General features: G+C 35.3%; 1 pseudogene; it reads left to right on the top strand.

The window, feature by feature from the left end:
- Nucleotides 1-39,897: 39,897 nt before the first annotated feature.
- Nucleotides 39,898-40,629, top strand: LOC134376167 (serine/threonine/tyrosine-interacting protein-like; annotated as a pseudogene).
- The last annotated feature ends 31,460 nt before the right edge of the window (nucleotides 40,630-72,089 follow it).

Below are 72,089 nucleotides of genomic sequence, written 5' to 3'. Positions count from 1 at the left end.
CAAGTTTGCAGTAGAGGAAAGTGAAAATAAACAAGATTTTGTCCAGTGTCATATTCCCTGGCTGAAATATTCAAGAAAGGACTTTTTTATGCTTCTGTATATGCAGGTCTGAGTAAGAGAGACAGGAACTGGTGGGCAGAACTTAGAGAATGGCCCAAGGACCAACCTGCCACCTTTTACCTGACCAAAATCTGACTTGCTCTGGGTTTTTGGTTTACATTTCCAGAGCCATGAAAATGTATCATGCTGCTTTGCATTAGCTTTAATATATAAGAGAGCTGCAGTTTTTAAAAATAATAATAAAATTAAAATGATAGCTGTCATTTACTGAGCAGCTATCAAGTGACTGTACTGGGAAATTTGCATCTATTTTCTCATTTAAACCTAACACCACCACTGCAAGGTGGGTATTACCTTTCACTGTAGTGATAAGGATAATGATCCCAGAATGACCAAAGAACTTGCCACTGTCAAGTCTCTCAGTTCCTAAGTGTCACTCAGCTGTCACTGGCTGGCAAGAATGTGTATCCTGGTTTCTCAGATTTTAAAGTTCTTGTTATCCGCTATTTTATATTTCTTTCCAGAAATCGCAGTTAACAAGAGGTTATTTCTTCATTCCATTTTGTAACAGTTTTATTAAGATATAATTTACATACTGAAAGTTTATTCATTTAAAGTGTACAATTCAATGGTTTTTAGTATATTTACAGAGTTGGGCAACCATCACCATTATCTAATTTTAGAATATTTTCATCACACCAGAAAGAAACCTTAAGAGAAGAAAGATGCAAAATGCGCAAGCAAAAGTAAAGGAAAAGAAATCAAAGGCTAATTTTTATTCCATACTTAATGTACATTCAGCTAGGTTTTAGCTTCTATCATAGAATCCCTGATTTTGAAATGAAGACGCCAATTGTGTGCCATTCAGTGAGGTTTATGGTTTGTCTCTTGACCCTATCTTTTCAAACTTAATTTCTGCTAGCTTCCTCCTCCTTCTACTCTACCCATGCACTCTGATAATACAAAATCATCTGTCATTTTTTTCATATATCCAGCACTTCTGTTGCTATTTTGCTGGAGGTTTCATCCACCTGAAATCTTCTTCCTAAGAATCTTCTCTCTGTCGCCTGTTGCCTTTCCACCAGGCTTTCACAGTTTTACTACAGTTTGCTGATGATTATTATAATAACTATTTATTTATTTACCAAGCACGCAATGCATACTTTACAAATACTCCTATGGGTCAAATGTGTCCCCCATAACTTCATGTGTTGGGAAATTGATCCCCACCATAACATTGTTAAGAAGGTGGGAAATCTTATGATATTTGAAATGTGGGGCATTTGAGATTGTGAGAACTGTGCCCTCATGAATGGATTAATCTGTTTATGTAGTAATGAGTTATCATGGATGTGGGCTGGTGGCTTAATAAGGAACACATGAGAGAACTCTTCCCATCTTCTAGCCATGTGACACCCTTCATTGCCATGGGACCCTGTAGAGAATTCCCATCCAGAAAGTCCTCACCAGATGTACCCTGTGGACCTTGAACTTCCCAGTCTCCAAAACTGTAAAAAATAAATTTTGTTTCTTTATAAATTATCTAGTTCCAGATATTCTGTTATAGCAACAGAAACGGACTATTATAAATATTTATCTCTTTTAGCCTTTATGACAACCCTCTTTGTTACTTTTTTTAAAAAACAAATGAGAAAACTTGGTCATGAATATCCCAAGATCTCAGCAAATAAGGGTGAAAGCATGGGAATTCATGTATTTGACCACAAAGTGGGTAGATAGTATTAACTTCAGAACAATGAATTCTGCCAGACTAGCTGCCTAGAATTAGCTACTTCTGTGCAAATCTGAATCTCCTATTAAGATACAGACCAAAAGCAGAAAATCTAGAAAAGATGTTGCAAGCTGGAATCACTTGTAAAGAAACCATTGCAGGGCTTGGTACATCGGTGGCTCCTCTCCTCACTAATCTACATACTTCCTTCTCCTTGGATTTGAGTCTGTCTTGACCAGGCTTCTCCAGGTTTCTGCCCAAGAGCTGCATAAGCCTTCTGCTGCTCAAAGACTCTTGGAAGGAAACAGCCGTCATGTTTACTTGCCAATCCTGTAGCACGACTCTGAGCTAGCTGAGTGCCTGCTGCCAACTCAGGCCTACATGATTGGGCATCAGGCCCTGCCCTGTGAATTTCCTATGTAACACAAGCCTGAGGGCCCACAAGGTCCTTTCAGTAACACAGTAAGGAAATGTGACCTGGATCTACTTGTGAAGAGAAGTGCAGTTGTCAAGGCCAGGCACACAAGTCAGACTATTTCCCTGACACTTTACAGGATTTATCTCATTCGATCCTCACAACGGCCCAATTGTTTAAATACCCTTGTTATATCTAAGAGATGAGAAAACCAATATCTGGAAAGTGACAGAACTAATGTGAATTCCCAAGTCTGTGTGATATCACAAGCAGTGCTCTTAATCAGTTCAATGTGGTACAAAAATTGAGTCATCCCTGTGTAAATAATGTATTTTATTTATAGTCTAATACAGAGAAAGTGGTCACATTCTGAGTATTACTTACAATATTGACACAAAATATGAAGACAATTTTAAAACACTTTATATTAATTTAACAAAAATAAATGTTTTAATACACTTTTAATAGAACTGTTTCATGAAGTAGATATGCAGGTGACAATGAAGGGCCATGTGAGGCTCTGCCTTTCCTGGAGTACTTAAACCTAATTTACTATCTAATTATATTAGTCAAACTAAAGCATCTACATATTTCAATCAAATGTGTATTACTTTCTTTGTGGAGACCATAAAACCTTCAGTAACTGCTTTTAAGCATTTAATTTTTATTTAATTGAAATCACTATGCAACTAAATGTCTTTTCTACTAGGTTAAATGTCTTTTCATAGTTGTAGAATATGGTACTCTTTCATATGAATTTCTATAGGGTTTCTAAATCTGTCTGTTGTGAGCAGAGACTAATCTGTATGTGCATTTATACATATATATATAAAGTTTAAGTTTAAAAAGTATATAAATGTCCATAATTGATCATCTCTTATCTTTCAGTTATGCTATTTTTCTCCTAAGTATTTTAAGTGGAGGGTTTTAGGTATTTTACTGATTTTCTTTTTCATCAAAATTAGTAATAAGTAGTACTTTAATCATTTGATTGCATAAGTGGCCAAACTGCTGTTCTTAGAGTTATTTTGTGATAGAAGATGATCTTTGTGGAAATGCTTGCTCATGTCCTAAAACTTCAATCTTGAAATTTGAGAATGTGTGTAAATTCAAAAGAAAGTATCACCAAAAAAATGAACTTTCCTGAGATTGTTTTTGGTTTTTATGTTCATAAGTCTACCTTCATTTTTAGAAAATCAACTGCTTGAGAGTAATTATTGTGTTTTTTAATAATTACAATCCCAGAACTTGAGATATATAGGAAGTATCCAAAGATGTTTTCTGAATAAGTGAATGAATGAATCAATAGCATATTGAGTAATCAGCAGGTGCCTATGATCTCAGAACTGTAAGCAGTGATTCCATGAATGGCAGAAAAATTTCTCCATAACTAAGAAGAATATTAAGAAATATCCTTGCCCCTGTTCCCAAGCCATTTTTTCCTTGGTGAATGGGATTGGGGTTGGAGTAAGAAGGTCTATTTCTAAGTGTATTTTTGGGTAGCTGGATACTAACAAATAGTGGTCCAAATTATAATAATGCACTAAGAAGAAAGCTTGGGTAATTTTCTTCTTATGCCCTTTCTATCAAAATTTGAGTTTGTTTGTTTATCCTCCTTTCATTACGTTTGTTTTCACTGCCTTATAGACCACTATAAACATGGAAATGCATAGGTCTATCTTGTATTTTAGAAGCTTTCCTGAAACTATCTATCACAGTTCCTTTATGGATTCTGAAAAGCTGATGCTTTTCATAATTGTATTATGCAAGTTCTCATACCTAGATGTGGCTTGAGCTAGGATGGTGGCAATGTTAGTGGCAAAAAGTCAATATCTCAGTAACATATTTTGCAGAAGACTTGGTAGAACTTGATCAACTGTGTTGTGTAAGTGAGGAAATGGGAAGAATCAAGGACAACACCATGTTTCTGGTGTCTGCATCTATATGGATGGTGTTGCCTTTTCCCAAGATAGGAAAAGTGAGAGGGTTTTTGGAGTGTGAAATTAAATACTATATACAAAGTCTAATTCTGGCTTGATCCAATATAAGGTGATAGAAACTGAATTTGCCCTCCTACTTGAAACAACTGAAAAACAAACTGTATGCAACAGTGGATTTGAAAACATTGTCCATCAGGCAATGAAAGATAGTGATGCCAAACAGAAAAAAAATGAAGCAAGCCCCGTGCTTGCCCCACCTTACTGTCTGGAGAGTCCCAGGTTTCTGCACAGGGAGGAAGAACCCAGGAAAAAATGATCTTCCTAAACTGGAGAAGCGGAACTAGGAATCTGGGGAAGCAAAGGATGCTAGAGATTGCAGGGTAGAGTACATGAGAAGAGAGAATTGCAGTGAGGAATTCTGGAGATATACAGAGAAACCAAAGAGAATTGTCTACAAACATACAGATGCAAAGATTCTTAGTAAAATTTTAGCAAATAGAATACAACAGTATGTAAAAAAGATAATACATGATGACAAATGAATTTTATCCTAGGAACATAATATTACTTTTAATAATATTATACTTACAAATCAATAAATGAATTTACCATGTTAACAGACTAAAAACAAAAAATCATGTGATCATCTTAATAGATGCTGAAGGAACATTTGGCATCCAACACACATTGCTGATACCTCTCAATGAACTACTTACAGAAGAAAGCTTCCTCAACATTATAAAGGGCTTTTAATATGAACCTCCAAATAGTAGTGTGATGAATGGTGAAAGACAAAGCATTCTCTCTGAGGTCAATAACAAGGCCACAATGTCTGGTTTCATTACTTCTATTCAACTTCTATTGTGCTGCAGAGTCTAGCCAGTGTAATAGAGAAAGAAAAGAAATAAGGCGATCTTAAATTCAAAAGGAAGAATAAAATTCCTTGTATTCATAGATGGCATAAACATTCACAGAGAAAATACTGTGAAATGTATATTTCTTAGCTATAACATTAAAAGCATGATTCATAAAAGGAAAATTTTATAAGATGAACTTCATAAAAATAAGAGCCTTTGTAGTTTAAGAGACACTGTTAAGGTGAATGAAAAGAGAAACCATGACCTGGAAGAAAATAACTACAAATCACGTATTTGATGAAACGCCTGCATCCAGAATATATGAAGAACAAAACACAAAAGAAAAAAAAAAAAACCTCAGTAAAAATAGGTACACATTTCCATACTACGAAAAACCACTTCACAAAGAAGATATACAAATGGTAGGAAAGCACCTGAATATACCTCTGTCATTAGTCATTAGGGAATTGTAAATTAAAACCACAATGAAACATCACCTCCAAACCTGTTAGAATGTTTAAAATTTTAAAAAATGCATGATCATGCCAAGTGTTTGCCAGGATGTGAAGCAACCGGAACTCTCGTATACTGCGGCTGGGAGTATAAACTGGAACAAAAACTATGAAAAAATTTTTGGCAATTTCTTAAACTTTTAGACACATGACTCCTAGATATTTAACCAAAATAAATGGAAGCTTTTGTTCATTCAAAGTCCCGTACATGAATGTCCGTAGAATCCCCAAACTGCAAACAACCTAACATATATATCAACATGTGAACAATTAAACACATTGGGGTGTATTCAGAAAATAGAATATTGCTCAGAAATAAAAAGGAATAAACTATCAATGTATGCAACAGCATGCATAACTCAAAATAATTATGCTGGGACTAGACCAAAAAGCTTACACATTTTATGATTTCATTTGTATAAAGTCTTAGAAAATGCAAACTCATGCATAGACAGAAAGCAGATTAGAGGTTCATGGGAACAGGGAGAAATTTGGGGTGAAATTACAAAGAAGCAAGAGGAAACTTTTCAGGGTGATGTATATGTTCACTGTTTTGGTCATCATAATAATGGCTTTTTGGTTGTATATTCGTATTGAAATTGATCAAATTGTATATTTAAGCATGTGCATGTTAATTGTGTGTCAGTTAAATTCAAATAAAGATACCCTGAAAAAGCCTAGTACCTAGTTCATGTTTTATAAATACTAGTAATCTGTCAGTATAACCATATATAATTTTGTTTAATTTATATGTGTAACTTTCTACATGCATTTTTTGTATATTACAAAGATAGCTTTCAAAGCATGTACTTGCATACAGTTTGTCAAAGTTACTAAAGTAAGTTAAAGATGGAATACACTGTGTAATAAAAATACACCATTAGTTATCATCAATATCTATTTTGAAATTTTTTTTAAATTTTATTTTATTTTGTCAATATACAATGTGATTGATTATTGTGGACTATTATCAAAACTTCCCTCCGTCCTCCCTCTCCCTCTCTCTCTCAAAAACTTCGTATCTGTTTGCTTGTCATATCAACTTCAAGGAATTGTAATTGTTGTGTCTTCTTCCCTCCCCCACCCCCAGTTTATTTGTGTATTTATTTATTTAGTTTTAGCTCCCACAGATAAGTGAGAACATGTGATACTTCTCTTTCCATGTCTGACTTGTTTCACTTAATATAATTCTCTCTAGGTCCATCCATGTCATTGCAAATGGCAATATTTTATTCTTTTTAATAGCAGAGTAGTATTCCATTGTGTAGATATACCACACTTTCCATATCCAATCATCTGATGATGGACATTTGGGCTGGTTCCAACTCTTAGCTATTGCAAATAGTGCTGCAATGAACACTGGAGAACAGGTATACCTTCAACTTCATAATTTCAATTCGTCTGGGTATATTCCCAGCAGAGGGATAGTTGGGTCATATGGTAGATCTATCTGCAATTGTTTGAGGAACCTCCATACCATTTTCCATAGAGGTTGCACCATTTGGCGGTCTAACCAACAGTGTATGAGAGTTCCTTTTTCTCCGCAACCTCGCCAGCATTTATCGTTCAGGGTCTTTTGGATTTTAGCCATTCTAACTGGGGTGAGATGGTATCTCAGTGTGGTTTTGATTTGCATTTCCCGAATGCTGAGTGATGTTGAACATTTTTTCATGTGTCTGTTGGCCATTGGTATATCTTCCTTAGAGAAATGCCTATTTAGCTCTTTTGCCTATTTTTTAATTGGGTTACTTGTTTTTTTTGTTGTAAAGTTGTTTCGGTTCCTTGTATATTCTTGATATTAATCCTTTGTCAGATGTGTATTTTGCAAATATTTTCTCATACTCTGTCAGTTGTCTTTTTACTCTGTTAATTGTATCTTTTGCTGTGCAGAAGCTTTTTAGTTTGATATAATCCCATTTGTTTATTTTTCCTTTGGTTGTCCATGTTTTGGGGGTCGTATTTATGAAGTCTGTGCCCAGTCCTCCTTCATGAAGTGTTTCTATGTTTTCTTTAAGAAGTTTTATTGTTTCAGGGTGTTTATTTAATTCTTTAGTCTATTTTGAGTTGATTTTAGTATTTGGTGAAAGGTATGGGTCTAGTTTCATTCTCCTGCATATGGATATCCAGTTATCCCAGCACCATTTGTGGAAGAGGCAATCTCTTCCACAGTGTATAGGCTTGGTACCTTTGTGAAAGATCAGATGGTTGTCGGTGTGTGGGTTGATTTATGGATTCTCTATTCTATTCCATTGATCAGAGTGTCCGTTTTTATGCCAGTGCCATGATGTTTTGGTTATTATAGCTTTGTAATATAGTTTAAAGTCAGGTAGTGTTATGCCTCCAGCTTTATTTTTTTGCTCATGATTGCTTTGACTATGTGTGGTCTTTTGTTATTCCATATAAATGTCTGGATAGTTTTTCCCATTTCTGAGAAAAATATCATTGGAATTTTGATGGGGATTGCATTGAATTTGCATATCACTTTGGGTAGAATGGACATTTTCACAATGTTGATTCTTCCAATCCAAGAGCATGGGATATCTTTCCATCTTCTTGTGTCCTCTTTAATTTCTCTCAGCAGTGGTTTGTAGTTCTCATTATAGAGATTTTTCACATCCTTGGTTAACTTTATTCCTAAGCATTTTATTTTTTTGGTGGTTATTGTAAATGGGCAAGGTTTCTTGATTTCTCTTTCTGCCTATTCACTATTGGAGAAACGAAAAGCTACTGATTTTTGTGTGCTGATTTTGTATACTGCTACTTTGCTGAAATCATTTATGAACTCCAAGAGTTTTTTTTTTTTTGTAGAGGCTTTCTTCTCTGATTGCTCTGGCTAATATTACCAACACTGTGTTGAATAGGAGTGGTGAGAGTGGGCATCCTTGTCCAGTTCCTGTTCTTAAAGGAAAAGCTTTCAGCTTTTCCCCATTCAGGATGATATTGGCAGTGGGTTTATCATATATGGCTTTAATTCTGTTGAGATACTTTCCATCTATACCTAACTTGTAGAGAGTCTTTATCATGAACGAGTGTTGAATTTTATCAAATACCTTTTCAGCATCTATAGAGATGATCATATGGTCCTTGTTTTTGATTTTATTGATATAGTGTATCACATTTATTGATTTGCATATGTTGAACCAACCTTGCATCCCTGGGATGAATCCCACTTGATCATGATGTGTAATTTAGCGTATGTGTTGCTGTATTGTGTTAGCTAGTATTTTATTGAGAATTTTTGCGTCTATATTCATCAAGGATATTGGCCTGTAGTTTTCTTTTTTAGTTGTATCTTTACCGGGTTTTGGTACCAGGGTGATGTTTGCTTCATAGAATGAGTTTGGGAGAATTGCCTCTGTTTCAATCCTTGGAATAGTTTGTAGAGAATCGGTATCAATTCCTCTTTGAATGTTTGGTAGAATTCTGCTGTGAATCCATATGGTCCTGGGCTTTTCTTTGTTGGGAGCCTTCTGATAACAGCTTCAATCTTTTTTATTGTTATTGGTCTGTTCAGATTTTCTGCATCATCTTGGCTCAGTTTTGGTAGTTTGTGTGTGTCCAGAAATTTATCCATTTCCTCCAGATTTTCAAATTTGTTGGCATATAGTTGTTTATAGTAGTCTCTAACTCTTCCTTGTATTTCATAGGTTTCAGTTGTAATACACCTTTTTCATCTAATATTTGTTATTTGGGTCTTGTCTTTTCTTTTTTTAGTTAGCCATGCTAAAGGTCTGTCAATTTTATTTATCTTTTCAAAAAACCAACATTTTGATTCATTGATCTTTTTTATTGTTTTTTGAGTTTTAATTTCATTAAGTTCTGCTCTAATCTTAATGATTTCTTTCTGTCTGCTAACTTGCGGTTTGGGTTCTTGTTTTTCTAGTTCTTTCAGGTGAAGTATTAGGTTGTTCACTTGCCATCTTTCCATTCTTCTGGAGTAAGCATTTAATGCAATAAATTTCACCCTTAGTACTGCTTTTGTAGTATCCCACAGGTTTTTGGTATGATGTATCATTGTTTTGATTAGTTTCAATAAATTTTTTGATTTCCTCTTTGATTTCTTCTTGGACCCATATGTCATTAAGTAGAATGCTGTTTACATGTGTTTGTATAGTTTCCAGAATTTTGTTTGTTGTTGAATTCTAATTTTGTTCCATTTTGGTCTGAAAAAATACATGTGATAATTTCAATTTTTTTTTAATTTGTTGAGACTTAATTTGTGACCTAACAAGTGATCTATCCTGGAGAATGATCCATGTGCTGATGAGAAGAATAAATATTCTGAGGTTGTTGGATGGAATGTTCTGTCGATATCTGCCAAGTCCAATTGGTCTAGAGTGTTGTGTAGATCTTGTGATTCTTTGCCTAGATGATCTGTCCATCATTGATAGGGGGCTGTTCAAGTCCCCTGCTATTATGGTATTAATGTCTATTTCCTTCTTTAGGTCTAATAGAGTTTGCTTTATAAATCTAGCTGCTCTGACATTGGGTGCATATATATTTATGATTGTTATGTCTTCATGATGGATGAATCCTTTTATCATTATGTAGTGGCCCTCATTATCTCTTTTTGCGGTTTTTCATTTAACATCTATTTTATCAGATAAAAGAATAGCTACGCCAGCTCTTTTTTCATGTCTGTTTGCACGGTAAATGTTTTTCCATCCTTTCACTTTTAGTCTATGTGAGTCTTTATCGGTGAGGTGGGTCTCTTGAAGGCAGCATATAGTTGGGTCCTCCTTTCTAATCTAGTCACTCACTTTGTGTCTTTTGATTGGAGAATTTAATCCTTTTATATTAAGAGTTATTATTGAAAAGTGTAGATTTACTCCTAGCATTTTATTGATTTTTGTTTGGATGTCTTAAGTGTCTTTTGTTGCTTTCTTTCTGACTTACTATTTGTCTTCTGTATTTTTTGGTTTCTTAGGTTGTAGATAAACTTTTTTTTTCCTCTTAATTGTTGGCATTTTTATTTTACTAGTGGCTTTTGATTTTTCTTGAGTTTTTATGGCAGTGGTAGTAATTTTTCTGGTACCAAACCCAGTACTACCTTGAGAATTTCTTGTAAGGCTGGATGTGTCGTAGTGAACTCCCGCAGTTTTTGTTTGTCTGGGAAATATACTATTTGGCCTTCATTTCAGAAGAATAGCCTTGTGGGGTAGAGTATTCATGGCTGACAATCTCTGTGTTTTAGTATTTTGAATATATCATCCCATTCTTTCCTGGCTTTTAGGGTTTGTAATGAAAAGTCTGATGTTAGTGTGATTGCAGCTCCCTTATAGGTGATTTGATGCTTCTCTCTTGCAGCTTTTAAGATTCCTTCTTTGTCCTTGAGTTTTGCCAATTTGACTATAACATGTCTTGGACAAGACATTTTTGGGTTGAATACCTTTGGAGATCTTTGAGCTTCCTGAATCTGAAGATCTGTGTCTTTTCCTATACCTGGGCAGTTTTCTGCCACTATTTTGCTGAATATGTTTTCAATGCATTCTCTTTTTCCTCCCCTTCTGGAATACCCATGACTCAGATATTTGAGCGCTTAAGGTTGTCTGATATCTCTATTAGATTTTCTTCAATGTTTTTAATTTTTTTCTTCTTTTTGTCTGTCTGTGTTATTTGAAAGAGCCCATCTTCAAGGTCATTAGTTCTGTCTTCTGCTTCTGCAAGCCTGCTCGTTATACTCTCTGTTGTGTTTTTTATTTCGTAGAATGAATTCTTCAGCTCAGCAAGCTCTGCTACATTCTTTTTCAGGGCATTGATTTCTTTGTACATTTCTTCTTTCATGTCCTGTATACTTTTCCTCATTTCATCATGTTGTCTAGGTGAGTTTTGTTGTATCTCTTTTAGTTTCCTTAGAATTATCACTTGAAATTCCTTGTCAGACATTTTAAGGGCTTCTTGTTCTGTAGGATCTAGAGCTTGAGAGTTATTACCCTTTGGTGGTATAGTTTCTTGATTTTTCATATTTCTGGTATCTTTCCTTTGATGTTTCATCATTGTGGCAAGGGATTTCATGGTCCACTGGTCGACACTACTGTCTGGTTAGGATACTGCTGGGGCTGCCAATTTGGCATGACTGCCTCAGGGTCTGCTCGGTTGCTCACTGGCACCTCACGTTCGTGGTCGCCTTGGGTCTTGGACCTCTCTGGGGAGGTGCCTCTCTGGTCAGTGTGCACTCAGCCCAGCTGGGGATGGAGTCTGGTGGTGGCGAGGCCTACCTGCTGGGTCACACAGTGGCACCATGGGTCACATGGTCTCTGTGGATCTTGGGCCTCTCCAGTGGGGTGCCTCTCTGGTGAGGAATTTTGAAAAATTTTTGTAACCAATTGATTTAAAGTAAGCTTCATAATTATGTATACCATATAATGTTTCTGTTAGCTTCTATTTTATGAAATATAGTATAAAGTTCATGGTTCTTAATTATACAGCTCAATGAATTTTTATAAAGTAAATATATCTGTGTAATAAGCACATAAAGATACAGAAAATTACCAGTATGCCAGTTCTCTCATGCCTCTTCCCTGTTGTTACCTCTTAAATATCCACTGTTATGACTTCTATTGAGTAGACTAATTTTATATTTTTTGAATCTTATATAAATGTGATCATATAGTAGGGCCCATAGGTTAATTTTGTGTCTAGCTTCTTTCTCCTCCACATTATGTTGGTGAAATTTCAATTTAACCACGTATTAGAAGTTATTTTCTATTGAAGCATAATATAGTACTAAATACTTATTTATCCATCATCATGGGTTGAATTGTGTCCCTCAGAAAGATATATCGAAGTCTTAACCCGCAGTACCTCAAAATGTGATCTTAATTGGAGTTAGGATTATTGCAGGTATAATTAATTAAGATGAGGTTATTAGGATGGGACTTACTACAATACAACTGGTGTACTTACACGAAGAAGAAGAAGAGATACAGAGAGACACACACACAAGGAAAATACAGTCCTGTATGATGGAGGCAGAGCTTGGAGTAATACTGCTGGTAAATACCAGAAGCTAGAAGAGGCAAGAAAGGATTCTACCCTCCAGTTTCAGAGGGAGCCTGGTTTTGCAGACACCTTGATTTTGTACTCACAGCCCCCAGAACTGTGAGACAATACATTTCTATTGTTTTAAGCCACTCAGTTTGACGTTCATCATTATGGCATCCCTAGGAAACTATACATCCTTTCAATACAAATTGATGGACTAATGCATAGTTTCCAGTTTCAAGCTCACAAATACTTCTTCTGTAACATTTCTACATAGACCTATGTGTATCAGTCTTAGAAGACAATGCCCAAGAGTTTTCCAAGATGGTTTTAAAATTTCTATTCTAATTTACAGGCTATGAGAGTTCCACTCATCCCACATTATTGTTATCTTCTAGAATTTTCAGATATCTAAAAAAATTCATTCTGTTTGGCGTATAGTGGCATTTCATGGTGGGTTTTAATTTGTATTTTCCTGATGACTAACAATATGAAGCCTATCAATATGATTATTGATACTTTCAATATTTTTTGTGAAATGTCTATTCAAGTCATTTGCTCATTTTCCTAATTGATGTTTGGTTTTATTTGTATTTTAAATATGTGTTCTTTGTCAGATACATGTATTGTAAACATTTTAAATCATTTTTTGCCTTGCCTTTTTACTATCTTAGTGGTATTTTTTGGTAAATAAAAGTTTTTAATTTTAATGAGGCCTAATTTATATAATTTTTCCTGAATGCTTTTTTATCCTATTTAAGAATTACTTGCTTGCATCAACATCAAGAAAATATCCTTCTCTGTTATTGAGAACATCATTAGGGTATTCTCCTCTAGAAGCTTTATTGTTTTTTATTTTGTTTTTAGGACTATGATCACTCTGGTATTGATTTTGGTGTATGGCATGAGGTAAGGATGTTGATAATTTTTCTCCTTTATATAGGTATTCATTTTATCTACACAATTTATTGTAAAGACAATCCTTTCCTCCACTGAATTTCAGTAGTACCTTCGTTGTAGTTCATATGACTATATATGTGGGTCTGTACCTGGACTCGTTTAGTCTATTTGCCTATAGTTACACTAAAATTACTCTTTTAATTACTGTATAATGTCTAGTCATCTGTTAGAAAGTCTTATAGGTATGGTTTTTCTCAAAATTCTTTTTGTGCATTAAGTTCTTTTATACTACTATATAAGTTTTGGAGTTACTTTTTAAATTTTCCCAAAAATATTCACTGAAATTTTCAATGAGATTGAAATGAACCTGAAGATTGCTTGGAGGGGACTTGATATTTTTACAGCATTAAGCCTTCTAATTCATGACATAATTTTTTATTAATTTAGATTCTCTTTAATTGCTCTCAGAGGTATTTTGTACTAACAAATAATTCAATTTATTTCTAGGTATTTGGTATTTTTTGAAGATTACAAATAGTATAAATTTAAAAATATTTCCTAATTATTTGTTACTAGTATATGAAAATAAAATTGATCTTTAAATGTTGACCTTGTTTCTGTTACCTTGTTTAATTTACTTATTAATTCCAGTAATTTATCTAAATATTCTGTTTGATTTTCTACTTACATAATCTTGTTACATATGTATAATTCAACATTATTGCTTCTGTTTAAATTCCTATACCTTCATTTTTTCCTCCTTAATATACTGTCTAGGAGTTCAAATACAATGCTGAAGTAGTGATAGACTTCTGTCTGATTTCAAAAAATAGGAAAATATTTTATAATATTTTACATTAGGTTTAGTGTTTGCTATGGACGTTTTGTGGATAACTTAATAGAAAACAAGTTTCTCTCTATTACTAGCTTGGTAAAAGATTTTAAGTAGAATGAGTATTAACATTTATCATTATTTTGCATTTATTGAGAGTATCGTATATTTTATCATTCTGTTAATGTAGCAACATAGATTAATTTTCAATTATCAAATCAAGTTTGCATTCCTAGAATAAACTTAATTTGGCTTTTTTTAAAACATAAATTGGAACTTAATTTGTTATATTACATTTAGTAATTTTGCATTTTTATTTGTGAGTGATTGGAGACTATAATTTTCTTTTGTATTCTTGGCATACTTAAGTTTTCTGTTTTTAATCTCTAGAGTGTTTTGTATAAAATTGCTCTTTTTTTTTTTTTAAACACATTGAAAAATTTTAAGTAATATTATATGGACCTGTAGTTATGCTACAGGTGGTTGTGAGTTTCTAAAATACAGATTAAATTTTATTATAAGATGCAGAACCAATCAGATTTTCTATTTCTTCTTGTGCCCAATTTGATCAGTTGTATGTTTAAAGAAATTTTGTTCATTATATTTCAAGTATCATAATTTTTGGCATAAAGTTATTCATAATATATTTTCATTATCTTTTTAATGTTTTTAGTATCTGTAGCAATGTCTCTTCTTTAATTCTTGATAATGGCAATTTGGATTTTTTTCTTTTTTTATCCATCAGTTTGTTAAGGACTTATGATTCATTTTCAGTAACCAACTTCTGCATTCGTTAATTTTCTCTATCGCATGTCTGTTTTTTTTATTGATTTTTTTCTTTTAAAAAACGTTTTCTTTCTTCTGCAAAGAGAAGTGTAGATAATTGCTTTTCAGTCTTAATGCTTTTTAAAATTTGTGTAGTTAAGGCTATATTTTCTAAGTGCTGTATTCTATCAGCTGAGATATATTATGTTTTAAAATATTTTCTGATTGACAATTTAAATTTCTTTTTTGACCCACACAGAATTTATCTTTTATTCATTTAAAATTACCTAGTTAACCTTTTTGATATGCATTTCTTAATCAATTTCACTGTGATCAGAGAACATGCCTTGTATGATTTCAATCTTTTCACATTTTCTGAATATTGCTTTATGGCCCAGCATGTGATCAATGCTGATAAATTTTCTGTGTACTTGAAAAGAATGTGTATTCTACAATGTTTCAATGCAGTACTTTGTATATCTTAATTATGTAGATTTGGTTATTTTATAATTCATCACTTCTCCATCTTAACTATTCACATACACATTTATATACACACACTTATATACATATACAACACACACACACACACACACACACACACTTATTCTATCAATTACATAAGGAAGACTGTTGAAATATTCTACATTCAATCAGGATTGCAGGATTGTACATTTTTGTTTCACCTTTTAATGTATCAGTTGTTGTGAGGCTGTGTATTTTTGATCTTTCCTTACTTCTATGGCAGAGCATTTCAGGGGTCTTAACAGATAATCAGAGTTTTATTCAAGTCCCCTTTCCCTTGGTGAACCTTGAATTACAATACTTGTCTTCTAAGAACTGTGAAATTACAGGAATCTTCTTATTTTTATAGTCTCTTAGCAGCTACTTTCTGCTTGGTCTTGGCATTTTATAGTGCTTATGTATGGCTAGGAACTGGCAAATGTCTTGTAAGGGAAATTGCATGAAGAATCTTGGGGTCATTTTTTTCAGGAACTTGGGATCTCAGTTTGTTCAAATCCTGGGTGCCTTGATTGCTCTACAGTTTGTTCAAACTACAGTTTTTTAATCAAACCAACTCATAGAGTTGTTTTCAGTCAAAGGGTACATCTGGTACCCCACTGTGCCTTATTTATTTTAACTTGATTGTAAGCATTCTTGAGGGCAGATGAAATGGCATCTTAAAAATCTTCATAAATCTAGTATGCTGGTAAGAATATTATGTATTTTATCAAGGAAATATAATTCTTTTGTTTTTCATCTCAATCACTAAAACCCCAGTGCTGCAAATGGGATAAAAGAATGGAAAAAATTCCAGTTTTGTGGTTGGAAATAGCTGGATGCTTAGTCCAAGTTTTATACTACAAAGTGACATTATATACACGGCCAAATTATATTGTACAAAAAGGATGATAACATTTTACAATAAATAACAGTTTGCACTAAAGTTAAGTGACATAGACCATCATAAATACTCTCAAATATTTAGTTTATTTCTGACTCTCCACCCTGCTTAGTTACACATAGCAACAGTTAACACTATAAAGGCCAAGTTAGCATGTATTTTTTTTCAACTATGAACAAGAATAACATTCTTAGGTATTTGTACCAAGTCTCAGTTTTACAAATTTGGTGATAGCAGCGACACAAATAACAGGAAGATGATACACACATGGAACTGGCAAGGCTGCTTCACTTCTACTGGTGTACTCCAGGGAATCTGCATCACTCTGAATGCACATCCCAGCAGAAGAGAAGTCTCCTTTTTGCCTCGGAGTTAGCAAGGAATTTAGCCTTGTGAGAAATAGAATTAAAGTTCAAAAAACTAACATAAGACTGTGCACAGTACCATTTTCTTTCCTTGAATCAAATCACTTTATCTCAAAAAGGAGAAATGCTCAGGAGAGCTGCCCCGACATAGCTGAGTTCAGCTTCTTTTGATCCAGCAAGGAGACATTACAAGCTCAGAGAGACTAAGACTGGATGGAGAGTCCCCAAGACCTGAGTACAGGTCAAACCCGTCATTTAAATAGACAGTTCCTGCACATCAGCCTGTGCAGCACACAGGTGCTGGCTCTGGAAGACAAAGCCTCGCTATTTGTCTTATCTCTGGAATCACAGTTTTATTCCCTTTATGTAATTTATCATTAACTTCTCCATATTTATACTTTTGAAAACATGCTTCCCCCTGAGCTATTAAAGCAGAATCTTCAGGGCTTTAAAAATGGTTTTGTTCTTGAGAAAATCATCTTAGGAATTATGTAAATACAGCACTTGAAAAGAGTTAAGATCATGTATGTGAGAAATAAAGTATTATGGAGGCATTTATATCTCTCCCTTTGTGGATTATAGTTAAATCTGAGGCATGAATAGAAAAAATGTAAATAAGCCAAGTAAAGAGATAAAATGTTCAGTAGCACAGTCAAGATCCTCTCAATTTAGTTTAGTGCAGTGAGTATTAAAATTTAATTGAAACGTTGATATTAAAATTTTCCCGAATAAAAAAGAAATGGTATTAGAGAAAATGATGAGAAAAACAACTATTGCCTGGAAAATATCGTTTGCTCTTTACGATCCTATACTGCAGATTAATGTCTCTCTAAGTTGAGTTTAATTTTCTTCTAGTCGTAAATCTAAATGACCCAAACACCCTGAGATATTCACAGCAGACTTTGAAATAATGTGGTCAGTTGTGTGGGTGCCTTCTCTCTGCTTCTGTAGGAGGCAGTTGGGGGTAGAGATACAGCCTGATTTTACTCTCTTCACCTTATCTAGCTTCTAAACTGTAAATTTTATCTTCTGGTTTTCTTGGAGCTATCTACCTTGCGACAAGGGGAGCCATGAATGGAAGGCCTCCTTTTATTTTTTGTCTCCATACCAAAAAAACAAAACAAAAACAAAAAAAACCCCTAAATTTCTTTGCACTGACCATGAAACATCTTTCATTCATCAAAAGATTCAGCAAGCAGTCTATCTTCGAAGTAAGCCCATGATATTGATTAAAGTGCCAAATAAATAAACATTAAAATGCACCATCAGAAAAGGATTCAGTGTGGGCCTTACTTTCTGGAGTAGAATCCATATGATCTGTGGTTGTTTAGTTTGCTTTATTGCTTCTGTGTATCTTAAATATCTTAAAAAGTTTGCCAAATCTTCGATTTAGAAAAAATATATGATGGCTTGTATTTTATAATTACAAAGTATTTTATCTATACAGAAAAGTAAAGAAATAATTTAGTAAAACTACCAGAACCTATTACAAACTTTTGCTAAATCATATCAGTTTGCCAATTTATCTTAGTATTTGTTTTACATTTTAAAGCTATGTGCTATTACAGATACTGTTTAAAACCCTTTGTGTACTCATTCCGGAACACTTTTCCCTTCCTCCTTCTATTGAGATAGTCATTTCCTAAATGTGTTTATTTTATTTCTGTGTAAGTTTATACATACATTCAAATATATATACATATTTCTGTGCATATACACATATACATGTATGTGAACAATATATATGTGTGTTACATGTTTCCAAACTTCTTAAAAAAGATTCATGCTGTATACTTTTTCAACTTTTAGTTCAGTCACTTTAGCTGCTATATAGGGTCGCCTAGTGTAAATAGATCACAATCTAGTTTTCTGGTTTTTATTGATGTTAGATTTTGGAAATTGATTCCTTTTATTTATTTTTTTTACTAATGTTGCAATAAACATCCTTGTGAATGACTCTTGAGCACACATGTGAATGTTTCTCTAGGACATAGACAAGTGCTTCAGAGTGGGATCAGAACGAAGGGCATATACATCTCAACTTTACTTTTAATGTAGCTGTACCAATTTACACTCCCACCAGCAGCAACCTAGAGTTCCAGTTTGTTTTTGCCAACACTTAATATTGTATACCTTACATATTGTAGTGTATTGATTGGAAAGATCATAAAATTAAATAAAAAAGAGCTCCAGAAATGTTATAAATTGCTATGTTAGTCTCATAGCCCCAAGGAATGTTTATCAAACAAAATTAACAAAATTTACAAAATTAATAAAATTTAACAAACTTAACAAATATGTTTTGCTTACTTAGATATTAGTCCTACCTAAACAAAACTCCCAAACAAAAAACACATATTATTAAAAGCTTCCTTTCTGTCCTTTCTGTTGTTGGTGGTGGTTTGCTTTTGTGTTTTTGTGTGTGAAATCTTCAAGAGACTACCAAATCCTGCATAGATTATTTTTAAGTAAAAAACAATCATAAGGACATTCTCCAAGATGTCCTGCACAGGCTTCACTGTGGCACTGAGCCAGTGCCTGCAGTGTGCTGCTTATTTAGAGGGGACAGCATCTTGGATTTTCACCTTAACTGTTGACTAAGCCAGACTCTTCCATGAAGTTCTAAGACACTTGCTCTTATCTACTCATTCCCCAAGTGGGTGGAATGATCTGTTCTCCCCTGTGTTCATGTTGTCTGGCCCCACATCACACAATTCAAAACTAAGACTAATCTCAAAGCATGCTAGAGCCACACGAACCACATTACTGGTAGCCCGTTTTCTCTCAATATGCATATTTGAGCAAAGAGGTGGTATGAGAATTTTACTCAAAGTAAAAAAAAAATAGTTTTATTACCCAATTGGATTATTTTAATCTCATTTTTGTCTTCATAAAGAGGCAATGTCCTTTGATTTCTTTCCCTCCCAATATTTTTTCTGATGATAACAGAAATACAATAAAAACTATTGGGACTGGTATCTAGTTGGATAACTGAAAATGCTGGGTAAATCGGGGAATCATGACAAATAATACAAGCTCACTTTAAATATTACATTCTGGTTCAAAACATATAGATGTACATTCATTTATAGTATTTTAAAGGGGAGTTGAGATCTTTTCTTGGAGCATAGATCTTTTGACCAGTTTTCTGTTTGTTCTTTGCAGCACAGACCACACACACAGAATTTATGATTCCCGGGCTTCGTACTCTAGAGTAAAACATGATTTTCAAGAAACTTACAAAGAAATATAGGATTTTATTACTTTTCTTGTTGGCTCACCCACATACAATTCAACAGCATTTCTACTTAGCAATTATGATAACCAAGCTTTTTAAAAACATTTAAGTAAATTTTTACCTTTAATTATAAGCCACCTTTAGAAGTAAACCACTTTTTGGCACTTATATTGTATCAATGTACATACAATTTAATTAAGTAACACAATTATCATAACAAGTGTGTTTGCTGACATAGTGAGTTTGAGAATTATCACAACTAACTGGTGTAGAGCCCTGAATTCTACATACCTGTGAGGAGCCCACTTGCTGATGACATTTTGTATGTAGCAGAAATGGACAATGTTAATCAACGTTGGTAAAGCACAATTTTTCAAGAAAAAATCTTTTCCTATTACTACAGTCACACCAAGTAAGGCAATGTGGGAATTAGTTTCTTTGGTTTTAATTAGCTATTTCTGAGGAAAACAGAAAGAGAATAGTCTAGAAAGTGAGAAAAACTTTAAAAAGATAAAAATCAACACTGGTTCAAAGTGGTTTTGTGATTTGCAAACACAACAAAAACACAAGTCAGTATTTGGAGGCCTCAGACCTACTGGGCTCTAGGATCAGAAAGCAAGTGATTGGAGTTCAACATTGTGTGCATAAGGACCAGATTGGCTCTCACAGGAACTGGAGTCGGATTAACTTCACTACAGTGAGGCAAGATACAGTCATGATCAACAGCGACAAAAATTTTGAGGGCTGTCTCTGTTTGCAGCTAGTATTGAGTTGCCTAGAGAAAGGGAGGAAAGAGAAATGGAGACCTATCAGGACCGAGGCCAAAGTGCGCACTGATGCAGAAACTATATGTGTGGTCACCTCAGGAGACATAGGCCCTAAGCATTCTTTACACGACTTGCTTCTGAGGGACATACCTGTGAGCTGTTCAGAGACAAGTGTAAAACCACAGACTCAGAAGCCGGAACTCAGAAGTGAGAAGCAAATACACATATAAATAATTATACAAAAATGACAACAACATAAAATTTCTCAAGAAAACTTTCTATCAATATGAGCTTGAAGATTAAGATTCCAAAGCACAAGAGAAAATTAATTCCATGAAAGAAAGTCACAAATTCAACACGTATGTTTCCTTCTTGAATTCAGAATAGCCAGCTGTTCTCTCATGTTTCATATTCTTCATCGATTTATATCCCTCTGAGGTGGTCTGGGTTAATTCCTCAGTACAGTCTTCCAATTCTCTCATTTTCTCTGTTGTTTTGTCCACATTAGCATACATTCCAATTATTAATTATATGTGGATATTTTTATTTCTAGAATTGATAATCCATATTTAAAAAAATATTCACGTGATTTTGATCCATACCTGTCTGCTTTTGTTACATAACTTTTGTTCTTACTTTATGGATACTTTTCCTTCTTTCATCTCTTTGAGGGTTTTCAAAATAACTTAAAGAATTTTTTTTCAGAAGACTTTTCAATTTTTTGCATTTGTTCAGAAGGAAATTGTCCTGGCCAGCTAGACATTATTCAAGAGTGAGAAATAAATAAGATACTTTCAGAAATACAAAAGCTGGGAGTTTATAACACTGATTCCTGTCACCTCTTCCATTAAAAAAGGACCCTTGTATTACATTGGGCCTACTGGCATAATCCAGGATAATATCATCTCAAGGTCAGCTAGCAACTTAATGTGATGTGCAACCTTAATTCCTCTTTGTCACGGAAATTAATATATTCACAGGTTTTGGGAAATTAAGATGTGGATATCCTGGGGTGTGTGGCGGTGGGGAACTATTCTATTGACCACACCATTCAACAAAACTAAAGTGACTATTATTCTTCTATATCAACAATAGTCATTTAAAAAATATAGCAGTAATAGACACTTTATAAGAACAGAAGATATTGATATATGGGAAGAAATCTGACAGTATGGAGTTGTAGAGACAATTACAAAACATTAGCAAAGGACATTGAAGGACATGAAGTCGGGCCTGTATAAATGAAAAAATATAGTAGATAAGACAATATCATAAGTATGTCAGTCTTCTTCAGATAAACCCATAAATTCAATACGATTCTAAACTAAAAAACTAATTCTAAAGATCATACAAAGAACAGAAGATTCAAGAATGGCCACGACAATTATGAAAAAGAGGAGGGACCTTACTATACATCAATATTGACTACACTACAATTAAAACGACACGGTTTGGGTGCAGAAGAGAAAAGTATGTTACCAGAACAGAACGGGTAATCCAAAATAATGACCTAAGAATGCACAAGAACTTGGTGAATTAGCAGTACAAATCAGGGGGAAACTGTAGGAATCCATCTGATTATATCTTAAAACATGCAATGTTGAGTCAAAAAACAGATTGCTGACTGATACTGACCATAAGAGGCCTACCATGTAATTTTGAAGACCTTCATTTGTGGGTACAGATATGCAACAAAAGTCCAGAAATATGGAATGGAATGAGACATACTAAATTTTTGCCTTTGAGAAGTGGTGGAACAAACTGTTACACAGTCACGGGAAGAAAAGTCCCAGAAATTTCAGTTTCATGTGTTAATGTTTTAATTGTTCAGTAACAAAATATTTGAGGCAAACATGAAAAATACAAAAATTTATTTACTCTAGCTAAATGGTAGTTAGGAGTCTGTTATACCATGTAATTTTCCATATTTTAAACTATTTAACAGAAAAAGAGAAAACATAAAAACTTCATGAACCTCAGAAATACATTATTTACTCTGCTGAAGGCCTTCACAGTGTATGTCTTTGAAAGCACCCTGTTCACTAAACTTGAAAAAAATATCCACGGTAACCGTTTTGCCATGCTACAAAGACCCCATGGACATATTTTATCTGTAAGAAAACAAGGAGATTTGGGATTGTGGGTGGGGTATGGTACAGTGATTACAAGAAAATTGGCTTTCTCCTATTGTTGATAATTTTTTAATGTTTCCTATTTTCAGGCTTTAAAACCAGTAGAGATAGAGCAAGATAGGGTCTTTTTCAAAGGCAAATAAATGTATTTAAATGAATATCTGTACACACAAGTGTTGAAAAGCAAGAGGTTTTTCAATATATCTCTCTGTCACAGAAGCTATTGCTAGATAATTCATGGAAGCTGTAGAAATACAGCAGCTCCCCTTTATCCGTGGGGGGATATGTTCCAAGACCCCCAGTGGATGTCTGAAACCGTGAACAGTACCAAATTCTATAAATACTATGTTTTTTTTCCTATATATACATAGCTATGATAAAGTGTAATTTATAAATTAGGAACAGTAAGATTAACAACTAATAATATAATAGAGCAATTATAAATAATATAGTGTAATAAAAGTTACATGAATGTGATCTCTCTCTCTCTCTGCCTGTCTCAAAAAATCTTATTGTATTGTACTTACCTATTTTCAGACTGGGGTTGGCTGCAGGTAAACCATGGAAAAATCAAAGGAAAACCACAGATAAGGGGGCGACTACAATGTATGTGTTAAGGGGTGGAAAAGTGAGAAAGATGCTGGTGAGTTTTCTTACTTTTGAAGGTTTCTTTCAGTTTTTCTTTCTGTTCTCAAAATTCTATCTCCTCTTTAATTTCTTTCTCTAAAGAGATTCCTTGGTTCATTCTTTCATTCTTCAATAAATATTTTTGTGTACCAGCATGTCCCAAGTTCTGTGCTAGAGATTAAAACCAAAAAACAAAAACAATAAACCTATCCTAAGTTATTTATTGTTTTCTCATGCCTGGAGACATTGAAATAGTTAATGTTTAATGTCCACATAGAGACTTTAATCACTTGGAAGGCTTCCTCTCAGGAATAAACAGTCAAGTAACTGAACAAACAAAACTCTGTATCGTGTTAATATGTATCTGTCACAGAGGGCCCAGCTCCTTTGGTAACAGGTGCTCTGTGGATCCTTGCATTTCCTTAACACACTTAATTTACAGTTCATCACTTTTAATTGTGTGCTCAGGGTCACTTTCGCTTCCAGATGTTGAGATCCTCAAGTGCAGGATCATGGCCTAGATCTGATTACCCATTGCTATAAATCCAGCACTTTACACAATACTCAATGCATATTAAGCACCCAGTAAACAATGGTGGAATAATGAATTAATATAAAAGTAGTGTTGCATGTTCGATGTATTTGTGTTACTGTGTTTCTTACCTCCCCTGACAGTGTCAAGTAACTTGTTTTTAGAGCAAGATTCAGATGAATCATTGTGAAAGAGCATCTCTAAATTGACAGTTTATCAGAAGAGATGCTCACACTCTTAGTTTTATTTTTAATCAGTGCTTTTGAGGTTAATAAAATTCTTGAAATACGATTTTTTTTTTACTTGCTCTTTAAAGTTAAGTAAAGGGAATGTTAGTCTTTAAAAGAATAGGCATGGTATATTTGGCAAATAAATATTTACAATTATTTCATATGTATTTATAATTTTATGTTTAGGTCAGCATGTGGCAAGAACAGTTCTGTGAAAAAAGAGGTTTAGATGGTCCGGCACCCCTTAGCCTCAAGGTTTCTATCAAGCCACGGGCATATTAGGCTACGTAGCCATGTCTTCCAAAGGCCAGTCTCTAGCAAGGAATGCTCTCAGGCTGGTTCACTTTGCCATTCTTCATGGCGGGAGTGCTGTTGCTTTGATTTTCTAAAATCACCCCTATAATCTGTTTTTCTTTCTTTTTCTTCCACATCCTATCTTTCAGGTGTATCAGCACATCTTGTTGGCTCTAAGTCCTGTTTTGAATATTTCCGCTTCTCCACTATTTCCACTGGCAACAACCTGGCCAGAGCCACCACCTTCTCTCCCAGGATTCACACAGTAGCCCCCCATTTGTTTTTCCTGTTTCCTCTGTTGTTCCCACTGTCTATTCTTCATCAAGAAGCCACATTGAGACTCTTAAAATGTCACTCATGTCAACCTCTTGCTCCAAGCCCTCCACTAGCTTCCTGTCCCCCTTTGACTAAAATGCAAAGACTTCTCCATGTCCTACAAGGACCTACACTACCTTGACCCTGGCCGTGTTTTTTACTTCATTTCTGACCTTTTCTGCCTCTGAATCTTTGTTGTCCCTGTTCTTTCTGCCTGAAAATCTTTAACTGAAAAATTGTAACTGGCTTCTTACCACCATTATTTAAATTCCACCTTAAGAGTTATAACTTCAAAAGTCCTTTCTTTGCCCTTCCTTCTAAAATAGATCACCTTGTCATGCTTATACCATATCTATCTATCTATCTATTTGCCTCCTATCTCGAATGTTTGTAGGAGTTTTATTTTGACCTCATTTTAACCCTTATGGCACATATGGTGCCTGGTACATAGGAGTTGCTCAGTAAAGACATCTTGAGCACCTTGTACTTTTCTCCTCCATGAAGGCTTCCCTATGGTTGGTGGCTTCATTTTGCTCCTTGCTCATGCTATCTAGTACTGTTGGCACCATTTTTTAAGTCTCTGCTTTGTCACCATAGTGGATTGCAGACTACTCAGAAGGAATATGCCTCCTACCCCCTATGTTGCTCAGCATGTTATTGCTCACAGTGGTGATCACTGGATTTTCACTGTCTGCTATTCGAAGTAAAATAATAGAAAAGGAGGAAGAACCCAGAAAGAACCTGGCATTTTAACCTGATGTCATGTTACCCTGAAGTGTCCAAGTTGTTTTAGAATTTTGCCAGTGTTTAATGGCACTAGACTGTTGTGTATGAGCAAAATAGTTGCTATGTTAGGCAGCTTCTTAGCTCTTGATCCTTGATATTTCCCCTTTTAACAGAATTTTGCTAGAGTTTTTGCTAAATACTAGACATTTCCAAGTTTGCTTGTAGCTTATTCATTATTAGGAGAACTGGAGAGAGCTAAATCCTAATGTAAAGAACTATGAAATACAAAGTGAACAAAGGGTCAGTTTTGCAAAAGTAGTGATTAAGAATGATGTCTCTGGAGCTAGGCCTGCATGGTTCAGATCTCATTCTGTCATACTGTGACTCTGTCAAATTGTTTAAGTTATCTGAGCCTAAGTTTCCTCACCTGTAAATTGGAGATAACAGCTCTTATCCCATGGGACTGTTATAAAGATGAAATGTGTTAATTCATGCAAGACACTTTTAATAGTGCCAGAAACATCATATTAGTGAATAATTGTTAGCTGTTATTATTATCATACAGGCAGAGTTATTATTAAAGTCCCAAATTTGTGCAAAAAAGTTTTTTGTTAGCATTGACACTTGGCATAGTGTTGAAACTCATGCAGAATACCTGAGGAAAAAAACCCAGCTTTGACTCTTTATTAAAGCATATTTGGCTAATATTGGTCAACTCTTTAGCAAATTATTATTAAACAGAGAGATAGATAACAGGAGTCAATGGTTCATTGACTCCTTCAATGAAAAAGTGGTTTCATTTTGTTTTCCATGTTTAGGGGGTAATCACCCACTTTGCTCTAGTAAGAAATAATAATAATAATAATAATAATAATAATAATAATAATAATAATAATAATAATAATAATAATACAATATTTGGAAACCACAAAATATAACTTGCTTTCCAAAGAATTTGGATTTATTTTTCCATCCTATATTTTAAATTTATTTTAGAAGATTGTAAAGCCTAACAAGATCTGTTGTACAATGTCAATAAGTTAGGAAGTTTTCCTGAGTTGCTTTTAGTCTATGAACTGCCAAATTTAATGTCAGGAAATAAAAACTTGCAAAATTAAAAATCAATGTCAGAAAATCAAAACCAGAAAATAAAACCAACTGCCAGAAGAAATTTGAAATGACAAGTAAATTTTCTAATCTAAGTTAAGTGAAAAGCATAAATGTATTGAAAAGAAATTATATTAAAAACAAAAATTTTGCTTCAAATTACCTTGTTTCTACATTTTTGTGATGCTTCTTTAAAAGATTATTGGTGCTTATTTAAAAATTTAATTCAGTATGACTTTCTGTACTTAACACTTGTTAACAGTGAAAGATTTCTATGAAGAGTGTTTTAGTGGAAACACTTTGAAAGCTTCCAGGTAACTGTTTTCTCTAATTTACTTTAAATTTATTTTTCTTTTGAAATTTAAGTAAGTCTCTCCTACTGAATTATGGGTCTTTCATATTTTAGCAAAGGCAAACTGCTTTATGAGAGTTAATCCACAGCAACATTTGTGTAGGAATTTTAATTCAATAGATATGGCATTTTTAATGGAAACATCAATACAAAATTAACAAGAGTGAAAGTGTCCACATTCTGTGGACATACTAATGCTATAAATTCACTTTCCTTAAATGAAGTTCTTTCCATTTCCATCTTCATACTACTTGAAATAAAAAATGTTCACATTTCTTCCCAAGAAACATCATTCAACATGCATTTGACTATAATTCTGAATGCCAATGCAGTGGTGAAGGCTTGTTTTGTTCCTAGCCCCATTATCTCCAGGGCACGGGAAAACCGTACTGTAAATAATGATGCTCTCATCATGCAATCATTTCAAACAGTATCACCACCTGAACCTTTGATAAAAAATTCTAGTAGTGGTAAATACACCTATTGAAATTATTGCTACTACACAGCTGTATAAACTTTATCAGTACTGTTCTCTTTTTTATTATATAAAACAATTTTTAAAAGTGACATGTGGCTATATTCTATAGATGTTATTTCTCTTTTTTAAATGTCTTATAAATAAGTGACCTGAATAGTTACCTTTTGAAAATACTACCCAATGCCCAGTCTATTCAATAGTTTGAAGTACTCCATTGAGAAATTATTCAGTCTCCATCAGTCATAGCTCTTGGCCACTGAAAAAGAGCTTAGCCACAAATCACACTACCTCTATCAACCTGCATGCCTCATCACGCTGTTAGTTTCTGGTGTCTCTGATTAAGAGCTAGTAGAGACTGAGGAGTAGGAGAGGCAAGCTTTGACCCAAGCAGAAAATCCTAAATAAACCATGTCTACATCAAGGCCACATATATTTAACTTCCTTCTGTAATTTGGGCAGAGAAGGTGGAATTGAGGAAAGAGACTTGATTCATATTTGGGTGAATTTATACTATTGATTGCTTGCATCGTTCTGACTACTTATGCAGCAGAGGCAGCCCTCAAGTCCGGTGTTCCCATAGGCAGTTGACATATTTGATGGCATTTAAGCTAAGGCACAGCATAAATAAAAACATGTTGGCTTATACTATATTAAAACCATAGAGAGAAGAAAAATCAATGTTTTTCCAAATAGAAAAGTATGAAACTCGTGAAGGAAGGAACTAATATTATCCAACCTTGGGTAAAGACAATACAAGTGCATGAAGGGTTTTAGACTACTTTCACAGCTATAGATGTAGATAAATAGATAATTTTATAAGTAGTGAGAGGTTAGACTGCAAATTCTATAAACCATCTAGTTACCTTGATTTCAGAGGACACCAGTTAAGACACACAGTGCGAATGTTGAATTAGTGAGTGCGTGGTACAGTAGTGTAAGGACACAAAGATCAATGTTAAAATGACTGTGCAATCTCTGAGGAGTACACATGGATCAATACTTGTGCAAGCCATAGACTTTCATCTTCTTGTAGGAGTCTTGTAAGAAAGTGAAGCCAATTCTTCTGAGATGTTTTTCCACTTTTCCAATGAACTGTAAGTTATCATAGTCAAAAAAATACTAAAATGCTCCTTTATTGGAATTTAAAGGCCCTTGGAACATTAACTACCCTGAAAAAAATCGTTAAATGAATAAAGTTTTCTTTGATTCAGTGAAACAGGCTTGAGTGAAGATCTACTTGCTCAGGGCATGTTGATCGTGCTGATGCCTGGGTGTACAAAGTTGGGCTAACCAAGAGCCATCCAGCTAGTGAGTCTCAGTCACACCCACAGTTGGTGGGTAGGAATACAGAGCAAGTTACCAAGTTTCTCTCCAGCCCAGTAAGCTCCTACTCTCCTTAGGTGTGGCAGTAAGCAGGTCAGAAAATGGACTGAAATAGGTGTTTGGCTTCCTGACTGGAGTGCCCTCTCTCATTTGTTATGTCTCTGCTACGTCATGGTGAGTCGGGGGTGCCTGATGAAAACCTCCTTACATTACAGATACCTGGGTTCGGAATGGAAGCATTTGTACAAGCAGAGGCTCCTCTGCTTTGTCCTGTATGGCAGTTTTTCATACTCATTGACACTGTATCCATGCTTGAGACTCTGTGTAAATATTAAAGTAAGTTCATCTTCAAGGGGAAAGATGTATCTCAGGAGATTCATTTCAGAGAGAGTGCTTGAATAACATTAAGTGAACCAAGCTAAGATGCTAATGAAATTAGTATAGTCAGATTTTAAACTTGATGAGTGTAAACAAATCCCCTCATAAAGTATTACTGAAATACCCAATATGTTTCTCATTACAGTATTTGGGAGAAATACAATTGTGTCTTGAAATAGTTCTACTTTTTAAATATATATTTAAAATTTTCTTTTTGTTGTTGTTTCTAAAATAAAAAGCCCATTGGGAAAAAATTTGATTGTCCCATATAACTCAATCATTAAGACTGTGCTGACTTCTTTATTCTTATTTTTTTCTAGTACTTCAAAGAAACCATCACAAACAGCATCTTTTTACTGAGCACCTCTAAAGATATACTAATAATATGCATAGTTAACTAATACATTTTGAAGAACTTGCCAAAGTATTTCATACAAAACATTTAATTTAATATTTGTAATAACCATATGAAATAAAGCATTTTTTTCTCTTTTTTACAGGTGAGGAAACTAAAGTTCAGAGGGGTTAGGTGACATCTCCAATGGCATACAGTTGTAAGGGACAGAGTAAGTTCTGATTTGAAAATAATTGTTCTGTAATTTTTTCAGATGCATTTTTTTTGGCCATTTTTCAAGCTTTGTGCAAAATATAGAAACTGCAGAACAAATTACAATACAATATTTGCCTTGGTGGAGCTTATAACCCAGTGTGTGTGTTTGCAAGAGAGTGTGTGCTTCTGATGGAGCGATGGAAATATACAGAAATTAGGGCCGAGCCCGTGGCGCACTTGGGAGAGTGCGGTGCTGGGAGCGCGGCGACGCTCCCGCCGCGGGTTCGGATCCTATATAGGAATGGCCAGTGCACTCACTGGCTGAGTGCCGGTCACGAAAAAGACAATAAAAAAAAAAAGAAAGAAATATACAGAAATTATAATCAAATGTGATAAAAACTAAATACAATAATAAAAGTCCATTCAAAATGTAGAGTATTACAAAATAGTACTTTGGGGAAGTGTTGGGGAGCTTTCAGATGGAAGGTAATTTATGATTTAAGTTGGAAAGGAAAAGTGGGTTAGATATTAATCAAGCAGAAAAAGTAAAGTGGTCATTTAAGGCACAAGCAAATGCATGAAGCAAAAGGAACTAAGAAGAACTCTTGAGCTGGAATGTTTCCCCGTAGTTCTGCAGCCATTGTAATCAGGAAGTGAGTGGCACCATAAAACTAAAAACCATCAAGAGCCTCAGAGGCTTTCCATGTCATGGTAAGGAATTTAGATTTTGCTTTTGATCAACAGGGAACCATTAAAAGTTTTGAAATTCATTCTAAGCCTGAACGACCTTCCCCTGCACAAAGTGCAGCAACCATTAATCTTGATGTAAACATTGTGTTTTGAGCCAGAAAAGGACATTTAAAAACAAACATACAAAGTCTACTGGAGATAGATAGATGAAAGGGACACAACTTCTGCTCTACTGGAGATTCCACCCCAAACAGACACAGAAATGATAACCCATAATCTCAATATATGATAAGTAATCTGAAAAAGATTGATGCAAATTTGCAAAGAGGGATGATTACATAATGTTATTATTAGTGACATAATACTTCTACACTTCTTCATACCCATGTCTTTTATCAGGAGCCACTTGTGTAAGAACAATGAACTATGATATTTTGGAGAAAGAAAGAAATGTTTTTAAGTCTTAGGGTCCTCATCACACAAGCCCACAGCTACAGGCCCAGAAAACATTGTTAAGAACAGTTGGGGGTATGACATGCTTTTAAATTTGGTATCAACTCTTGAAATCCTGTCCCCTAAGGCTTTCTCCATAGGAACTTTTCCCTCCCGACCTCCTCATGGTGACTGACAATACTTCTGGCAGTCTCTTAAGAGGTTGTTAGAACTATGTAGAAGAAGAAATATCAATACAGCAGGTGTTCTTTGATTTTTGTAAACAAGAAAGAATTTCAAGGCTAGCCTTGAAGGGGATAATCTTAAAATGATAGCACTTAGGAATCAATAGAAATAAAGGAAAATCGGCATGATTAAAGACATTGAATTTTACATATATGTGTGTGTGTACGCATGTGAGTGTATAACCGCAAACTATAGGTCAGCTGTAGGAGGGACCTCAAGGGAAAAACATCTGAGACAGTGAAAGCTTTTTATGCTTTTGAAAACTTCAACTCTAATTATCCGTGAAGTGAAGGTGAAAAGCCAAATTTAAAAAGTTGAGAATATGGGTGATATGTAGCTTGAAATGCTGGATATATTCAGATCAGTAGGTTTGCAGGAATGATATTTGTATAATTTTTAAGGAATTACAAATGGTTACAGATTTGCAGATCTGTGTCCACTATTTTTGAAAACTGTTAGAAAAAAAGAGAAAGGCTCAAATCATTATAAAGAGTAGATAGAATCCCTTTTTCAAACGGGGATGGGAAACAGAGGTGGAGGGGAGGAAGACCATGATAATCATATGCTCTTCAGGCCAATTGAACTCCATACATGGGTGATGAGGAACAGTACATGGAACCTCTTTCAGATGTACTTAAGCTTTCAATGGTTTGTCCAGCAGTAGAGCATAGTGGTTCAGAAGTGGGACTCTCAAGCCAGACAGACCTGGAGTTGAGTCCTACTTCCCCAGGGAGGATTTACCCTTCTGAAAGCAAGCATGATGTTGCCATGTGCTACAGATAGCTTCTGGAGAGGATGCAGATAAACCCCACCTTGGTTGTATAATGCTCAGGAACTCACATCATTCCATATATTTGAATAGACAATTAAAAAAATTTCTGGTGTCTTAGTTTAAGTGAATATCATTAAACTTCAGTTAAATTGTCATAAAAGGTCCAGTTACATTGTTATAGCACTAGGAGAGATTAGCACTATTAGGAACTGGGTCTCTCAGACAATGGGATAGAATGCTCTAATGCATCTGTATTCTCTTTCAGTGACCTGGAGGCAGTAAATCATTGGCTAAGTAATCATAAATCCAAATTACATAGTGCTGAAGAAGACAAATGTTAAGAATATAAACAAAATCTTATTTTGTTGAAAAGAATTACCCTATCAATTCAGACTGCTGAAGAATTCATCTCATGCTTGTGTAATGACACTAGAAATCATGGTAATATAATGACAGGGTGTGGTTATGCTATGTATAGCATAGTAAAAGATGGCACACTGTAAAAGGTAAGATACCTTTTACATAGTAAAAGATAAGGTACCATACAGTATATAGACTGATATATGTCATACCAGTATTTCCACAGTGCCTCAGAAAGTGCTTTGATGTTTGTCAAGTTCTAAGTGAACAGATTAAAAAGCCTTTGTCAGAATCAATCAAAACAAAGAGTTTTTTCCAAGCTCAGAGGTCAATGACCAGTTTGCAACCTGGCCACTTACAGAGTATGGAAGTCTCATTCAAATCCTTACAACGTACAAGGGTTCCCTTTTCTCCATATCCTCCTCATCATTTATCTCTTGTCTTTTTAATAATAGCCATCCTAAAAGGTGTGAGGTGATATCTCATATTTGTTTTAATTCACATTTCCCTGGTAATTAGTGATGTTGAGCATTTCTTCAAATTACCTATTGGCCATTTGTATGTCTTCTTTTGAGAAATTTCTATTCAGGTCCTTTGCTCATTTTTTAAGTTGGGTTATTTGTTTTCTTGCTATTGAGTTATTTGAGTTCCTTGCATATTTTTGATACTAACCCCTTATCAGGCATATGGTTCACAAATATGTTCTCCATTCTGTAGGTTGTCTCTTCACTGTGTTGATTGTCTCCTTTGCAGTGCAGAAGTTTTTCAGTTTGGTGTAGTTTTATTTGTCTATTTTTGCTTTGGGGATCATATCCAGAAAATCTGCCAAGACCAATGTCAAGGAACTTTTCTCCTATGTTTTCTTCTAGTAGTTTTATATAGTTTCAGGTTTTACATTGAAGTCTTTAAACCAGTTCAAGTTGACTTTTGTATATAGGTTGAGATAAAGGTCCAATTTCATTCTTCTGCATGTGGATATGCAGATTTCCCAACACCATTTATTGAGGAGACTGTCCTTTCCCCATTGTGTATCCTGAGCACCTTTGTTGAAAATCAGTTGACAGTAGGTGGGGATGTAAATTAGTATGGCAATTATGGAGAACATATGGAAGTTTCTCAAAAAGTTAAAAATGGAACTACCATATGATCCAGCAATTTTACTTCTATATATACAAAGGAAATGAAATCAGTATGTGAAAGAGATATCTATACTCCCACATTCATTGGAGCATTATTCACAATAGCCAAGATATGTTATCAACCCAAGTGTCCATCAATGGATGAATGGATTTAAAACATGTGGTAAACATACACAACGGAATACCATTCAGTCTTAAAAAAGATAGAAAGCTTGTCATTTGAGACAGCTTGGGTTAAGAACCTGGAAAATATCATGCTAAGTGAAATAAGCCAGGCATTGAAAGATAAATACTGTATGTTCTCACTTATATGTGGAATCTAAAAAAAAAAAAAAAAAAGTCATAGAAGCAGAGAGTGGAATGGTGGTTACCAGGGGGCAAAGGGTAGAGGGTAGAGGGAGATTGGGGAGATGTTGGTCAAAGGATACAATATTTCCATTATAGGGTCCAGGAGATCTATTGTACAACATGGTGATTATAGTTAATAACAATGTATGTATACTTGAAAATTGCTAAAAGAATAGATTTTTAAATGTTTTCATCACAAACAAATAACAAGTATGTGAGGTAATAGATATGTTAATTAGCTTGATGTAGTCATTCCACAGTGTATACATATATCAAAACATCAGGTTTCACACCATAAATATATGTAATTTTTGTGAGTTAAATGAACAAAACAAAGCAAAACAAAAAATCCTACAAAATAGACAAGAATGTGGACTTAATGGCTCAATGAAAATTTGACTTATAATCAAACTAATTATTAGAAAAATCTAAAATTTAATTGAAGTAAAAAAATTTTTTTGTAATCAACACATATCAAGAGTAAGTACGAATGCCCTGGTTACATGCAGTCTTTTTAAGTGAGAAGTTACTCAACTTGTATGTGTGTACAATTGATATAGTAACCACCTATCTGGTTACAAGATTATCAATGGATAAATACAGTTGCACACTTCTATTCTTACTCCAACTCAATTAAAATGATAAAAATGCATTGCTCAAAAACTAACAAAAGTTTTTCTGTAAACATAAAACTACTCTAAAAAATAAAGTTTCAGGCGAGATCATGGGAGCCTGTGAGCTGAAGTCTCCCAATAGGGTAGTCCTGTTTTACCGTAGGAATAGGCCTACATTAATACCTCTGATGTGCTCAGTCACTGGTTGGGAGTACCCCAGGAAAAGTGTTACCTTGGTATGGATCTGGTAGTAGATACAGAAGAAAGATTGTTGAGTCTCTCAGCAAACTATGTCCCTGCAGCAGGAAATCTGAGCAGTGCATTTTCATAGCCGTCGTATTCTGGAATTCAGTGAGGGGTGGCAGGAAGAATGTTGGATTTGGATTTACATCCTAGCCTTGACATCTTAGGAGTTCCTGGAACTTAGGCAGCTTTGGTTTCCCCATTTGTAAAATGGGGAAACTATTTTACATAACCTATTTACTGTAATAGTTAAATATATCAAAGAGTGGGGGGAGAGAATTTGAGTATTCAAGATATAGGCATAGTATAAATACATTTAGGAGAGATAGAAGAACATAGTGGTTAAGAACCAGACCACCTGGGTTGGAATCTTGAGTCCACCCTGAGTGTTTCCAAGTCTCTCTGTTGTCTGTTTCCTTATCTGTTACATGGAGGTAACAGGATTGTTGTGCGAACTGAATGAGTTTATATATGTAAAATGATTAGTGCCATATCTGGTACACAGTAAGTGCTATATGTGTGAACTTTTAGTGCTATTATTGCTTTGAATATGTTTATTCAAATGCCTATCTGTTTGGATTTTCTCATTTTACAATTTCGACTTCTTATTTTTACTATAATCTTTATTTACTTTGACCTTCCATCCTCCTCTAAAAATCCTTTTGTTATTTCTGTGAGAGTTTTCTTCTCATAGATTTATCTGACATTCTCTCTAAAAGGGAAGGTTCCCTGAGCTAGTTAGTGGTTGGCTGCGATACAGAAACAGAGCATTTTTCGAGAGTCATTCTCTTTGATCTGCCCTGTGTCCTTTGGCTTCATCAGGTGTTTTATGTCTAAGTACAGGAAATTATTCCCTCTTGTTGTTTTCCCAGGCTTGGCTCTTCAGGAAATTGGCTTAACTAGGGGTACAACAGGCAGGTAATGTGAAACTTCAGCAGAGGACCACCAGGACACTTAACTGGAGTGATTTCATGCTTCAAAGCTCAAGTCCAGGCTGGTTTCTCAAGCGTTCATTGCTTTTTCACCTTAGTGTAAACTAAATGTGATCTTCAGTGAGTCAGTAGGGAATGGAATGGATTAGGTAAAACTTATGATAAAATGTAGCATAAGTAAAACAGCAGCAATAACAACAACAACTATGCATTTCCCTTCCTCCTCCAAGAAATGACTTCAGAAGAATTTTTTTTTTAAATGTCAGTAGTCTCGATGCTTTCAACCCACTTTGGGGAAGTTCATTATCATGTTCATTCTTGATAAAATGATTAGTTTGAGAAGGTGACATGTCAAACTTAAGAACTATGTGGAATGTGGCCTTTTGTTCTGGAGGGTGATGACTTGAAGCCATATCTTGTTCTCTTTTTTTCACACAGCAGCAGCAAGAATTTGGAATCTCTAGGACTGGACAGTACTCTGGAGTACAGCTTGCAGACTTGAGTGACACCTAGTTCATAAATGGCTCAGCTGGCATCTTAGGCAGGGGGTACATGAACCAGGCTCAGATGCAGCTGGTGATTTGATGTCCGGATGTGAGGAAGGGAGGGAAGTGGGTTCAATGCATCAACAACAGCAGATTGTAAAGGAGAACAAAAGCAAGGCAGAGAAATTAAAGAGAAACGCAGCAAGATGACAAGGCAAGTTGAGGGGGGTGTATATTCATCTCCTGTGAAAGCCCCTACAGCAGAAAGATGGATTAATGCTGTCAAAGCTGTTATCCATTCCATCAGCTTTATGATATGGTGGAAAGCTACCTGTCACTTTCTTGGCTGCATGCAGTGGTACAATCCTGGCTCCTTTTCTCCAACGCATGGCAAAAATTTTCTAAGCTTTCCTTTTGAAGCAGCTCTAATATTTGTTTCAATCACAGGTAGATCCATCATATGCATTTAATTTCAAAAGTCATAACAAGCAGAATTTCTGTTCAACATAAAGAGCTCATGAAACAAATGCTACTATTTATCAACTCTAATGGATTTTTGTAAAAGTCTTATAGGAGTAAAGAATAAATATCCAATGATGGTCTTACAATAAATATTCAATACTTTATTGCCTAGTTTTAGGGTAATCTTGCTTTCACACAATATATGGCTCTTCAAAAAGACTTAAATTGTAGTTATGTGGTTTACTTGCCAGGAGATGGCAATAGTGATCTATTTCCATGTTGAACTTTATAATGGAGCTCATTCCACCAAAATTAAACTAAGAATCAATATGATTGGGATTTCCAATTCTGTTTCTAATGCAAAATTATCCATTTCAAACTCTTGAATTATTAAGTTGTTTCTAATCATTCACAGTCTGATTTTTACCAAAAGTGTTGTCATGACAGCTTTCTCAAGACCCAAAAATAATCCTAGAAGCAATAACATAATTTTGAAAAAAATCTACACATGCAATCAGAAATTTTACAAAAGCCATAGGCAATGAATTAAAATGAAAATTTTAGAAAATTATGATGATTACTACTCTGATAAGGATCACTGGATCTTTAAGTAAGAAATCAGATCAATATCCCTTGAATTTATTGCATGGGCCTTTAGCACATTGACTGCAATCAGAACAACATTTTTCTATCCGAGTTCAGGGTGATGATGTCACTGTTCAAACTGAGTAAGGCTGGAAATGTGACTGAAACATACAGCTTTTTCCATCTAGGGTACATATGTTTCCTTTTTGACTCTGAAAGCTGCCAAACCTAGCATTTTTCTTCTTTGTTTCGGCTTCTAGAAGTTCAGGCATAATTGTTTTTAGAAAGAATTTCATAATATACTTTTACTTTTTCTCCTTTTATTATTAACACACTTTTAATTTTGGGTTAATGGTTCAGTTGTATTATATTGTACTTTCATTTTAATTCATATGGAATCTCTTTTGGAAATACATGTGATTTAAGTCCATGAATGCAATGAAACAGTGTGTCCACAATGGATAATAATTAAAACCATTCTTCGCCTGTGACATTTTGCGGCTCTACCAATAAACTGCATAACAATTTTCTTAAAAAAACAAACTACAACATGAAAGCCACCTTAATCGTTTATTGGTATATGCAAGATAGTCATCAGGTGGGGTATTTTTAGTAAAATATCCACATCCAGGGTATTTTGGATAAGATTGTTTTCAATTTGTTGCTTGCATTTTTTTTCAGTTGTTATTTATATATGAGTCATTTTGCTCTAGCTCATGGTCTATTGCAAGCTCTTGTCTACTTCATGGTCTACCGCAGATGGGTTTCCTCTGGTTCTTGAGAATTCCATGTGAAGCACTTTTACCCATCTTGAGTAAAGAGAAACATATTTAATAAATTGTGTTACCATGATGATTGAAAGTAATACTATGTTATAGAAAGAAATTAGAATTTGTTAAAGTGATACCTGCCATGACAGTGTTAGTTGTGTTGTCATATGTGATTAAAAGATAATCTTATTAATGATTGTTTCTATATATACTTAATTTAATTGATTATATGTATTTGATTGCAAGGATATGCTGAAAAACTCATAACTAAGTACTAAAGTTAATAATATGACATTTGGGAGTGAGTTGCATTTAACTTGCTTTTCTTTTCATTGTTAGCTTCTGGTTACATTTGCCATCATAACTGAAAATCAAGGCAAGTGTTCATGTGTTGCTTATATTAAGTAAAATATGCAGCTGAGCCGGTCCTGGGACTATTTGCCTCTCCACACTCTCTCAGTTCTACTGTACATCACAGAGAAACTGACTCCTGCAGGCTGTTTCCTTGGCTCCCATGTCAGCGGATTTAGCTAATGGGAGGTGCATGTAAGAGTTCGGTGAGGAAGCTAGAATATTCTCTCATCTCGTCCTTGGGCAGTGTCTCTGGCATTGGCTGAATCTCCTCTGCGGTGGTGCCTATTTCTGCCAGGCATCCCTGGCTCCTGGGCTCTGGGGTTTACCTCCTCCCAGACTCTCCAGTCCTCAGTGTCTCAGGGACTTCTCACTATCACTCATCTCTCGGCTGCCTCACGGTTTCTTGTTTAGCTTCTCAGCCTTTCCATCTCCTGTGTTACCAATTTTTTACACTAAATATTTGTTATAAAAACCTGAAATGGTTTGTTTTCCTGGTAGATTGTGACTATAAGATTTAGCACAAAATACACTTAGCATGGAACTATTCTGTTTTATTGTTGTTATGTTTACTATTTTACATATTTTTCAAATCAGCTCAACTTTGTTATCAATCTACATCTTGGGTCCTGAGTTCCAGAGTCCATAATTCCTATGTAATGGACTATGGTATGCTAGAACCACACAGGCAGAGAGACACAAGGAACAGCATATGTAGAGCTAGAGCTGGGGTCTGGAGCTGCCAGACCCCTGCAGCCGGTTCACAAACCCTTCACACGCATGTCTATGAGCGAGGTAACTGTCAAAAGGGTCCCCCGGAACCCGTGGTTGAAGAAGAAATAGTCTCTTTTCAGCACACGTGTCTAGGAGCTAGGCAGTACAAACAGAAACTCAGAAGCTCAACTGCTACTGGCAAGGTCCAAAGAGAAACCGAGCAGCTGCCAGCACAGTAAACATGCTCCAGGTTTAGACACAGGCCCTGCGGCCAGCTCTGCTAACTAACTGGCAACACACAGTAGCATTAACTAAAAATATTTATTGTCGCACATGCGCACTAACTCCACCCATACACAACTTGTTTACAAAGAAAGGAGAATGTGCTGCTCCACCCCACCTGGACCTGAGTTGGGGGAGCCTGACCAAGTTATCCTATTCTCCCCACAGCATAGCAAGAGGGAAGAGAAAAAAGGAGTAAAAGGACTCAAAGGGCACAATAGTTTAAAACAATGAATTCTGGAATTTAATAGGATTTTAGAGCATCCCCTCTTTCCTAAAATGTTTTACACAGACTGTTGGTTCTTCTGTATTTTAGTGTTACATGGGAAAAAAGGTGTCACAGTCAACTCTCTTTGGAGAACAAGGAGTTCACCAAAACTCAGTAGCTTTTTAAAAACAGCATTGCCTCTTGAAGAATTTAATTTGCCCATGAGCATTCTGAATCTTGAGACTCCATCAATTTAAAAACTGCTTTGGTCACCCGAGGGGCGTGGAGACTGGGGAGAGGGAGACTCCAGCAGCATGGTGGCTGGGTACGAGCCGCTCAACCCTCCTGGTCCCCACTGTCACCACTGCCACCTCTCGGATCACTGGGACCCTTTGGTCTGCATGTGCTACTTGTAAGCCCGCCATCCACCCCTCAGTCCGCCATTCCAATGGCCCTCCTTCCTTTCTCTGCCACTGCCAGTCCTAGGGTAACTCACCTCCCCCTCAGCCACCAGCCCACGGGACCAGGACCAGGAGGTCATGAAGCTGGAATCCCCTGCCTCCCACAGTGCAGAGAAGACATCCAGCAGCGGACCTACCCTATGAGACCAGAGATGCAGGGAATTTCACCTGGATTGTTCTTAGGCCCATATTCTTCTGCTAGGACAAGCAAGCTATCTGTACTACAGAAACATGGTATAACCCACATAATATGCATAGGACAAAATATTGAAGCAAACCTTGTTAAACCAAATTTTCAACAATTATTCAGATATTTAGTCTTGGATATTGCAGATAATTCAGTTGATAATATAGTACTTTTTTCCCCTGTGACTAAAGAACTGATTGATGGGAGCTTATAATGTTCCTATCCGTGGAAATGCAGACATCGGCAGAAGTGCTGCCTTTCTTATTGCATACGTTATGGAAACATTTGGAATGTACAGAGATGCATTTGCTTATGCTCAAGAAAGAACACTTTGTATTAATCCTAATGCTGTATTTGTCCATCAACTTGGGGAATATGAAGTCACCTACCTAGCAAAATTAACAATACAGGTGATGTCACCACTCTGGAGAGAAAGGTCATTATCTGTTCATTCTGGTAGCACAGTTCGAAGAGAACACCTGAAGAAGAAGATTTGGGAAACATGCAAGTGGCGACTGCATGGAATGGCTGACTGAAGAGCCACATTATGGAGGGTGTGAGTTTCCATTCAGGAAAGAGAAAGTAGTAGAGACAATAATAACGTGAAATGGCAAAAACAAGAGTAGTTTCTTTTCAGTTACAGCTTCCAGACATGTTTCTATGCAACATTTTGAGCAATATTTTAAGATACTGGACTTTTGCAATAGATGGCCCTGATGGCTTTATTTCTTCTTCCTCCCCTCCGCCTTCCTCTCCCCCTCCCCCTTCCCCCTCCCCTATCCCTCCCCCTTCCCCCCTCCCCTATCCCTCCCCTTCCCCTTCCCCTCCCCCATACAATTTTATTATTAAACCAAGAAATTTGGACTTGCAAAGAGGTATTACTGCAACGATGCACTTTTTATACTTGAAATTTATTTGTATGCTATAAGTTATTACTTTGAACAAACAAGAAAATAAAAACAGCTTTGGGAGCAAAGATTTAAAAGAAAAACCAACAAACAAACTCTGCTTCAATGTACACACGTTTTTAATCTAACTACACTAACAATAATGTACAGTTCTCATTGCATGCCACGTTTTTTGTTGGTTTGCAGCTAAGGTTTTTTCACGCACAGCATCTCAAGTCTTTTTGGATCACTTATGGCTGGTACTTGTAACATCACGATGACATGCTGTTCTTTATTATTTTTGCTTGTGTTTGTGCCCTCCATAGAACTGGCAATATGATTTGGGTTCACATTAAAGAATTCTTGGATTTTGTTCTGCATTTTTCATTCAGGTACACTTTTAGTTTCATTTTCCTCCTTAATTTAATTACATATTGCTGGAAGCTAAATAGCTTCTCTTCAAAGGCAGCTAGAAACTATTGATATCTAACCTTACAGATACCCTTCAGAATTAGTGAATCAGTCACACTAATTCTTTCTAGCTTTGAACTGTTTATGATTGGTTCAGAGATGTTTGGTTACACTTGCCCAGTCAGTGACGGCTGCTTACTTAACAACCTACTCCACTATCTAACAGCTGAAAATTTTCCTTTGATTTTGATTGAGAGATGCATCCCCTTTTAGAGAAACTTGAAAATGTAAACAAAAAAATATGTTTGATCTCAGAACCCATTTTTCATGAAGCATCTCAAAGAACTTGTTTTATGGAACACACTGGGAGAAATGGAAATGCTGATAAGATCAAGTCTTAATTTATTTTTTGAATTTAACAAAACATTTTTTATAAATATCACCTGAACATGTTGTTTTAGTATAAAATGTAAACAATGGAGAAGTGCACAGGACAAAACATAAAAGACTCCCATTGCTATTAATTCCACTCTGACTCCTTTTCCCAGGTAGCCTACGTGGGTACTGTGTATTCCTTGAAGTTTCCTTTTTAGGCATTTACATGTAAATATGTACAGTATATTCATATATGCATTTATGTATATTTAGTCTATATATGTTACACATACACACATACATATTTTATCAGACATATGTTTAAAAATATAATACAATAAAAGCCTTCTATGACAAGCCAATTGCCAGTATCATTCTGAATGGGGAGAAACTGAGGGCCTTTCCCTTAAGAACAGGAACAAGACAAGGATGCCCGTTCTCACCACTTCTATTTAACATAGTACTGGAGGTACTAGGTAGAGCAATCAGGCAAGAGAAAGAAAGAAAGGGAATCCAGATTGGAAAAGACGAAGTCAAACTGTCACTATTTGCAGATGACATGATACTATATATAGAAAAACCTAAAGACTCTATCAAAAAACTCGTAGAGCTGGTTAATAACTTCAGTAATGTTGCAGGATACAAAATAAATGCCCCCAAATCAGTTGCATTTATATACTGAAATAATGAATTGATATAAAGTATAAATTAAAAACATAAAATATCTACATTACTTCTGATTAGTTTTGTTTATGTATGTTTCAGAAGTCTTTTTATGTCATTTCGTATTGATGTATCTAAACTTTTAGTATGCCATCATATGGATATACCACCGATTATTTAATCTTTCTTCCACTAAACAGTATGTTTGAGGGGGAATTGGTATTATAAGCAATGTTCCAGAGAATGTCTTGTAATTATATCTTTTCATAAATGTAGAAGTAGGTTGTATTTAAACATAATATATACCTAGAAGCAGAATTGTTACTTAAAGTACATGTGCATTTTTTGGTTCTAATAAAAACTGCTAGCCTGTCTCTAGTAAGACCCCATGGGCTACATTCACACTAACAATACATGACAAGACCAATTTCTCTGAATCTTTCCAGACATTTATTCTGTCTTTAATTTTTTTTCCCCATAATCAGATAGGGAGGAAAATCTCAATTTTTATTCTTATTTGCATTTCTCTAATTACTTGATTCCTTGAGTACATTTTCATTTCTTCTTCTGTAATTGTCCTGTTTGTATTTCTTTGCCCATTTTTCCATTGGGTAGTTTTCTTTTTAAAAAAATTGATTTATAGGAGTGCTTTTTCTTAGAAATTAATCTTTTAAATAGGATACACATATTTTCACGGAAGCCTTCACTTGTCTTTTAACTTTGTTAGTTATTTCTTTCCAAAGGAAGATTTTAATTTTATAAGGTAAAATAATTATCATTTTCCTTTGCTATTTTATGTGTTCGTCTCTGGCTTTATCTGTTTAACCACAATGAGATTAATTTTTATTCATTAGGTAAGAGAGATTGTATTAGTTAGGGAACATAACTGCTGAGGTAATTAGATTTAAAAAAATATGAGTCAAACGGAATGGAAGTGTTTCACTCAAGGAACAGCCCCTGGCAGTTCAGGTCAATGGTGACTATGTGGGAGGTAGACAGCTTCACTTCACAGGGTGATTTGGGGGATCCAGGCCAATTCTGGGTCTGTCATTTGCCATTTGCAGCTGGCAAGGCCTGTTTGAAGGTCATTTCCATACCTGTCAGTGTGAGGGGAAAAATGAGGTAGAAGCACATGTGTGAGTTTTTCTGAGCTGTGTCTTAAAGTGGTACATATTAACTCTCATGTGATGCTCCCTAGAATCAGCCACAGGATCACACCACATTCCCCAGAAGAAGAAATGGATTTATGAACACGTGGCATCCTCTGCTACAAAATGTGAATTTATTTTTAAGCTTCTATAAATGGATAACCCATGTTTCTGTGATCTTTTATTGAGTAGGTCAATCTTTTACTTGAAATATCACCTTCACCATAAATTACACTGATGTAGACACACGATTTGTTAGGCACTCTCCTTCTGTCAACTGATTTGCTTATTCCTGCATGAATTCCATGGGATTTTATTTCATGTACTTTATAATAGTGACACTCCCTTATTATTCTTTTTCTAAATGTTTTTGACTATTTAGAAGCATTTTCTTTTACATAATCTTTTGAATTGTCAGGTTTCGTTAAAAAATCATCTTGTTTTGATTGAGAGGGCTTTGAATTTATAGATTAATTTGAGGAAAATACTTTTGAATTATTAAAATTCTCCATGCAGGAACATGAAATTTCTTTTATTATTTAGGTTTTATTTTGTGTCTTTCACTAAAGTTTTATATTTTTCTCTTTATAGGGCTTTCACATTTCTGGTTAGTTTTTTCCCTAGATATTGTGTGGCTTTTATCCTATTGTATATGAAATCTTTTTTTCTATTTTTTTCTCATTATTTTCAAGCAAATTATTGATTTGTGTTTCTTTAATATCCAGCAACTTATTAAACTAAATTCATTCCAACGATTTTTTAATGGATTATTTTTTAGTGGAATAAATCACTAATAAGTACTGAACGGTTTTGTATCTTCCATCCTTCCATTTTGTTTGATTGGATAGGTCTTTTTTTTTTTTTGTCTTTTTTGTGATCGGTAAGGGGATCGCAACCCTTGGCTTGGTGTCGTCTGCACTGCACTCAGCCAGTGAGTGCACCGGCCATTCCTACATAGGATCTGAACCACGACGGGAGCGTCGCTGTTCTCCCAGCACAGCACTCTCCCAAGTGTGCCACGGGGTCAGCCCGGATAGGTCTTCTATAAAGCATATTTTGTGGTTGCTTGTGCCTCCTCATCTTGCCTTGAATTTAGTTGGCTGGCTCTATTGATTTTCCATGAAGAATAATGTTTGCAATGTGTTTCTGAAAGAGATCCTTTCTTAGGTTGAGGAATTCTCTTCTACTACTTTTTCTATTTTTTAAATCAGGAAAGGCTGTTAAATTTTAAACAAAAAGTTTTGAGCATCTATTGAGATGCATCTGTTGCTAACCAGCCAGCCCTGTGTTTCCTGTCTGGTTTTAGTATAAGGCTAAGTTCAGTTGGTTAGAGAATGGTGCTGATAACTCCAACTCCAAGGTCCAGGATTTGATTCTTGTACTATCCAGCTGCAAAAAAAAAAAAAAAAAAAAAAAAAAAAAAAAAAAAAAGAATTATGAGTTTGGGAGTTTTCTGTTTTTCTATGCCCCAGAAAAATTTGTTTAAGTTAAAACTTTAAGGTTTAGTAGAACTTCCTCATGAAACTGTCTGGGCCAGGGGCCTTTTTGCAGCAAAGTAAATATTTAATGAACTTTACAATTCAATTTCTGCAAATATTAGTCTATTCAGTTTTTCTACTGCTCTTTGAGTTGATATACTCCTAGGAAATGAAACTGTTCATATTAATTTACTCACTTTAGTATGTTTTTCTACCAAGAATTCTTTTGAAAAATGTTAAAGCTTATCCATATCTATAGTTCCTTTCTCATTTCTAATATTGTTTATGTGTCTTCTTCTTTTTTGGGGGGTATCATCCAGAATTTCACTAAATTTTTCAGTTGTGTTGGTATTTTCAAGATTTAGCATTGGGTTTTATTCATCAACCTACTACATTTTTCTCTGATTTAATATTTTTTACTTTTACCATCATTACTTCCCTTTTCCTACTTTTGTTAGATTTTTCTTGTAATATTTTGAATTAACTTTGGTATTTTCTACTGTCATTGAGTTATATTTCCAAATGGTTTGCTTGATGATTAATTCTCACACATTGTCATACATTTATACATATCGGGTTTTAAAAAAAATTTTGATTTACTCTTTAACCCAAGAGTTTACAAAGAAAAATCCCATTGGATTATGTGAGCATACTTCAGAAAGTTCATGGGCAAATGAAATTAAAAGATACATGAATCTTTCCATTAACTTTCTGAAGACCTCTTATGTATTGCCTCTATCATGTTTTATCAGCAATATTGTTTGTGTTTTGAGAATTTGTTGAGATTTTCTTAGTGATCTGTTGTGTGGTCTTTTTTTCCCTAATGTTTGACAGGCCTTTTAAAAGAACAGGTATGTTTTGTTGGATATAAACTTCTTTATACATCAATTATGATTAAATTTAAATTATTCTACTTACCTATTTTCTTATTTTGGGCAATTTAATTTGCTACTTTCTGTTGGACCTTTGTTTAAATCTCTGACAATGATTGTAGAATTGTTTTTTTTTTTTTTTTTTTGGCTTGCTCCTCCATGAGTATTTTCTTTACAAATTTAGCAGCTGGTTCGTTAGATGCTTGATGATTCATGACTATTAAATTTTCTTGGTTGACTGTATATTCTACCTGTGTGCAATATGATTTTTAATACCATCCATTTTGAATTATATTTTATTTGATAATATTAATTAATGAATATGGGTACATTTTCTACTTTGCTATTGTTTTTAAGATGTATGTGTGTGTGTGTGTATATATATATATGTAAATAGTTGCATTTTTTAGTTTCAGTCATTCAGTTTGTTTTATTGGGTCTCTGACAGCTTAGGACTGGAATTATTTTCTAACTCAATATTATTCTCTGTCTTTTCAAAGAGTACTTTAATCAATTTTATTTTCTATTATTGCATTTAGGCTTATTTCTACTCACTGTGCTTTCTTGTTGGTGGTGTTTCATCCTTTTCTTATCTTTTGTTGGATTTATCATGTTTTCTATTCTTTTTTCTTTTTCCTTCTGTAGAGTAGGCTGGGAGGTATAGATTTTAATTCTCTTTTTCTGGTGGTCACCCTTGATATTTTAATTTATATATTTAAACTTATAACCTTGCATTACAGATAAAAGGGCCAAAGGCAGAAAGCATAATGATTTTTTACTTGTTATTCAGGTGGTAGATGTTGATCAAAAAATTTAATTTCCTTAGGTTTTGAACTTTTTCTCCTAGGCCTCATCCTTTCCAAAACATTTGACCCAATGTATCATGCTTTATTTATTATGCATGGTCCTTCCTTGATGTATCAGCAGACAAGTGGTTAGACAGTGTTCTTATTCCTCACCAGTGATTTTCACCAAGCTACAAACTTCATCAGTAATGGTACATTCCTTGTTAGAGCAATATCATTCTTTGGTCAAAGAAAATTAATAAAAAAGGAGAAACTATGATCATTTATTCAGCCATCTCTTATTGCACAGGAGAGTAGGATTTATTCTTCACCTACAGGACCTCATACATATCCTAGCAGAGTAGACAAACTGTTATATACAAAAAGTAGTAGCCCAGAGGTGTTAAATGTGTTTAAAAGTAGCTCGTTGTTATTCAAACTGTTGTCCATGGAGCAGCAACATCGATATCTTCTATAAGCTTGCTAGAAATGAAGAATCTCAAGCCCACCCCAGACCTACTAAATTAGAATCTTCTTACGATCCTAGGTGACTTGCATGCACACTAAAGTTTGAGAAGCATGGCTGTAATGAATCGTGTTGTCTTTGCTTCCTAATGCCCAAGAAGATCAGAGAAAACAATTGCAGCCATCTCTCAAAAAGGATACAGGACTCCAGGACATATAGATGGTCATTCTGGGCTTTATAAATTTTATCATACTTTTGTGTTTTTGCTTTTTTTTCGCTACTTTTAGCATATTCTGTAACTATATAAAACTGAATTACCTTTTGGTACAAGATAGAGTATAAATTCTTCAAAAAAATAGTTCTTTGTGATTAAATATTATCCACTTATAGTAGATCCATAATCAGTTTTCCTCTAGATTTTACTTGTTTTTTCAATTTTAGAGGTGGCTGTGAAGAAATTTATTTAAGTGCCACCTTTCTGGTGTCTTGAAAACTGAGTGATTTTACACACAAAAATTAGAACACTCAAGGTCCTCTCAGAAAAGATACCAACTTAGCAAGCTACCATAGTTTTTCTCTAAATGCTGTTTTCTTAAGGAGCATTTTCCCCATAGCTAAGAGTATTTGGAATACAAGACTGAAGAGCCAGCTGAACTGGCTTTGTCCACCATCTTTAGGTGAGAGTGCAGTCTCAAAATTATCAAAATAACAAATACATTTCTAAACACATTTTCTTGTTTTGCAGCACTCACTCACTGATACTTGCAGATTTTAAAAATATTGAGTAAAATTTTAGATGGTTTAATCATAATGATAACCAGCATTAAGTATTTTTTTTTTCCCCATTTTTGGATGGGGTAACAGAGGGAGTTTAGACTCTTTTACTGTGGGCTCCAGGCCTCCCACAGTCTTGCCTCAGCTCGCAAAGTTTCAACCTTTAAACATCTTTGGCTATAGTCTACTGTATTAATTTCCTAAGGCTGCCTTAACAAAGTACTACAAATGAGGTGGCTTAGAACAACAAAATTTGTTGTTTCACAGTTCTGGAAATTAGAAGTCCAAAATCAAATTGCTGGCAGGCTAGAGTCCCTCAAATCTGTAAGAGAAGGCTCCTAACTTGTCTCTTTCAGCTTCTGGTAGCCTCAGGCCTTCCTCGCCTTGTGACAACATCATTACAGTCTTTGCCCCTGTCTTCACATTGTCTTCCCTCCATGTGTGTCTGTCTCTGTGTCCAAGTTTCACCTTTTTATAAGGACATCAGTCATAGTGGATTGGGGCCCAACGTAATGATCTCATTTTAACTTGATTACCTCTGTAAAACCCTATTTTCTAATAAGGGTACATTGTGAGATCCTGGGGCTAGATTTCAACACATCTTTTTGGAGGGAAAAATTTAACTGTAACAGCAACTGATTCATTCTCTTTTCCCGGTATACACCACGTGATTTTTTTCCTTCAGGTAGAGTTGCCAGATTTAACAAATAGAAATATGGAAGCCTCAGTTAAACTTGAATTTTGGATAAAGAACAAATAATTTTTAGCTTAGGTATGTCCTCAATAATTCATGGTGAATTCTTATGTCAAATTTTTGTTGCTGTTTATTTGAAATTTGATTTTATCTTATAAACTTATTTCTAGGCCTTTGTCTTTAGTTTGGTTAGACTATCTTTCAGAAACCCTAACATGACTTTTTCTTCAAGGGTTGGCTCAAATGTTACCTACTCTAAGAAGATTTCTCTGATATCTTCATCTGAAAGTAATTTCTCTCTTCCTAAGTTCAGAAAAACTTAATCTACACTTCGACTGTGACATTGGAAAGTTTCAACCTTGTATTAAAATTATTCATAAATGTATCTCATCTATCCTACTAAATAGAAATTGTTTGAAGGAAGAAGTTCTCTTTATGATTCAGTTTTCTATCCGATTCAGCAGCTAGCTGAGCTCCTTGGGACAGTAGGCATTCAGAAAAAACTTGTCCTTATTTGATTTGGCTTGCTGAAGTAAAATAACAGCACCACTTAATAACTAGAAGAGACACAAATACGTGCAAAAAATGTCTACCCTATAGTGGGACTCTGAGTCTTTAACAAATGCTCCCTGTTTCCTAATGTGCTCCGTCCTCAGCAAACTGCTGCTTTGACCTACACTAAAACTTTATCATCAAGCACAGGCTCCTCATTTCCCTGATTTATTATAAAGGATTAAAGTGCTCACTGGTATTTACTTTTGATGATTTATGCCTAGACTATATTTATAGTCACTGTGGAAGAAATATTGAAAGGTGTATTCACACCAGCATTTTTCAGAAACAGCCCGTCTGAGTGGGTAGCCAGTGCACAACAGAAAGAAATAGGAGAGCCAGACTCATTTTCAATAGTCTGCAGGATAGAGATGCTCTTTATTCATTCTTTAATTTATTCAGCCAACCAACAAGTCATTATTCATTGAGTTGGTAAAAAAACATGCTTATGTGGGCATGAACTGGGTAATGCCTTCAAGGCCTTTACAATTAAAATTCAGTAAAAGTACTTCATAGTATTCATGCTAAGAAACAGAACTAGTATCCTCCTTAAATTGCAATTAAAAATCTTAATTAAAAAAATACCATTTTTCCTAAACCGATTAATTGTGGATCACTGCTTTGTCCAATATAAATATGTATATGTCATTCTCACACTTGAAAAAAGGACGAGAGATAAGAAAACAGTTTGTGTGTACAAATAAGGTTGGAAAATACCAGGTAAAAGAGATTTCTTTGTGACAGAGCTTCTTAGATCTTTTAATATATCAATGTGTTTATGTAATCACAGGTTTAATCTTTATGTGCTTTACTTATCAATATAGTTTGGAAACAAAATCATATTATATCATGATTTTATTGTACAAACGTATTTTGAGAATGAAGACTCAATCTATATGGTAATTTATGCTATAATATCTTATTTTGTTGTAATTAATATCTTCTAAATGTTAGATTAGCAAACTTTTTCCCCCCAAGATATGATATATAAGACTTGGCTATTAATAATAAGCGTTAATTTGGTGTTATCAGTCAGAGTTCATCCAGGGAAGCAGAACCACTATGAGAATAAGGAATTTACTGTAGAAATACCAGTTCCCACAATTGTGGGAGTTTCTGGGGTTTGAGGATCTGAAAGAAGGAACTAGAGAATCAGAGAGAAGTTGTTAACAGTTCTGATAACCCCAGGGACAGCCAGTTGCTGGAGTGCGACTGCAAGGAAGAGCTGGTGGCGAGGTCTCCGGTGTTCACTCTGTGGAATGGAGATGCAAAAGGACTACTTAAAGCCACATCAATGCATTGAGAAGCCCAGAGCATCTGTATCCCACAGAAAATGGGAATAGCTCCCATTTAAAGTTAGCTTCTGTTTTTTATTGTAAAGACAAGGAAGTTTCACAAGAAATTTCAGTTGATTAAATCATTACAAAGGACGCAAGGACATGGTCAGTTTTACAAAAGTTATCAAAAATCTAGCTACTACTGTGCTATCAAAAAGGATGAAATACTGCCATTTGCAACAACATGGTTGGACCTAGAGAGAACTATATTAAGTGAAACAAGTCAGGCACAGAAAGAGGAATACCACATGTTCTCACTTATTGGTGGGAGCTAAAAATAAATAAATAAATACACAAACAACCTGGGGTGGGGGTGAGGGAAGAAGACACAACAATTACAATTCCTTGAATTTGATACGACAAGCAAACAGAAAGGACATTGTTGGGAGGGAGTGGGGAGAGGTAGGAGGGAGGGAGGTTTCGGTAATGGGCCACAATAATCAACCACATTGTATATTGACAAAATAAAATAAAATAAAATCTAGCTTAAGCAATGGAAACTGGTTACATCAGTAAAATTAACAATGTGACATTCCAAAGTACAATTAGTGAAAAGCTAAATTGTTCAAACTGGGTCATAATCTAAAGTATAACCTCTCCTTAAGCAAAAGTTACATTCTTATGATAAAATCTAAGTACAATTATATCTAAAGTTTCTCCCAACAGACAGCTTGCCCCTAGCAAATATATTTTTTTACATCTTTTCCTTCAGCAATTCTTAAAATCTCCTAGCAGTATGGGTATAACAACCACCAAATTATGAAAGTATACAATCCCGTACCTAAGCAGTGATTAGAGCTGATTAGATGGGCTTTTGCCCTCTGGCTGTAGGCCATCACCTCCTACCCAAGGGCTTTTGACTCAATATGTATTTACCTAAAAAACTCTATTCTAAACATCAAATGAAAATGAACATTATCTAATTAGAATCGATTACATAGGCTTTTCCCTCTATCTGTAGTGTTTGGTCTCTTGTCCGAGGGCTTTTGCCCTATATGTATTTACCTAAAAGCCCTATTCTAAAATCAAATGAGAATCAAGATTTCTAACCTACCACATTCAGGAGGCATTTTTTGCTGTGTCTGGGTTGACTGTTGGTCAGCAAGACCAGCAGAGGGAAAGGAGAGCTAGACATGAAGTGGGGGAGAATGAAAACAAGCTGGAACCTGCTGGCCCCTGCACATCTCTCTTTCACAGATGCAATCATGGCAACTTTCAAAGAATAATGGCAGCTGCTTCACTTCTGACTTCCAAATTGCACACATACTTCTCTTTTGGCCACCTCTAACAAGAAAATACACAGAGAAGGGGACTGTGGGAATGTAGTTCCAGTTTAGGTAAGTTGACACAGAATAAAACCACCACAACGGGATTAGGGATACATTCCTAAATTCCTATCAGGAAGGTACACTTTGCCTCTGGTATCCTAGTTCCAGTCGTAGCTGTGCAGTTAGTGTTGTGTGACCTTGGGCTAGGGATTCAACATCTTTGGATTCAGTTTCCGTATTTGCTAAAGGAGGGTGTCCTCAGATCTCTCCCAATTTTAACATATGAAGAGAATTGTGACATCCTCAGCCCACTTCTGCTAATACAATACATTAAAATAGATTTTGTAAAAGTGTAATAAAGCTTATTGTAGTGGATTGAATTATGTCCCCCCAAAATTCATTGAAGCTTGAATTGTGTCCCCCAAGTTTTATGTCTTAGAAACTCAGCTCCCACTGTGACTGTTAAGAGGGTGGGAAAATCTATTATGGTAATTGAAAGGTGTAGCCTTGAAGAGGTGATTGGATTGTAGGACCGTGCAGTAGTGAATGGATAAAAAATGGTGGCCAGGGGCGTGTTTCTGAGGGCTTTAAAAGGACAGAGCATGAGGAACTGTCTCTCTCTGCTCTCTTTGCATCCAACATCTTGCAATGTGAGGCCCCTGGGTCACTGTCACCACCACCAGATGGACTTTGGACTTTCCGGCCTCAGAAACTGTAACAATAAATTTTATTTGTTTTGTAAATCACCCGGTGTTAGGTATTTTGTTATAAGCAACAGAAACAAACTAATATAATTATTCGGGAGTGTAATAAAAACTAGATACAACTCTGGAAAAATTTATTAGTTCGTGCCAGGACCAAAATAACAGCTGTCTAAGGAGACATTGACAATATTCTGTAACCATGAGGGCAAACTCAAAATAGAAAAAAATTATTCCATTTCATTCCAATCTGGAGTTTTTTTTTCTTTTCTTTTCTTTTTTAAGTTACCATCCATTGTCATTTCTTCCAAAATTATATGTGGCATTTTTTTCTAAGAGGTTTTAAATGATTGGCTTTCCATGCTTTGCAGTTTCTTCAGTGTGTAATAAAAGATAAAACTTTCTTCACTGGTAAAGTTAATTTCTACACGAATTTAAATGATTAATAGAGAAAATAGTTTTGGTAATACTGAAATGGAATTGTTTTTTCTGTAATGTATGTTGTATATACATACTCTTTATATATAACATAATTACTTTTGTCAAACATTTATGAGGCAACTACTACGTGCCAGTCACTCCACTAACATTGGCAATACAGTTTTCAAAGAAACATAAGCAAGAGGCTAGCTCAATGCACAAACATCCACCCAGATAATTTCAGTATGAGGAGCTGAATTCTGTTAGATTTACTCATGCTGCTCTTGTAAGAGCACAGAAGAGAGCCGGGAAAGACATCTTTGAAGAAGCGGTGTCTGAATCGAGGTGACCCTTTTTCTCTTAGTCTCATTTGTATGCTACAGTTTAATGAAAAGCAGTGAACTTGATGAAGGGAAGAGAATACAAAAGGGAAATCTAGTCACAGGAAGATCAAATGAGAAGAGGCTGGAGAAATGTGGCTCATTGCTGGAGTGTGTGCCAGGTATCGGGTTAAGCACCTTATTTAATCCCAGTAAAATCCTATGGATTAGAACTATTATTAAGTTATTGTTAAGTGAATATCAGATGAAAGGCAAGGATTCAAGCTGGAAAGGTAGGGAGAGGCTGGTTTACAGAGGATCTTCATCTAGTTAATAAGCTTAGGCTTGTTTTCTGAAGGAAGAAATAAGAAAAGTATTTAGCACTAGTTTGCACAGGCAGATTTGTGTTTTTGAACTTTTTGACAGGTCTTTGGAGGATGTATTGGGTCAGAGTTGGAAAAGTGGGAACCAATTAAAAAGGAATAGTAATCATCCAGACCTACCTTAGGAGTGGTGGACAAAATGGAAAAGAAGAGATGAATTAAAAAAAAATTAGATTGCATTTTATTACAGGGTGTTAACAAAAGACCATGAGATCTTCGGAGGAAGGAAAAGGAAATTTTACTTTCAGAGAAAGAGACAATCCACAGATTGGGGAACGCAACCTCCGGGGGGAAACGGAAAGTGCGCGCTCCCAAGGAGGGAGAAAGAAAACAGCACTTACGTCTTGCAGGGTCAGCTTTCATACATATTTAACAGTTTGGGGGGATTTTATGAATATATATGAGGGAAGTCATGCCTGTGTGCAATGGGTGCACACATTGCAATATATGTCCCATGTTCACTTCGGGGTGAAGATTTTGTATTAAAATGAGGTGGAATTTGGCTCCTGACATCAAAAGGTAATAACCATAGGGCACTAAAGATGGTTGAGCATGGTCTTTATAAACTGGCCAAAACTGGTTTGTTGTTTGCAGCTGCTTATCAGGAAGGAATATTTGTGAAGCTGATTCTCTGTCCAATTGGAGCTGTAGTGGGTCTCAAAAATAAGAGGGGCCAGTCGGCTGGCACCAGGTGGCCTTTTCAAGATCAGTAGGGAAATTTCCAGCTGTAGCTGTTTCAACATTATTTTTCAGGAATTGGTTTCTTCTTAATTATAGGAAAGAAAAGACTTGTGACAGTAACATATATATATATTTTGTAAGCAGGGGAATGTGTCTAATCCCTCGTTCTGCCATGGCCTTTTGGTACTCTTTTGTAGTTTTAGCCTGTCTCTTTTTAGCTACAGGTGTTGAAAAATGCCAAAATAACTTTCTCATAAGTCTGTTTTGTCTTTGAAGTAATATTTTGTCTTTGAAACAATATTTGCTCATTACACTAGTCTGGCCTCTAATCACTACCTGCATTTTTGGCTTCTGTAACTGAGCTTTCTTATCTGCGTAGACCACATGAATACCGAGAAATGAAACTTACTCCTATGCTACCCTTGTAAATGTGTCACCTATAAAATCTTTGTAAGACTGGAGTTCAGGATCCAGATTTCCAAGCATTAGCTTGTCTGGGCCCGCCAGTATAATAAAATACCTGACAGTGCCGACTGCTTCTTGGTCCAGTCCATTTCCATAACGCAGGGAGCCCATTTTGTTTATCAGTTGGGACATATTTTAACAATAGTCTGATTAAAAACATTAGGTTGGGAGAAATCAAATTTAGTTGTTCTTTTCACCATTGTAATAATTATGGATATGCATAACTTTTAACATATAAATTATTACTGAACTCTGACTGCAGTTTCAGTAATTTTTTGGAGCTTGGTTGTTCAATTTCTATGCCATCAATCTTCAAAGTACTTGAGCAAATTTCATGCACAGACACTGTAAGCAGCCAACCCTATATCTTTGCCCTTTCTTCATTATTGAAAGAACCATAATGGGGCAGCGATTCAAATAACCAAAAGTGAAACATTCCATTCCGCAGTACTTCCTGTAGTCACAGGTGGCTATGTGACATAATTTCATCTTATGAGGTATAAGTGACAGTCTGCTGGAATTTCTGAAAAGATTTTTTTCTTGATAAATCTAACATATTTGTTTTCCTGCCCATAATCTAGCTGCAATGTCCATACGTGGCTTTGCCATTTTGTGACCACACATCAAGAATGTTAAGTAGAAAGACTGAGGGAGACTGGTTTGTTGAATATCTGTACCAGCTTTCAATTGCCAAGCCAGGCCTCTTGTTATTTGGGAAAATAAATGCCTTTCTTGGTTAATCACTGTTTTATGATTTTTATTAAATATAGCTGAATGCATTCTGACTTCCTGTTATAATTGTATCAGCTTCCCCAAAAGGCAATCCCCAAAGGAGCAGATTCAGGGGGACATGGTAATATAAGTTATCTCCTAAGTTTATCCAGCCACATTATCCCTATGACCTCCAAGCAACTAAGTCCTCTTTTGGGGAGAGAGGAGCATTCTGTAAAAAATACAAACATTTGTTTTTTTCAGTAGGTGAAATCCTTCAGTAAGTTTTCTTACTGGCAGATTATAAGAAGAAGATATGAAAAAACTAACTCACTTTGTAAATTTATTTTTAACGGAAGAAGAGTTGAGGTAGAAGCCTGAAATGAAAGGCCAGAAATGGCCTCGAACATCCACTGGGCAAGTCTGAATTCGACTACTATTCAGAATATTGTCAAGAGATGTGCCAATAGGTCGAGTAGAGAATTACATCAAGCTAGCTTGTTCTTTTCTTGAGCTGGAAAGAGTACACTTCAAGCAAGTGTTTGACAAGCAATTACCTCATACAATCTTCTTGATAAACCTTGAGACATGCGCTTTCTTTGGAGATCATTTAAAATTTTTTATTCAATTTTTTAGCAGCATTTATAAGCAGACCCCAAAGGTAACTGAACAACAACAAAGAAAATTGCCAATGGCTTACATACAAAATGGAACCCACTCTTTGTTGTAGTTTAGAATATGCTACCCCTCAGCAGTAAAAGTATGTGTGAATCTGCTAAAGGAAAAGCAATCAGGACAAACAATTTGAACTAAAACAAAGACAAAAAAGGTATTGAAAATACATGGGTAAATGGAGACTTTTCAACAAATGATATGAGAACAATTGAACATCTTCATGTAAAGAAATGAGTCTTGAGCATAGACCTTACACCTTTGACAAAATTAACTAAGTACAGATCATAGACCTAAATGTGAAACGTGAAGCTATAAAACTTCTAGAAGATAACATAGAAGAAAATCCAGTTCACCTTGAGTTTGGCAATGAGTTTTTTGATATAACACCAGAAGCATGATCCATGAAATAAAACATTGATAAAGTAGATTTTATTATAATTTAAAATTCTGCTCTGCAGAAGACACTGTGAGTAGAAAGAAAAGAAAAGCCATATACTGGGAGAAAATACTTACAAAATGCTTATCTAAAAAAGAGCTTGTATCTAAAATACACAAAGAACTCTTAAAACACAAAACTTTAAGAAAACAACCCAATTAAAAATATGGGGAAAAAAACCCATAAATAAATGTTGAAAAAATATAAACAGACACTTCACCAAAGAATATATACAGAAGGTAAATAAGCATATGAAAATATGTTCAGTAGTATATGTCATAAGGGAATTGCAAATTAAAACAATAAGATATCAATACACAACTATTAGAATGGTAAAAATTCACGCAACTCATGATCTCAAATGCTGTTGATGAGGTGGAGCATTAGGAATTCCCAGTGATTGTTGTTTGGATGTAAAATGTTACAGCCACGTTGGAAGCCAGTTTGGAAGTTTCTTACAAAGCTAAACATAGTTTTTCCATATGATCCAGCAATTGTGCTCCTAGGTGTTTACCCATTTGATTAGAAAATTTATGTTCATACAAAAGCCTGCACATAAATGTTTATAGTAGCTTTGTTCATAAATTGACCAAACTGCAAATAATCAAGATGCTCTTCAATAGGTGAATAGAAAACAAACTGTGATAATTAATGCAATGGAGTATTATTCAGTCATAAAAAAAAAAAAATGAGTTATCAAGCCAGGACATGATATGAAGGAAACTTAAATGTATGAAGTTAAAGAGGCCAATCTGAAAGGTAACATAATGTGTGATTCCAATTATATGACATTTCTGCAAAAAGAAAAACTATAGAATGAGTAAAAAGATCTGTGATAGGCAAAGGCTCAGGGGGCTGGAAAGGGATGAATAGGTAGAGCGCAGCGGATTTTTAAGGTGGCAAAACTATTCCATATACTATAGTGGTGGATAGATAACAATATGCATTTGTCAAAACCTGTACTTCAGAGAGTTCATGGAAAGATTCGTATTATTTTTTAATTCTATTTTTCCATGAAGTACTGTTGTAGAACTGTTTAACACAAAGAGTGAACCTTAATGTAAACTATGAGCTATAGTTAACAATGTATCAGTATCAGTTCATTGTAAATCTTGCATTACATACGAATGTATAACATTGATAATAGGGAAAATTGTGTATAGGGGAGGAGTGCATATGGAAACTCTGTACAATCTTCTCAATTTTTATAAACACTGAAAACTGTTCTATGTAATAGTCTATTAATTTTAAAATATCTTAATTTTAAATATTAGAGCAATAATTTGATGTAAGTAGCTCCAGCAATTGTCGAAGAAAGAATCTAATATTGACCAACTTAAGGCCACATTCCTTCATTATTCTTACAAATCTCACAAAAAAAAAACCTTGAGAGGAAAGACATGTTATTCTAATTTCTTCAAATAAAGGCATTAAGTCTTAAAAGTTCTGCGAGTTGGGCAAGATCACACAGCTGGGAACTGCTGGATCTAGGCCCAAATCCAGTCTCTTTCTGATGGTATGTGGACAAAGGCTATGTATACAATGCCCAGCAAATAGTAGGTATAGGTCTTAAATGAATGACTGAATGCATAAATTGTAACTCCCTTACCCTCATCCCAGTGGGGTTGCTTGTTCTGGTGCACTTTAGAAATAACTGTCATGTGCTCATCTTCTGAGGAGAGTCTAGGGATAACTGAGCCAAACTTTGGAAGAATCAGTGACCCAGTGAACTTTTCCATATATGTGTGGCCATGAAACATAATCCCTAAAAGGGAGACAGGCAAAAGGTTAGTGATTGTCTTCTCTGGGCCAAAGAAAGGAGATTCTCTTCTCTAACTCCTATTGTTAAGATTTGTTTTAAGTAGGGGTGGCACCCAGGAAGGAGTAGAAATTAAACCAGGATCTTTGTGTGACTTGGGCTCACTTTGGGTGTGGTGATAGTCATGATAGAACTAGTGAAGGTAAAGAAGAAACAGCACCTGGAGTATGGGGATCTTGCTTTAATTAACAACACAAAGTATATAACACTGCTGTGGCCCAAATTGAGCTAAATGGGATTGTAACAAATATCTAGAGAAAGAGAGCTCTCAGGGGTTTGTGCAATTAGTTATTTTGAGGTTTTAAAGTTCACTCATTTATTAGTTATTAGTATAAAGTGACATGATTTAACTTAGATAACATGTATCATATTTTATCAATTGTTAGACACATTTGTTTTTGTCCACATTTTCACATCTCTGAACTAGAATATATCTTACATTCAAGGGCATCTTACAGTAATCAGTACTATTTTTCCCTTGTATAATGGTTCATAAAATAATAATGTATCTTATAACTGAGCCTCATAGATTCAATGAAATATGATGTGAAGAACATAACTCAGTACTTTTAATTCCCTTCTCACATGATCATTTCTTCAAGCATTCATTAAATATGCATTTACTTAACCAATAGCATGACAGGATCTGTCTGTACTTGGTTCTGGGATTAAAGATGAAGCAGGCCCCATCTTCAAAGAACTCACTGCCGAGCAAGGCAAGCTTGCACACAGATAAAAGAGATAAAGATACTAAAGGCTTGAAATAAGGCAGTAACAGTGAAGATGAAGACAGTTTCATAGATATGGAAACTAGTCAGGAGCTAAAATTGAGAAGGGGCTGATCAGTTTGCTTTGGCAAAGTTTCAGTGATAGCATGAATTTCCAATACAGTGAGTAAAAGAGCAAAGAAGGTTTTGCCAGAATCCTGCTAAGTTTTAGATACCTATCAAACATCTAGGAGTTGATGTGAGGCACTGGACCTAAGGAAGAATCCTGTGATGGTCATGTAGATCTGCAAGTCATGGCTATGTACTTGGCAGGTAAACCATGGGCATCAAAGAAATTGTCCAGGATAAACATGCAGAATAAGAGAAAGTCAAGAATGAAGCTTTTCTTAGGTACAGTAGGACATGAGTGCTCGGAGAAGGAGGTAACCTAGAGAAAATGGTCTCTGAAGAAGCCTCAGAAGAGAGTTACAGAAGCAAAGATTGCTACAGAAAGGCTGAGTGAGATGGGTCCACAGAGTCTGTTAGATGTGGAAATTCAAATGACACTTGATAATGTCATCAATTAATAGCATTCTCTGGGGTAATATTTAATAGTATATTTCTTTGGTTTTTATTAAACAATCAGGGAGAAATGACTATGTAAAGAATATATTTTCTTCTGTTGTATATGTGCTGCCGAAGCGAGCACTATTTTCTTCTGTTGTAAATTGCTGAGGAAGTCTTTGTTTTATGTGTCAAATACTGTGTCTTGTATAAGGTCCTGTGAAATTGAATTCCTCCAAGTATTTAGTGCAAGGAAAGTTTTTGTCATGTGTAAAATGATTACATTTCCTTTATTCAGGCAGTGAGAACATGTGATCCATTATTTCACTTTGTCTCCGGGCTGCCAGGAAGGTCAGAGCTAAAGGCAATGCTCGGTCACCTTCTGACCCCAGATTCTGGGTAGAATGCTCCCTCTCTCTTTTGCTATCTCCTGATCTCTTTTTGCTTTTATCTTTTATTGTCTTGTGTGTTTATTAAAAGCAATTTCAAATATATTTCAGAAGGATGGAAAGTATAAATTATAAATGAATAAAAATAAATAAAAACACAGCCATCACCATGTATTTTAGGATTTATTTGATTTTTCTACTGCAATAAGGTCTGGGGCATGACTTAGTAGTTAATATTAATGTGTAGAAATGAAGGCTTGCATTGTTGATCTCCTTTTGCGTGATCTGTGACAGCAGCTCTTTATTCAAACTATTTTAGGAGTTGAGCTCATATCATTAATGATTCAGGTACAGTAATCAAATAATAAACCCCAAATCCACATTGATTTCAATCTCTATTCAGGACACCAGGGAAAATAATCAGTGTTTGCTGAAGGAATGAGGAAAACTGGAGAGGAAATAAATGTTATTTTTAAAACCCCTTTGGAATATATTACACAGGGAGGAAAATTTGGTAGCTATTTTAAAGGTAATGGACAGATTCTCTAAAAAATATCATATTCTTCATTACTGATAACAATTATGCCATAACATATTTAGAGCTTTTAGTATAAAAATAGTATGTTTCTTAATTGTTTTAAGATTGTTACTTAAGTTTATCTTGCTGGCGATTAGTAAGAATTGGAAGTGCTTTAATTTCTTACAGAGCTCTTATGGAGTATGTCCTAGATAGCTGTGATCAGTTTTCAAAGGCACTGCTAATGACTTTAACAAACCTGATAGGAACAGAGGATGACCTAATAATGACAAAAGTCATAGCCACAATTTTCAAGAATTTACAAGATTCTTGTACTGTACAAACAATTTTATATGCATTGTTGTATGAAATCCTTATAGCAGAATGATGATTATCCCTGTTTTTCAGAGGAGAAAACTGAGTCTTAGAAAGGCCACTCAGCCCAAAGTTAGGATTTGAACCTACAATTTTAATCATTATGTTTTATTGACTTGGAGTTCATCCTTGTATCTCCTCTTTCATCACTTCCCAAATGTAATTATTCTTTAAATTTTGTTGATTTTACTTTTTAAACACTTATTATATTTATTTTATAATCTTCATTGATATTCATCTCTAGTTCAGACTGTCATTGTCTTATTCCTGAACTTTTGCAAAAGCCTTATTATATCAGGGATTTCCAGCAACTTTGAGCGAGGAGCCTTAAAAAGGCCTCATATTCTAGCCTTAAAAGGCACCTATAAAACTGTAGAAACTTATCAAAAGCAACCATTTCAGAGCCCTGGACACTGGCCAATGATTGAAGACAAACTGAGAAGGACTAATTGGTGAAAAACTGCAAACATTTAGATAAGGAAAGTGGGAATACAATGCATTCTTACCAATAGCTATATCCATTTAGAAAACAAATAGCAAAATAGCAGTTGTAAGTCCAACCATACGATAATTACATAAAATGTGAATAGGTTAAGCACCCAAATTAAATGCAGACATTGTCAGATGAAAACAGAAAGAGAAAGATCTGACTACATGCTGTCTACAACAAATACCCATAGATTTGAAGACCGAACTAAATTGAAAGTAAAAGGATGTAAAAAAAAGCATACCATGCAAACAGTAACCATACTGATCTGGAATGACTGTATTAATGTCAGACAAAATTGACTTTAAGACAAGAAATATTACTAGAAACAAAGAAGAATATTTCATAACAATGAAGGGTCAATTTTTTAGGAAGACACGACAGCTTTACATACATACAAACACCTAACAACAGAACCTCCAAATATGTAAAGCAAAAACTAACACGAAAACAAAAAATGGAAAACTGAAATATAATAGTTAGAGACTTTTATACCCCACTCTCAAAAATTGATACACAAACTAAACATAAATTTAGCAAGGATATACAAGACTTGAACTGCATTATCCATCACCTTGACCTCACTGATAGTTGAATATGCATTCTTTTCAGGTGCACATAGTGTATTCTCCAGGTCATTCAATATGTTATATGTCTTCCCAGAGAAAAAGCCTAGGAAAAAATACCAATCCAGTAGCAATGTGCACCCCAGAATCTACATTGTACCTTTTTAAATACAATTTGTCATTAAACGGTACCAGCTACTTTGGAGAAATGACCGATTCCAGGTTAGGTGGAAAATGTTCAAGAACAGCCTGAGGATATTATGTTATATCAGAAACTAAGGAACCTTTCAAAGACAACTGAAAGTACACCAAATAGAGAGAGGAGGCTTGATGGGACTTGCATCAGCTGACATGAAAAAATTTTAGCATCAGAGAAATAATGGTTGTTAGAGCAGATTGCCTATCCTGATTAATATAATTGTGTGTTATTATCTCCATTTTAAAATAAGGAACCAAGACAGGAAAATGCTGGATAACTTGCCCACAGAATAACAATTATTAAATGCACCCAAACCTGAACCTTGTTTCACTAATCCTTAAGAATATTCTGTTAATTACCACACTATGCCAGAACATTTCGTGTGACTAACACTTTATGGCCTATACCTCAGCATCTTTATTACTCCTTACGTTGTATTTTAAGTCCTGGCTCCAAACTCTGGATCACTTTTCAAAATCCTCCTTAGCCTTGAAACTAATGCTAAAGCTTCCTTGACTGCTTTTTGTTTTAAAACTATGGCCTGACCTGTTCCCTCAAAATAAGTTGGCCATGAAAATTCCCCACCTTCAAGAACTTGAGCTTCTGGTCCAAGCAAAGACTTTTTCTCTGGAAATTTTTCCCAGGGCAAACACACTGCAATCAGCTAGGCATTTTACAAATATCTACTTAGACCAACAATTTTCAACATTGTTGAGACCAGTAGTTCTTAAAGACTGGTTTCCAGACCAGCAGCATAAGCTTTATCTGGGAACTTGTCAGAGAGGCAAATTCTCGGAATACTACACAGACCTTCTGATTCAGAAACTCTGGGGATGGGGCTCAGCACAATCTGTGCTTTAACAAGCCCTCCAGGTGATTGTGGTGCCCACTAAAATTTGAAAACTGTTAATTTACCCATCCACTTTAAAACCCTGCTTGGAATTAAAAAAATACCTAATAAAATAAAACAAAACACAAAAATTCTCTCCTCTGTAACTTCTGCAAGTATGTTGTATCTTTTGATCAATCTTACAAAGCCACTCAGTGCCTTTATCAGTATATGGCATTGCCCACCCTTACCTGTGAGTCTTCTTACAACTATTTGAACTTTCTCTTACTTTCTTTTCTAAACATTTTTGTTTTTGCAAATTGCTTCTCATCTACTTTCTCCTTCTGCTGCTGTTTATATTATTGTTGTTTTTCCTCCCTGAACTTTTTGGCTTCACTCTCTTCTTGCACTAAATTTAGACTCTGTTATGCTGCATTTATTTCACATTCACTCTCTGCCCTTCTATCCTTACTTGTATTTGATTCTCTGTAAATGCTGCTCATTGTAGGGTCACCTACTTCCTAAGGACAGACCTCAAACAATGGTCATCAGTAAGTCATCCCAACTTCACCTCCTACCCACTTGGGTCTCGGATACCCTTTGTTACATTTCCATAATAACTACTTTTTCTTCTTTTTGAAATATGGGACCATATAGGTATGGAGAGGGTAAATTCTAATCCTTGTATCATAGCACACTGTTATCTGGTTTTACAAAGCCCCTTTCATTTAATTACACATTTATTTGATTTTATTCCTATTTCTCATCCTTATTTTTCTCCCTTTCAAGAGCAATCACACCTCTTGGTTTTGATATTTTTAAATATTTATCTTTGTAAAATATGTAATTTTTATGTATATTTATTTTAAATTTACATAAATAGTATTGTTTAAAAAATACTTCACCCTGTTTATTATTTTTACTTAACACTGTTTTGAATAGTTCTCCATGCTGCTGGATATAGACCTACTCTGTGGTTTCTAGATACCGGATAGAGCTCCATGGTGTACACCCAACATATTTTACTTATCTTTTCCTCTACTCACTGGAAATCGCAGGGCTACTTATATTACTATGGAAATGTCATTTGTTTTCATAGAAAATAATGGCTCTTGGCAGAGTACAGCAGGAGGCCCATCATGCTTGTGGGAAAAACAAGACCTGGCTCTGTGGTACTTCTTGGTTTCCGCCTGTGTATATGTCAGAGTTCCAATTTGGAAAGATTTGTCTGCGTTTTATTTTTAGCTCTATTTCTCATTAAACATGAGGTACCTCAGTGTATATTTTTCTTTTATCCTCAAATGAGAAGTGCAGTGGATCATTCCTCTCTGTACTCATTTTAACAAAGTTCTGTAAATCTGCTTCTCCCTCCCAGTGGTGAATGGGTGCATTCTTCGTTTGTTCTATTAAATACTGGCTTCCGTAAGAGGTGTAATGCCAACACAATTTTTAATAGCAAATTCTAGGGAAATTGGAGTCACACTTGTGTGTTTCACAGGGAAAAGTTAAGAAATGTAATTTCATTGAAAAATAGAAGTTGGAATTCATCAAAATTTAAAAAATTATGCATCAAAGGGCACTAACAGCATGAGAAGGTAACCCATAGAGAGGGAGAAAATATCTGGTAAGGAATTGCTATCTAGAATATATAAATAAGTCCTACAACTTGACAACAACAAAAAAGAAACAACTGGTTAAAAAGTACTCAAAGGACCTGATTCTACAATGAGTTACCACTGCACACCCATTAGGCTGGCTGTTATTTAAACACACACACACAACAGAAAATAACAGGCGTTGGTGATAACATGGAGAAATTGGAACCCTTGTGCATTGCAGATGGGAATTTAAGATGGTATAGCTGCTATAGAAAATGATACTGTAATTCCTTAAAAAAATTAAACAATTATCATGTGATCAACAAATTTCATTTCTGAGTATATACCTAAAAAGGTGAAAGAAAGGTCTTGAAGTCTACTTGTATTTGTATCACCATGTTTGCAATAGCGTTATTCACAATAACAAAAAGTGAAAGCAACCCAAGTGTCCATTGGTGAATGAATGTATAAACAAAATGTGATGTAGATATAAAATGAAACATTATTCGGCCTTAAAAAGGAAATTCTGACACATTTTAAAACATGGATGAACCTCTAAGACATTATGCAAAGTGAAATAAACCAGTAATGAAAGGACAAATATTGTATGATTTTACTTATATGTGGTATCTAGAAAAGTCAAACTCATAGAAGCAGAAAGTAAAATGGTGATTGCCAGGTGCTGTGGGGAGGAAAGAAAAGGGAGTTAGTACTTAATGGGGGCAGAGTTTCAGTTGTGGGAGATGAAAAGTTCTGGAGATGGATAATGGTGATGCTTGTACAACAATGTGAATGTAGTTAATTTAACAGAGCTGTACATTTAAAAATGGTTAAAATTGTAAATTTTATTTTATTTATATTGTACCACAATTTTTAAAAAGTAATGCAATTTCATCTAAAAATTTGCTTTTATTAAAAACCCTTTTGCTGTTTACTATTGCAGAGGAAGAGGTCTTGGAATAGGTCAGTGATACCACCCTCATCATTATTTTTTATTATCTTAAGATATAGCATATTGTGGTGTCCAAATGGAAATAAACCTAATATGTTCATATTAACCTAAAATTCACATCAATGGACTCTGGCTTCAAAGAAGTTCTAGCCTCAAGATATTTTAAAAATTCTGTTTTTTAACAGTTTTGAATCTGCATATTAGAGAATCAAGATAAAAAATAAAAAACCCTTTACCTACATTATCTTATTAATTTTATAAATTAATCTTTCATACATTATTTAATATAATGATTTGTGTGGCCATTAAAATGTATTTCCATTTTGTTGCACTTATTGATACAGAGCAGACAATCAAAATTATAACTGACTGATAGATATTTTTGGCTTATTTTAGAAGCAAAGAACTAAATAAAGAATAATTGGTGACTTTTGCAAAATTATGTAGATAAGCAGTAGAACAAGACATCAATTCCAGGTTTTCTGACACAAAAGGAAATAAATCTTAATTTTAACTATATGGACATCCCAGATGAATTGTTTGAATGCTTTTTATCCGATTATTGCTCTACTACCCTACCTCATTGAATACATTGAATATTAAAACATTTTAGAAATAAAATTTTGAGGTAGTGTTGCCAAATGGTATTAATTCTCATACAATGGTGAATTTAGGATGATAGATGTTGGCTAATATACCCTTTGCCAGAAAAGTAAAATGGCGTTAAAGACCGAGATACACAAAATGGTGCCTGAGAAAGTTTCCTGGAAAACCCCCACCCAGAAAAATCCCCTAGCTGCCAGGTCACCTTCCTGTGCGTGCAATTTTGCCCACCTATGAGAAAGTCCCAGCTCAGCTTAAACCCCACTTGCTTCCCTCCCCTTTCTTCTTAGCCAATAGGAACAGTCCAGCTCAGCCTAACTGGATATAAAAGGCCCACCCCAACTCTCCCTGCTGCTGCTCCCACTTTTGAGAGGGCAGCCCGCTTGTTCATTTTGCCTGCCTAATACACTTTGGTTGAACCCTGTCTCCTGGTGTGTCTTATTTTGAGCTTGGGCCAGGGTTTTTCCATTCAATAGAGAAGCTCTTTTATTTTGTCATTTTGTAGAGAGGTTTCTAGATGATTGATTATTGCTCTTTTCTCTCTGTTTTTATAGCTACGAATGTACCTGTTGAGTGCCATCTCCTCAAAAGATCACCAAAAAAATCAACTGATGAAGCAAAGATAGTTTATTAGTTCTACTGCAGTAAGGACAAACACCTCCCCAACAGAGTCTCAATTGTGTCTCAAAAAAAAAAAAAAAAAGGAAGGAAATATATTTATAAAGTTATGAGGTCTGATTCAAGTGGCTTAGGAACTTTCTAGGTGGAAAACTGATTAGAATTGAGCAAATTTTATGGCATAACAATTTAGGGTTGGTGTACACAGCAAGGTAAGAGTGTTAAAGTGAGTATTAGATAAACTGTTGTTCGATGTGCAAGCTGTTTCCAGTTGAGCAATATATCGTCTTGAAAGGAGAGTTGTTTGCTCACATGAGCAAACTATTTTTCCTAGACAAATTGGTTGCAGGAATTTTCCAAAGCAGTTACATTATTTGTTAGTCAACAGGCTTGTATTCCTAGGCAAAAATTTCATAGAAAATATAGTTAAGTCATAGGTAACATAGGTGGCCTCAGTTCTCTGTCCTGATTGTTAATCTAAGCAGATGTAGGTAGTCTCCATTTCCCCCACCATGGATCATTCTTCACTTTGAGCTGAGAAAGTGATCAAAACAGATCTGCACTGCTGGGTCAGGTATTGTGATCATGTACCAACTGTTCAGTGGTGGTGACTGCAGTCTCTAAAATAATCATCATGTTTTCCTATTCCTTTTGTTGAGTGATTATTTTTAGAATAATTTGATGGATCCAATGTGTCATAATGTCATTTAAACCTCTAGAGATTACTGATGAGGACTATATACAGGCAAATACTAACAGGGTATTTATTACCAGTTTGTAGTCTCCTTCTTATCCAGAAGCCAAGAGTGTCTAGATTAAGTCCAAAGAACAAAACTTATTCCCTATCTGAAGAGTTCACAGAAATAACTATTTGGGTATATTAGGGTTCTGCAGAGAAACAGAACAAATAGGATAGGCGTATTATAGAAAGAGATTTATTTTAAGTAATTGGCTTATGCAATTATGGAAGCTGGTGAGTCTCAAAATCCACAAGGTGAGTCAGCAAGCGAGAGACTCAAGAGAACTGACAGTGTAGTACCAGTCTAAAGGCCAGCAGACTCGAGATCCAGGAAGAGCCAACGTTCCAGTTTAAGTCCAAAGTCAGAAAAAAGCTGATGTTCCAATTTGAAGTCAGTCAGGCAGAAGGAATTCTCTCTTACTTGGGGGAAGAGTCAGTCTTTTTGTTCTGTTCAGTCCTTCAATCGATTGAAGAAGTCCCACCCACGTTAGGAAGGACAATATGCTTTACTCAGTCTACCAGATTTAAATGTTAATCTCATAATGTTTGACAAATATCTAGGCACCCTGTGGCCTAATCAGGTTAACACATAATATCAACCATCACAGATGGTATAAATCAAATTACCTCCTAATTTCATCACATTCCCCCCCCCAGATCCTTTTTCATAATAGTTAAGATACCAGAGAAGTCTTTAGAAAGGTAAAGCTTAACATTCTTACCCTAAAACAGTACATATTCCTGCTTGAAAAAGTAGTAGTATATCTATAGTGGTTTACTTTGATTTGTAGTGGTCTATTTTGATTTGCCTAATTTTATAAAAATTGCAGGTGAGAAATTGATGAATGTATGAATTTTTGGACATTGTCTTATTTTCTTGGTATTCTTTGAATTATAGTGTAGGGACTGGCTTCATAGTTTGAGAGACCTGGTGCAAAATAAAAATGTGAGTCACCTTGTTCAAAAATCTGGGGAAAAAAATGAAGTTAAAAATACTGCAATATAAAGGCTTTTAAAAAAACATTTTATTACTAATAAAACATAATCAGGATAATAGTAATATATGAATAACCACTCATATTGATGCCCAACATGTCAGAGCATGATGCCGATGTCAGAATGCTCTGTTTTAAAGTGAATTGAACTTTAAGAGGTGATTGCAACTTGTAGTTTGTGGCTGTCCAGAAAGGAAAGGAAATGGGTTACAAAGAGAGATAGGAGTAGAGGGTACTGAAGAAGCACAGGAGAAGTGAAGAGGAGAAGGGGGATAAAGGCTGTTAGATTTAAATTGTGATCTGGAGCATCTAAAATACATAAGTTTGAATTTTTTACATTTTTTATGAGTATTGACTAAGAACTCTTTTTAGAGAACAATTTTGGAATCTGAATTTATTTGGGGAGTTTCTTTACAGAAAATAAAATTCATCCAATGGGTATTTTCAATTTTGCTAACTCTTTGTTCTAAAGTGCCTGTTTGTAAGAACAAGATTATTAACGTTAAATATCCACTGGAGTTCTTAATTATCCTTGATGCAATTGTGCCATTGAGAAAGATAAGCACTGAAATTCAATTTATAGGGCAAAACCATGTAAGAAACAGGAATCTGGCCCAAAGCAGGTATCAAGTTGTGCTGAGATGAACACATGAGCATCTGCAGTGGCTGAGAGAATACCTGCTGTTGCACTTTGTGTCTTGGACCTCTAACTTAATAAGTCTGCTGGAGAGACCAACTGGAGACTGACAAATAGACATTTCTTTGTAGATGGAGTGTGTTAGAAGATATCTCTTTCAGAACTACACTCTCATGAACAAAACAAGACTGAGGAAACTTCTTATAAGATGTTGATAAGTGACTGAAAGCAACGTTTGTCCTCTAAGGACATCAGTGTGATGAGTCGTTCTTTGTGCGCCCTTGTAGTCTGCTTGAGTGATGAACTTATCACCTGTCCTCTTCCCTGTGAAATTCCTCGGAAAGACTTACCACAAAAAATAATGACAACAGACAGAGATAAAACAATAGTGTTATCAATAGCTAAGCAGATTTCTTTTGAGGACAAATATTTTAAAGTTTGAGAAGATAAAGAATTTCTAAAAAGAGTTCCTCATTTCTGAGAGATAAAATAAACTCAGAATTTGGGGGCTCAAAGAAAAGAGATAAGAGCTCAGACCCAACACCAGGTTTACCTCTGTTTTGCAGCAGGAAGGAAGATCAAGGTGTTACACGGCACACAGGTCTGGCTGCCTGCCCCCTTTCAAAACTAAACAACTCAAAAGTCAAATTTTGGTGAAAATGGAAGTCAGCTTTTATTCAGGAATACCAGTGACCTGAGGAGAGATGTTAAGCAAACTCATCTCTCCTGTAAACCTGAAGGTGAATGGCCAGACTAAAGCCATCTCAAAGACACAGATTTATTGAGGGGTTTTTAAAGAGGAGGTTGAGGGAGTGGAATGTGGGAAATGAAAAGCAGGAGGGAGGGGGATGTCAGCTGCAGGAGCTCCATGTAAGAAGACACGTGCGAGGTCTCATCAAGACTCCTAGTTTCTGCTCCCGTCCTTGCTGTTATCTCAGGGTCCTGCTGGAGGGGTGGAATCAGCATAGCTTTACTGATGTCTTCTTTAGTTTTCCAGGTTCTGGATAGTACTTGAAAGTCTACAAGTTTGCAGCTTCAGTCTGGCTGGAAAACAACTTTATATTTATGTAAATAATGACATCTTGCCCCATAGAGAAGATTTAAAATATCAAATAACCATGGGAAAATAGGGAACTCGGAGAAATGCATGCCAAGAAAAAAACTATGTCCTTTTAAAATCATTTAGAGCCCATGTGGTTTAGGTCCCAGCATAGCTTCAGTCCTGGCCTCTCATTCCAATGCAGGAACTTTGGAGGAGTATGCAATTTCTGAGCCAAAAGGCTTGAGCTATAGTGGTGGTACCGGTGTTAGTGGAAAGTTCTCAAGTGGATCTTAGTGGCACTTCCAACTGCTGACTCTCCAAATGACTACTAAAACATGTCAATCAAAGAAGGTTAATTTTGTTAGACATAATGCAGCAAGGGAAGGCACTACCTTGACAGAATCTTAGTAATTTCTCAGAAGAGAGACATCAATAAATAATGTTCACATAGCTTTCAGGGCTGTACTCAAAGAGTTTGTGATAGGATTTTCAAGAAACAGAAGTGACTGGGATTGGGGAAAATTTTTGACATACTTACTTAGGGTTGGTAGACAGAGTGAGGTGAGGGTCTTGAATCAAGTCTTGCTAAATAAACTTTTGTGTGATAAGTAAGCTGTTTGCCCAGTTGAACAATCCATTGTCCTGAGAAGAGAGAAGTTGCCCAGATGAGCAAATTTTTGTGTAGGCAAATTGTTTTTTTAGAAATTTCCTCAGGCAAAGAGTAAAGGTACTTATTTCTTGTCTAATAATCTCATTTTCCCACTTATCTTTTCAAACAGGAGTTTGAGTACAGAACTGAGTCATACACCGAGTGTCTGTGAAATTGAGCAGGAGATGCAGAAGTTATTAACAAATGATAGTTTAATAAATGACTATTCCCCATAATTAATATTTATCATAATTGAATGTCCTCTTTAGTTCCTTTGCATCAGTCAAGAGGTAACTTAAATATATTTAACACAATTATTAATTCTATAAACAGTAACTTTGTGATTCATCAGAAATAAATAAAATGAAAATAGAAAAGAGGTGGGACAAAGAAATGACCTGAGTAGAGGAGTTGCAAAAGTTTAAAAACATTGATTTGGATTTGAGCCAGAACAATCAGCAAGAAATCAGACTGTAACTTATATTTCCTCAGGCCCAGTGCCCCAGGGAAATCTAATCAATAGCACGGTTCTAGGTGTCAGTCTGGCTCGCTCTTATGGAATCTCCAGGGCTCCTAACATCTAACCCAGTAAGCTTTTTATGTTTGTCTGTAAGCCAAGTTCTCTTGGTTATTATGCAGTGTATCTTCTGCCCTTATGGATCCCATTGGTGATGCCTGCTAATGAGGCTTCCTATTACCTCTGCTGTTGATCTCCAGCACAAGTGCTACCACCAGTGGTGTGCTCCCTGTCCTTTCCCAAAGATATCAGCCCTGTGTCTTGTCAGTGCCACTGCAGGTTGCAGCCCTGATGTGCAAAAGCCTTTTATATTCCTGATTTTATGTTCCTCTTAGTCTCATGGTGCCTGAGGATTATATTTATTACTTAAACATCATTATTTTAGCTTTTATTCTCTGTAGGTTTCAGATGTGTCTATCATGATCATGACTGTGGCAAATCTAAGTGTGATCATAATTTTCTCTTTTCTTTGATGACTGCAAGCTTGTGCTTGGCCCATATTTGCTGCTTCCTTTCCTTCTTAAGAAGTGTTGTTTTCCAAAATTATCTTCAGCCCCTCAAGCACATAGACACTTGGCGGTGTACCCCACCTGTCCTCAATCATGCTATAATATATCCAAATTCCAAGGAACAACCAATAGCTTAAGCAGGGACTGAAGTGTCCAGTTATGACTGTAAAATTCTTACC

The sequence above is a fragment of the Cynocephalus volans genome, chromosome 4 (genome assembly GCF_027409185.1).
Source record: "Cynocephalus volans isolate mCynVol1 chromosome 4, mCynVol1.pri, whole genome shotgun sequence".
NCBI lineage: Eukaryota > Metazoa > Chordata > Mammalia > Dermoptera > Cynocephalidae > Cynocephalus > Cynocephalus volans.
This window is presented reverse-complemented; position numbering and strand designations above follow the sequence as displayed.